The following is a 72,089-nucleotide window of genomic DNA, read 5'->3' as shown; positions in this document are numbered from 1 at the left end:
TCTAAGACTATCTTAGCAAAAATAAACAAACAAAAACAAAGCAATAAACAGATGAAAGAAGCAAGGGAAAAGTGGCCCTCAGAGTATATCAGATAAAAACAGTCATTTCCACTGTAAGTATAAGGGATCGAGGTAGAGGACTTTGAACTTGTCTTTTTAAAATAGACTTTAAGAGGTTAGGAGAACCTTGAATACAGCAAACCACTCAACAGAGAGCTGGGTCAGGATTTTTCTCATGTAACAAAACTTCTTCATCTATAGTCTTCAGACTTTTCAACATCTGGAATTCACATTTTTGAAAGAATTGATGTATCAAATTACATTCAGTAATAAGTAACAATTCATTATGATGGTTCACTTTATGTGCCATTTGTCAGGGCCAAGGTAACCAGATATTTGATCCAAGCGCTACTCTGGAGAACTCTGTGCAATACCCTCATTTGATTATTTTATTCATCAAATGACATAATGAGTTATTATTCAGCAAAGAGGTAGAGAGAATGCATCTTCAACAACTCCAATATTAGTTTGAAAAGTAAAAAGTAACTTACATAAGTTATATAGGGTGCAAAAGGAAAATTCAAGGTCATAATAAAGTTTCAGGAAGAAACAGCTAAATGGCCCTCCATGACATGCTGGGTGGGGTGGGGGGTGGGAGTAAAATGAAGAACAAAGAGAGGGAGAAGATGGAGGGGAAGAAAGTTGCCTAAGAGGTGGTGGAATGTTAGCTAAGATGCTCTCATCCTTTATCAACTGTTTGGTATGGGAGGAACTGATGGACCCAGTGTCGAATCCTGTTCGACATGGTGGGGGAGGTGACAGAGGTGTGGACTCACCCCCGGTGTGCGAGGGCCTGTGGGAGCTGGGCTGATCTCAACAGCTCTTAGGAAGTCAGAGGCCCTCAGACTGAGCTTTGCCTTCTGACCAGTGTTTAATTACCACACTTACTGTTTAGAATTAATTTAAGTCCAGCCAAGAAAAGGATAATTAGCTAGATGAGACAGTTTTTCATTAGGCTTTTTAATCATGGCATATCCATAGAAATTTATAGAGTAAAGATTGGGTACCATTTGCCTAGTCCTACATCTCTCACCTTACAGATGAAGAAATGAAGGCTATAGAGAAGTTTAATATCTTTGACTGGGCTGAGTCACAGAGTCACTCAACAACATTGACACTGATTTTCAGGTTTTAGTCTGTGTTTTCAGATTTCAGATTTTTTTTAACTTTATAGAGTTTTAATATTCTTTCCTAAGGGAATGCAGGTACCCAAGATTCACATTTGACTTGCTCCCAGCTTTCCCCATTTACTTTATCATAATTTGGGGGGGGGGAAATATTTTAAATGGAAGATGTATTTTGCCTTAAAATAAGCCCCCTAACAGCATACTTGAATAAATTATGTTTGCGGTCAGAAACTCTTACATGCTTGCCACCTGCCGCATCAGCTAATATGGTGGACTGACCCTATCTTTCTCCGACTCTCTTCTCTGTTCCACATGGAAATAGCTAATCATAAAACAAATTCTTGGTAGAGAAGTATGAGGATGTGCCGCACATTGACCCTTGCGGCTTGAACAACAAGCTGGTAGCCCCAGAGTATGCAGTTTGTCCCCAAGATCCAAAGTAAAAAAAGTCAATTATCTCAAAATTCCTTTTCTTCTTTTCTCTTGAAAAACAGCACCAAGGCAACGCGCTCATTTGGGAATAAGAGGCCAGTCTGTGATTAAGACGATGGTTTAATCATGCAGGAAAGGATGGCCAGAACATTTATTTGTGCTCAATGAGCTGAGATAATTTCACCCCTCTCTCTAGATCTCCCAGAAAAAGATTTTTTTTAGGGCCATTCAAAAATGGAATGCCTTTAACACTCACCCTTTATTTTAAGGACCGAGAGGAATGTTTGAGTCATCCTAATTTCACAGAAATTTTCCTGAAAGGGGAGGAATGTGTCTCTTTGCTTTACCCGTCCTTGGCCTTAAATGTTCTGAGTAGATGGGGGAATTTGAAGGCTTTTGTTCTAAAGTTAGCCCTCGCTCTCTATTTCAGACTCAATGGGGGAAGGACTGAACTTTGTAATTAATACTCAGGAAATTAGCAATCAGCAACGGCAGGGAGATAAAATGAGTAAGTGGACAGATCTCAGCCGCCCCTGCCTGGCAAAGGCCAGTGATTCCAGCAGCAGCAGAAACTCTTTGTACGTGGTGTGGAATCCTTTGCGCTCTTCGGCATCCCAGAAGCGTAAAGGCTAGTCTTGTTTTTGCCACTGTGCCTCTGGCTGCTTACCTTGGAGGTTTTTTTTTTTTTTATTGTTGTTGTTGTTTTTTAAGGGAATAGTTGTTTCTACTACATTGAGAAGTACTCTGATGAGCCGAAATGAGATTCTTCATTAGAATTCAAGAATATTTTTTCTTCTCCTCTTGCATAGACATAATAATAGTACCTAAGAATTAGCTTTTGATCCAGCAGTCCTGGAGAGGGCAGGTTGTTTATAAAAAGTGGCCATTAAAAAATGAAAGCTGAAAATTTCTCAAGAGGTCAAGCTGTTTATTGGAGTCATGAGCAAGAGTCAGCAGGGATCCTGCTCTTTGGGGACCACTGATGTTGACTTTTTTACAAGAAGATCTTATACGTATTGGAGAGCACAATAAACTCTCGATTGACTCTGTTATATACAAAAGTGACAGAATGTTCATAGATTTATAGATTCTAAAGGAATTGTTTCTGTGGGTATGTATTTAAAGGGATAGGAAAAAATGAATGTTCATCTACCTTAAAGTTTAGGGCAAACAATTCATGGTGTGTCATATACTCCGTTTCAGCCACTTCCTGGAGATCCTAGGATCGAACTTCTCTTACCCACTCCTGCCTTTTACGTAATAAACGTTTAGCAAACATTTCTGTCCACCAAGTGTAGCCAAGGTGCCAGGATGTTAAGAGCACGTGCTGCGGGGTGTCCCGAGCAGACCAGGATTGGCCAGTCGCAGTTGACAAAGTCCAAAGGCAGAGAGGTGAGTGGAGGCCAAGCAAGCAAGGAATTTATTTCAACCCTGGCGGTCAATGGGGTGACAGATGTCGCAGCCAGATCGCCCTCACATCCGCAAGGAATTTATTTCAGAGAGACCAACACTGGGAAGATAGAGGACCAGCATCTCAGAGACTGTCTCCAAAGTGCCGAAAATACTTCTAGGCTTATATGGTGTAAGGAAAATATGGGGCAATGGTGGGCACCTGTAGGTAGGCAGAGACAATAAAGTTGATCGTTGTCTGTCTTGGAGTCAGCCAGGAGCAGGGCCGTCCTGTCCTTATTGCTCGAGGGTAATTTCAGTTCCCCTGAGGAGATGCTTCACTCAGCGTCTTTTGTCTGAGTTAAGAGGCAAGCTGGAAAAAACAACTTCACCAGTTAGAATGTGTGAAGCCAAACGGAGGTGTTTGAAGGCCTCTTTCTCGGGGGGCAAGGGCGCCATCCTTGGGCCAAAGGCAATTTCTGGCCTCCCTGGGATTTTCTAGCCTTCTGCCACTGTGTAACCTTTGTACTGTCCTGGTTGTAGCATTTGTCTTATTTCCGGGGCCAAGTGATCTGGGTCCTTAATGAAACTTTATCTCCTCCGGGTTCTTTGATCCTTCTGACTGTTGTCAGTTCATGACTTTCCCTCCTTGCCTGTTTTGTCTATACCAGGTCTGCCTCATTTTCTATCACCACCTCCCTCCTATCATGGTTTGAGTTTTTAGTGCTGTACCTTGAGGTTACTTTTTATTATCTTAATGAGAGAAATCATGAAGTAACTTCTTCTTAATAACTCAACAGTAACTACTCCCAAAGAGAGGCATATTTAACTCTATTCCTGGGAAAACTCATTAACTTCTCTAGTTCTTTTTCTCTGAAGCAAGAAATTTGGACTGGGTAAATGCTTCTCAAATTTGAGGGTGCATAAAATCCACTTAAATAATTTGTTACAAATGTGCATTCATAGACTGTGATCTCAAGGTTTTAAATGACATATTTATCAACAGGTACCCAGGAATCCTCATTTGAGCATGTAGGTCAGGTAATGTTTGTTCAGATGATTTATATACTATACCTTGAGAAATATTATTCTAGATGATTTGTATGATACTATTTTTTTTAAAGAAGGTTTCCACAGTACATTACATGTCACCTTCTTTTCCTCTCTTCTATCCTGCCTTTCTTTCTTTCTTCCTTTCTTTCCCTCTCTCTTCCCCTCCCTCTTCCCCTCCCTCTTTTTCTCTTTCTCCCTTCCTTTCTTTCCTTCTCCCTCCCTCTCTCCTTCCCTCCCCCCTTCTATCTCTTCCTTCCTTCCTCCCTTCCTTCCTTCCTTCCTTCCTTCCTTCCTTCCTTCCTTCCTTCCTTCCTTCCTTAATTCACAAAAGAGTTTAACATCCAAATGAATATAGAACAAAATGAGCTCATGAGAATTCAGGCTGAGGGAATGTAGAAAAAGAACTTTGAGGGGCATCTGGGTGGCTCAGTGGGTTAAGTGTCCAACTTCAGCTCAGGTCATGATCTCTCCCTCCCTGAGTTCAAACCCTGTGTTGGGCTCTGTACTGACAGCTCAGGGCCTGGAGCCTGCTTCAGACTCCGTGTCTCCCTGTCTCTCTGCCCCTCCCCCACTTATGGTAGATCTCTCTCTCTCTCTCTCTCTCTCTCTAAAAAAAAAAAGAACTTTGAAACAAATCACTCACACTTAATTTTAAAGGAGCAAGAAAAAAAAGTTTTTCAAAGGTGTTTTAAAATATTTTTAAAAATACTGTAAAATGAAATGCAGGAGCAGATTGTAAATTCTAAAGACTATATTGATTAATTTTCAAAAACAGTTTATAGAGTCGTCTGGGTGAGCTGTGACTGTGCTACATAACTTCTGGTGCTGTGCAGTGAAAGATGATGTAGCTTCCCCTTAGTACTTTCGAGATGCTTGCTTTTGGAACCCCGCTGCTCCATATTTGAGGACACCATAACTAGCCTCTTGCAGAGGCCATGTGTAGGTATTTGAGCTGACACGCCCAGCTAAACTCTCAGCTGATGACAGCTAGAACCAATTTGCCAGCCACACGAACGAGCCATCTTAAGGAGCGGATCCTCAGTCCCACTCAGACCACCCTACGTGACGCTCCTGGGGCGGAGAAGTCTTCCCTGCTGAGTCCTGCGGAACCCTCCCCAACGGCAGGCTGGTGAGTTCAATCACTGTTGTTTTAGGTGACTAAGTTTTGAGGTGGCTTGTTACACAGTAACACATAATTCAGACAATTTCTAAAATGTATAGTCTGGATTAGCCAAGTGTAACGTTAGACCATGAACTTGGAAATCAGACAGATTTACGCTTACCTTGTGTCTCCAGAATGAGTTACTGGGGTACTGTGAGGAGGTTCTTAAACACTCTGACTCTCAGAGACTTTATTTATAAAATGCAAGTAATAATACCACATTACTTGGGGCTGTTTTCAGAATTCCACAAGACTTTGGATGAAATCTTTGTTGCTTTCTCTTTTTTTTTTTTAATCCTAAGAATTTTTTTTGGTACATATAAGCATTTTTTTTTGAAATAGGAATTATTTTTGAGATTCTTCCTCCTTTAAATACTAGGTGAATGAATATTTAAACACTCTTAAACATTGTCTCTGTAAAGAGATTTTATTTCTTGATATCTAATAAGAAACGTAGGTTAAATTTTGCTCATGGAAGGAATTTTTGAATCTTTTGGCACTTGGTACATTAAAAAAAATAATGATTTGTGCTTAGCAAATCTAACAGAGGCATAAGAATTGGAAAAGGAGGAAGTATCTCTATTTGCTGATAAGATACAGCATACCCAAGAAAATATATGATAGAGTTAACAAAAATGATAAAATAATTTAGGGAAAAAATATAACCAAATCCAAGTCCTTTAATATTTAAAAAATAACCAGTTAAAATATTTCATGCATACTTTTTCTAGGACTTGAATCTTTTTTCCCTGTCTTATGCATTTATTTTTTCTGATCTATAGTATATGAAAGATACACAGATGGAGGTGAAAGTACTTTAAGGTACATATTTCTTTTTTGTTTGTGAGCTACAAATTTAACTTCACAGAGTTTTTTGACAGCTGTATTAAGGTATAATTGACATTAAATGAATTGCACATATTTAAAATGTATAATTGGGTAAGTCTTGAATGTCATTATAGTTTGTAATTTCTAGAATTCTGTATAAATAGAATAATACAACATACATTATTTTGGGCTTATTTCACTCAGCATAGTTCTATAGAAATTTATCCACATTTGTCACATTTATGTCAGTAGTTAATTCTTTGTTACTGTTGAGTAGTATTCCATTGCATGAACATTTTTTTTAAATCCAACTATTAACGGACACTTATTTACATCTGCTAATTATAGCTGTTTATAGTTATGCTTATAACAAATAATTCTATGAAAATTCACATATAAGGCTTTTATGGATATGTACATTCATTTCTCTATGAGTAGAGTTAAGAGATCACATGGAGGACATATATTTAAGTTTTGAAGAAACTGCCAGAATGTTTAGCAAAATGAATGTTTCACCAGTAGTTTTAAGAGTATCAGTTACTCTACATTGTCACCAGTGATTGATCAATCTTTTAAATTTCCCAAGTCTCTATCATTCTGTTATTTATTTATAATTTGATTCCATTGTGACCAGAGAAGTACTTTATATTACCTTTATATTGTCTTAATATATCGAGACCCAGTTTATCTGTGTAGATGTGCCATGCACACTTGGGGGGAAAATGTATTCTGTTCTTGAATAGAGTGTTCTCAAAATGTCAGGTCAAGAAAATTGATAGGATTCTTCAAGTCTGGTTTACTCTTAGTGATTTTATACTTTCTGTTCTATTACTTATTGAGGGAGCAGCATTTTAATTTCTAACTATCGTGGGTTTGTCCATTTCTTGCAATTTTATCAGTTTATATGGATTTTGAAGCTCCATTGTGTTCATCAATGTTTCATTGCTAGGTCACATTGATAACGTGATCCTTTTATAATTGGGAAATTTTCTTCTTTACCTCACTAATATTCCTTACCTACACGTCTACTTTGTCAAATAGTAATACAGCTACTCCAGTGTTCTTGTGATTACTGTGAACATTGTACATCTTTTCCCACCTTTTATGTTTAACCTGTTTGTGCCTTGAGATTCAAAATTCCTTCTCGTGCATAGCATATAATTGAATCTTGTGATTTTATCCAATATATCTGTCAGTTAATTGGAATGTCTATATAAATTTACATTTGATTTTTATTATTGATCTGATTAGGTTTAAATCTCTTATTTTGTTTACACTTATGCCATTTAAACTTTGTAGGGTTTTTTAAGGTATAATTGACATATATCAGTTACAGATGTACAACATAGTAATTTATCTATATACATTGTAAAAGAATTACCACAATAGGTATATTAATATCCATCATCATACATAGTTTCATTTTTCTTTTTTTCTTAGGGGAACTTGAAAGATCTATTCTTAGTAATCCTGAAGTATGCAAGATGGTATTATCAACTATAGTTACAATGTTGTAAATTATGTCCCTATGACTTATTTTGTAGCTTGAAGTTTGTAACTTCTGACCCTCTTTACCAGTTTCACTCATCGTCATCTGGCCCTGCCCTGTCTCGCCCTCTGCAACTCGGGCAACACCGATCTGGTCTCTGTATGAGCGTGTTTTATTTTGTTGTTGTTCAATGTATAAGTGAGATCATACAATTGTTTTTTTCTGCTAGACTTGTTTCACTTCGCATAGTGCTCCAGAGTTCCATCCATGTTGTTGCAAATGACAGTTTCATTCTTTTTTATAGTTAAATAGTATCCCACTGTGCATGTGTATACTTTATCTTCATCCTTTCATCCATCACTGGACATTTGCTTTTCATTATTGGCTATTGGAAGTAATGCTGCAATGAATGGAGGGTGGTGCAAATATCTTTTTGAATCACTGTTTTCATTTTCTTCAGTTAAAGCCTAGAAGTGGAATTACTGGATTGTATGGTATTTCTAGTTCTAATATACTGTGGAACCTCTACACTGTTTTCCATAGTGGTTGCACCAAACTACATTCCAACCAAAAGTGAGCAAGGGTTCCCTTTTCTCTGCGTCCTTGCCAACACTTGCTATTTCTTGTCTTTTTTTTTTTTTGCAATAGTTATTCTAATAGGCCTGAGGTGATATATCACTGTAGTTTGGATGTGCATTTCTCCCTGATGATTAGTGATGTTGAACATCTTTTCATGTACCTGTTAGCTACATAGATGTCTTCTTTAGAAAAATGTCTGTTCAGTTAATCTGCCCATTTTGTTTAATTTTTTTAATGTTTGTTTATTTTGAGAGAGAGACAGACAGAGCAGGGGAGGAGTGGAGAGAGAGAGAGAGAGAGAGAGGGAGACACACAATCTGAAGCAGGCTACAGGCTCTGACCTGTCAGCACAGAGCCCAACACAGGGCGCAAACTCACTAACAGTGAGATCATGACCTGAGCTGAAGTCAGACCCTTAATCAACTGAGCCACCCAGGTGTCCTAATCTGCCCATTTAAAAATCAGGCTGTTGGGGCACCTGGGTGGCTCAGTCGGTTAAGCCTCCGGCTTCGGCTCAGGTCAGATCTCACGTTGGTGGGTTTGAGCCCCGCGTCAGGCTCTGTGCTGACAGCTAGCTCAGAGCCTGGAGCCTGCTTCAGATTCTGTGTCTCCTTCTCTCTCTGCCCCTCCCCCTCTCATGCTCTGTTTCTCTCTGTATCAAAAATAAATAAAACATTAAAAAAAAAAGAAAAAAAAATAAAAATCAGGTTGTTTGATTTTTGCTATTGAATTGTAAGAGATCTTTATTTTGGGGGATATTAACTCCTTTTCTGACATATGACTTACAGATATGTTCTCACACTTCGCAGATTGCCTTTTTTGTTGTTCATGAGGATTTACATTGCTGTGCAGAAGCTTTTTAGTTTGGTGTAGTCCCACTTGTTAATTTTTGCTTTTGTTGAATTTGCTTTTGCTGTTAAATCTGAAAAAACCTTCAACAAGACCAATATAAAGGAGTGTACTGCCGATGATTTCTTGTACGTGTTTTATGGTTTCAGGTCCTACGTTCAAACCTTTTAGTATAGTTGATGTTCATTTTGTCTATGGAACGAGATAATAGTATAGTTTCACGACGTACATGTGGCCGTATAGTTTTACCAACACAATTTATTGAAGAGACTGTCCTTTTTCCATCATATATTCTTGCCTGTCAAGAATCTGTCATCAATTGCCCATATATGTGTGGGTTGATTTATGGGCTCTTAATTCTTTTCCATTGTTCTATGTGTCTGTTTTTACATGAATGCCATAATATTTTGATGACTGTAATTTTGTAATATTTTTCAAATCAGCCTGGTACCTCCAGCTGTGTTATTTAAGCCTGCTTTGGCTATTTGGGATCTTTTGGGGTTCCAGAACAATTTTAGAATTGTATTCTTTTCCTCTGGAAAAATGTCATTGGAATTTTGATAGACGTTAGATTGAATCTGTAGATAGCTTAAATAGTACAAACATTTTAACAATATTCTTCCAACTCATGAGCCTGGGATATTTTTCCATTTTATTCGTCTTCAATGTACAGGTTATTTTCAACATACAAGTCGTTCACCTCCTAGGTTAAATGTATTTCTGTTGGTATTCTTTTTGATGCAACTGTAAATGGAATTGTTTTCTCTTTCTGGTACTTTGTTATTAGTGTATAGATACACAACAGATTTTTGTATGTTGATTTTGTATTCTGCAACTTTACTGAATTTGTTTAGTCTCCAGTTTTTGGGTGGTCTTTGGGATTTTTCCATATAATTTTTATTTTTTTGAGAGACAGAGACAGCATGAGCGGGGGGGGGGGGGGGCGTCAGAGAGAGAGAGGGAGGTACAGAATCTGAAGCAGGCTCCAGGCTCAGAACTAGTTGTCAGCACAGATCCCGATGTGGGACTTGAACCGATGAAATGTGAGATCATGACCTGAGCCGAAGCCGGACACTTAACCAACTGAGCCACACAGGCGCCCCGTGTATGATTCTTTTAATGTATTGTTGAAATCAGTTTGCTAATATTTGTTGAGTTTTACATCTGTGTTTATCAGGGATATTGATCAGGGTGCCGCTGGCCTTATAAAAATGGGTTTGGAAACATTCCCTGCTCTTCAGTGTTTTTTGTTTTATGTATGAGTGTGTGTTTTGGTTTTGTTTTGTGTGTGTGTGTGTGTGTGTGTGTGTTTTTTTGTTTTTGTTTTCTTTGGAAGAGTTTGAGAGGAATTGGTAATAATTCTTTTTGGAATGTCTGGTAGAATTCACCAGTGATACTCTCTGGTCTTGGACTTTTGTTTCTTTGAATCTGTAATCAAAAATCTTCCATCTCCTTACTACTATTTGCCTTTTCATATTTTTCTGTTTCTTCCTGATGGAGTCTTGGGAGAGTATATGTGTTTAAAAAATTACCTGTTTCTTCTAGGTTGTCCAGTTTGTTGGCATATAACTCATATATGCTGATTATGATCTTTTATATTTCTGTAATATCAATTGTAACATTTTACTGTCTGATTTTGAGTCCTTTCTTTTTCTTGATGAGTCTAGCTAAAGGTTTATCAATTTTATTTATCTTTGTATGAACCAGCTTAAAATTTCATTAATGTTTCTGTTGTCTTTATTTCATTTATTTCCTTTCTGATCTTTGTTTTCTATTTTTGAACTATCTTTTTTTCTTTTTTACTTCCTTGAAGTTTAAAGACAGGTAATTTATTTGATAATTTGGTGGTGTTTGTTGAGGTAAGCCTTTATCATTATGAACCTAACTATTAGAACTGCTTTAGCTGCCTCATGTAAATTTTGGCATGTTGTGTTTTCATTTTCTCAAGATTTTTTTTCCTTTGATTTCCTTATTGATTCATGGAATTTTAGTAGCATTTTGTTTAACCTCCATGTATTTGTGAACTTTCTAGTTTTCTTCTATTGATTTCTGATTTTATACTATTGTGATTGGAAAACATGCTTGATATGATTCCAGTCTTATTAAATTTATTGAGATGTTTTGTGGACTAATATATAGTGTATCCTAGAGGATGTTCCATGTGCACATGAGAAGAATGTGTATTCTCCGTTTAAATGAAATGTTCTGTATTTATCTGTTAAGTTCATCTAGTCTAATATGTCCTTTAGAGCCAGTGTTCCCTCATTTATTTTCTGTCTTGAAGATCTATCCATTGATGTGAGTAGGGTATTAAAGACCTCTACTATTACTATAATGCTATCAATTTCTCCCTAGTAGATTTGTTAATATTTGCTTTATATATTTAGGTGCTTCTGTGTTGGGAACATAAATATTTATAAAAGTTACATCTTCTTGTTAGATTGATCCCTTTATTATTATGTAATGCTTTTCTTTATCCTTATTACAACCTTTGTTTTAAAGTCTGTTTTGTCTCAGATCATATAGCTACCCCAGTTTTCTTTCGGTTTCCATTTTAATGGGAGGTCTTTTTCCTTCCCTTCAGTTTTGACCATGTGTGTCCTTACATCTGAAGTGAGTCTCTTGTGGGCAACATATAGATGGGTCTTGTTTTTGATCTGTTTAGCCACTGTATGCCTTTCCATAGAAGAATTTAGTCCATTACATTTGAAGTAATTATTAATAGGTATGTACTTACCATTTTAAAAATTATTTTTGACTGTTTTGTAGTTCCTCTTTTTTTTTTTTTTTTGTCTTCCTTTGTGGTTTGATGCCTTTTCTTAATGATATGCTTAGATGCTTCCCAGCTTTTGTGTATATCCTGTAGGTTTTTATTTTCTGGTTACCGTAAGGTTTATATATAACAGTCTAGTTTGAGTTGGTAAATTACGTTTGAATGCATTCTAAAACTCTACATGTTTACTCTCTTGCCCTCGCATGTTTTATGTTTTTGATGTTGCATTTTATCATTCTGCGTCCCTTATCTGATTACTGTAGCTCTAGTTGTTTTTATTACTTCTCCCTTTAATTAATCCACTATCTTTAAAGATATTTACCTCTTTATTGATATTTATACTTTCATATTTTTTTCTTTTTTTAAAGTTTATTTATTATTTTATTTTAAAGAGAGAGCATGAGCAGGAAAAGGACAGAGAGAGAGGGAGAGAGAATCCTAAGCAGGCTCTGCACTCTCAGCACAGGGCCTGGTGTGTTTCTTTATGTTGTTTGACTCTTGTTTGTTTCTATGTAATAGATGAAATAGCCGCCTCTTCCAGTTTTGAAGGCGTGGCCTCATGTAGGAGATGATCCTTACTATTCAGACTTGCCCTAGCTCTTGGTTGTACCTTGAACTTTTGTGATTGTCCAAGTAGCTTATTTTATTTTTGGTAGCTCCCTGTTGAGCCTATGCCAGGATCTGCCAGTGTCCCAAAGCAGGGAATCGCCGGCAGCACTGAATTTCATACTGATTGGAAACTAAAGCTTTAGGTGTGCAAGTAAAGCTTTTAAAGTGTGCAAGTGCCGGCGCCCTGGGTGACTCAGTGAGTTCAGCATCCAACTTCGGCTCAGGCCATGATCTCACAGCTTGTGAGTTGAAGCTCCGCGTTGGGCTCCGTGCTGACAGCTTGGAGCCTAGATCCTGCTTTGGATTCTGTGTCTCCTTCTCACTCTGCCCTTCCCCAACTCATCCTCCCTCCTTCCCTCCCGCTCTCTCTCTCTCTCTCTCTCTCTCTCAACAATAAATAACCATTAAAATGTTTTTTAAATGTGTGCAAATATATTCAGTCATGTGGAAGTATAGTTGGAAACTGCCAGCCTCCATACTAAATGATCTGGAGGTGTCCCTTGGGTGCTGCTCACAAAAATTGGGGCTCTAAATGAGGGCATAAGTTCCTTTCTGGGAGTACCAGTGAGCTGGAGTGAGGCAGGGGGAGAATGCAAAGACGGTGTCCCCCAGGCTGCATTCCCTGAAAGCGCCTCCATAGACTAGGTGTGTGGGCAGCCTAGAGCCTGCCCCTCAGGCCTAAGCTTCAGGACAAGTAAATAGGCCTCTTCCACAGATAGGCTGGGGGCATAGTGCAGTCTGCTGTCTGTACAGTGCCCTGGAGGTTGTGGTCTGCCTAAACGTTTTTTCTCTTATATTTTCATGGTGCACAGGAATGCAAGCCCCACCTGGAGCTAGGTAATCCCGGATGTCCCCTGCCTGGCAGCTGAAAAAAAAAACAGGGAATTAGACACAAAACCTGGTGCACCAGATAGGGGTTATAGGTCTGAGAGATACTGGTGCTCTGGGGAGTAGCAGAGGAGGAGCACAACGTGCCCGTCTTCTGACGTCTCTGAAAACGTTCATGGTCACCTCTTAGATGTGTGTGGAGTGTAACTAGAAATCTGCCTCTTAGGCTGCAGCTATGTGAATAGGCTTATAGATGTCTTTCACAGAAGACCGAGTTCCTGGTTTTGTTGCCTCTTTGTGTTCCCTAAGCCTAGTAGCCTTTCAAGAACTCTTAATCCACTGGTGACAGTCCTGTGGAGCTGGGTGATCTAGTTGTACACCTGGCAGCCGCTGCAAAAATTCGGGGATCAGACAGGGGTGTAAGTTCCTCTCCAGGAGAGACTAGCAAGCTGGTGCCAGGTGGAGGGAGAGCACACGATTGTGTCTACCGGCCTCTCTTCCCCGGGAACCCTCTGTAGGCCAGACTGGAAGCCTGTCCCTTCGGCCAGAGATCTCGGACATAAAAACAGGCCTCTTCCTCAGAAAGACTGGGCTATGTTTCCAGTAAGCGCTGCTTCAGATAAGCAGATCTGTTGCTGCATCTCACTGATGCGCTTGTATCTCTTAATATCGGAGTGGTGATTTCCCCTCGAAGCCCTTAGTTCTCTGGTGGGTCCATGTTTTCAGCTTATCAAACATTTTCTTGTTTTAAGGATTGAAGTGATGAACTTGCATGGCTCTTTACAGGCCAGAACGGAAACCAAAAGTCACCTGTGTTTTTAGTTTTTGATACTAACTTCTGAGATTTTAAACCTTCCCACTGAATCCTAAGGAAGGTCAGACACAGATTTGTAACAGCTTACAGTGATTTGAGAGCGTATCTTAAAATGGCCAAAAGAACAGTGTTACAAGCCCAGCAGCCAGAGTGTCCCCTGGGCCACAGCTGCAAAAACTTGGGCACCAGACCCCTGGAAAAGCTCCCCTCCGGGAGATCCTGGCAACGGGGAGCTTGGCCGAGGGAGAGCATGAAGGAGTGTTTGCCAAGGAAGAAAAGTAAAAGATGGCAGTTGCCAACTTCAGCAAGGCGGAGGGAGAGCGCAAAGGAGGGTCCCTGCGTCGTTCTTCACGGCCAGATGTTTGCGGCCCGTCGCTCAGGTGCGGGCATGAAAGCAGGGGTGCGTGCGTGCGGTGTGGACGGCCTGCTTCTCAGAGGCTCTGGGGTGGTGAGGTTCCCCACCCGCATGGTGGGTTGTCGCAGAGGGTGGGATTCATGGCCAGGCTGCATCTCCTCCTCTTCGACTTGACTCCTTGAGACTCCTCTGTCCTCTGTTCGGCTACTTCTCCGGCCTCTTCAGAGGGGAATTTTTCAGTGTGTCCGTGGGAGGAGGGGAGTTCAGTGTATTCCTAAATCCCTGTCTTGGACCGCCTCCACTACTTTGCTTTTCCTTTTTCTGGCTGCTTTTTGTTTAGATGACTAACTCTCCACCCTTTTTTTTTTGTCTTTTAGTTATAATTATTTTTTTAATGTTCGTTTTCTTATTCTGAGAGACAGCACAGGGGAGGGGCAGAGAGAGGGAGAGCATATGGAGCAGGGTCCATGCTGGCAGCACGGAGCCGGCTGTGGTGCTCAGTCTCACAAACTGGGAGACTGACCTAAGCTGAGATCAAGTCTGGTCACTTAACCCACTGAGCCCCCAGGCTCCCCTTCTTTATATTGTTGTTTTAGCGGTCACTTTAGGATTCATAGTGTACATCTTTTTTAAAATTTTTTAATGTTTTATTTATTTTTTGAGAGAGAGAGAGAGAGAGAGAGCGCGAGCGAGCATGCACATGAGCGAGCGAGTGTGAGCAGGGGAGGGTCGGGGAAAGAGAGACACACACAGGATCCGAAGCAGGCTCGTCTCTGAGCTGTCAGCACAGAGCCCGATGCAGGGCTTGAACCCACGAACCGTGAGATCATGACCTCAGCCGAATTGGACCCTTAACCGGCCGAGCCACCCAGGCGCCCCAAAGTGTACATGTTTAATTATAGTCTACTTTCAAGTGATAATGTTATAGCACATATACTTAGCAAATTTACAGTAGTGTATTTTTTTCTGTTTGATGTACATGCTGTGATTGTCATAAACTTTGTTTTTACATATATTATAAAGCCCAAGACACATTGTTACGTAACAACTAAAATACATGGCAGAAATAGTAGAATTTCAGAATCCTGTGCCTCTAGTATAATACAGTGGAAAATAAATTACCTTGTTACACGGTATTCTTCAAAAAATTTTCCTGATGTAATCATAAGGAAATAATTTTACAAATCCTGATTGTGGGAAATTTTATAAAACAAAGGAGAGAGTAAAGGAGAGGGGGAAGGAAGGAGAGGAAGCTGACCATGGATAGGTGGAGTGAAAAAGCAAATGTGCCAGAATTTTGTGTTGAATCTAAATGAAAGTATACAAGTGTTAATGTATGACCATTCTTTCAATTTGTATATGGAAATTTTTTTTGAAATTAAGGTTTCTTTTTAAAGAGTGGGAGGTAGGTTTGATTATATCTCTGAAAGAATGTTCTTAACTCTGAACATTACTCACCATAGTGAATCTTGAAGTAGATAAAGGGTTGAGATTGCTCGCTTAAGGGTGTAATATTATAATGAAATTGAATCTGAATAATCCAGCAGTTTCATATTTTTTCACTTCAAGTGTCACTAATTGCATGGAATCCATGTTGATAATACAGATTTTAATTCAGGACATCCATTGGAGGTCATTATGCATTCATTTTGAGTCTCTGTTTTCTCATCTGGGAAATATCTACCTCATAAGATTATTGTAATTAAATGAGAAAGTATATATAAACCACTTACTGAAGTGCTTAACACATAGTAGGTACTTTATCTATAGATTTCCTTTCCCTTCGGTACTTTAGGTCCAGGTTTACGTTCATGTGGACATAGCACCCTTTCTGATTAACTTGAAGTCTGAATTACCCCTTTCCTTTCATTGAACTTTTTTTTTAATTTAAAAATTTTATTTATTTTTTTTACTTTATAAAGTTTCATATTGTTTTAACATATGCAGTTATTTTCCATCATTTACAATACAGTAGTTGCAATGACACTCAAAACAGAAAAGCAAAGTAAAAGGTGATTAACTAGTTGTTACTTAACCTTCTAATTTCTGTATAAGTCTAATTACATGAAACAGAAGTTGGTGTTTTGATTTTTACTTTGCTTTTCATTGAACTTTTAAGTCCCCGCCCTGCCTCCAGTTGGTCACTTCTACATTCCCTGTACATTTGTGTCAGCAGCACAACAGATCAGAATTCCTTTAAGTTTATCCATCTTTGTAGTCATTATGGTGCATAGATCAGTGTTTTCTTAGTTAGCAAAAGGTCGATGAACGGTTTAGACTAACTGGGTTGTGAAATTTGGGAAAGCATTTCCGCTTCCTACCTTTCCCAACACTAGCAGGTCCACTTGGAATACCTGAGAGCGCCATGATTTCTTACTCTGTAATAAGTGTCTGCTGAAGCCTGGAAAATCTTCTGACCTCAAGCATAGACCGTGAAAAGAAATAACAGGGAAAGCAAAGAAAAGAAAGTCATTTATCAATATACGTGTCATCTTTTTCTGAGCCTTAATTAAAATTAATCTCTGTTTGGGGCTAACTTTTAGGCTCTTTTTTTTTTTTTTAAAGTGTTTTCTCTTTGATGAAGAAAAATGTGCTCATGGATGTTCAGATACAACCTTTCATTTCTTCTCTCCCAATCTGTTTTGGAAAACTTTTCTTCTATTTTGAAACCTTGCCACAGTAAACCATTATCACCTGTAATTTAGCACTCTATACATAAGTTTCACCAAAAAGGAGTTTTGGTGTATTGCCAGGTCAGGCAAAGGTAAATGAACTAAAAAGAGAGAAGGAAACATTAAAATAAAAACTTACCTTCTTTCATAGAGCTTTCAGAGTAAGAAGATGAGTCCACAACTCTCTACAAAATAAGTCCCCAACTTCAGGCTGAAGTTAAGATGCTTATATTTAAGCAGAAACCTAAATCACACACAAAGGAAATAAAAATCTAAATATTTTAGTTTTTTTAAGGTTGAATTATCACCAATAGTACCACCTCCAGAAATGACGATAGCAGTAGCGTGGAGACACACTTTAGTAACTGCATTCCAGCTAATTTTTCTGTATATTTTAGTTCTAAACAGCTGCAATAAACATTGTAAAGCCACACCCAATTCAAGCATGGCTTTCTTTTACTGAGCAGAGAAGGAACTCTTGAGCACCTTTAGACTAGTCTCAATTTCTCAAATATAGAAGCAGCAGCAATGCCTTAGGGCTTTTTTTTTTTTTCCTCCCCTTACCAGGACGAAGCTGAAAAGTAATACTGATGAAAGATCAATTTATCCCATGCTGCTACTGTGGGAATAAGAGTGCCCAGGGTACCCTTAACAGAACTGCCAAAGGAAACACGATATTTAACTTTGATTCCCCTTCCACCAAGATTCAGAGCTTCACCAAGTGAGGTTCAATACCATAATTTATCAACGTAATGACGACAAACTTGAATAGGAGGAATTTGTGCCTACTGAGAGCTGGTAGTAGTGAATTATTCCTTCCTTCATTGAACCTGTATTATCAATCCTGTCTCACCACTTTTTCTATGTTGTCTTCCTCTTCATCAGGGAGATGGAGGTATAGGTGGTGTACAAACCAACCTCAAAGTCTGGTTTGCCGGCAGCCTGCTGCTTGACATTCTTCAAACTTGACTACTACTCTTTTGTTTTTTTCCGGTTAAAATGCAGATACCTTTGGAAAGAAATAATGGTTTAAGGAATTTAGGTCATCTATTATTAAGTGTGAATATGTTTCAGATGCTTTTTGATAGCAGAGAGGTGATAGTGGCAGGTATAAGTGTCTTTGGAAGTTAGCAATGAGGGAAGTAGTAGAAGATACACAGGGGTGGAAAACTGATGCCAAGATGTCAGTGACGAAGGGAGAGGATAAAGAGTTGTGATTTTCCCTCCACTTGCTTCTGTTTTCCTAAAACGGGTTCTGATCCTGGGGTGGTGGTTTCAACGGTATATATATGTTCAGCAAAGAGTTATTCTCTGCCTTCATTAAAACTACATGTATATTTGTATCTCCTTTACTCCCATAAAATAATAGCGTTATGGTTCAACCTTGGACCATAGACTTGTAGGCAAGGGTTCTTGCCTTATTTTATATTCTAAGGGTAGATATACTTCAGTGAATTCTGATAAAATGAGCAAATGAACTTCAGTTAATTGTTAGGTGTCAACATGTTTCAGTGCTGGTTCACACTATTCATATTTCTTAGGAAGATCTTTCTTTCATTGCTTGCTGATAACGCGGGCAGACATTTGTTATCTGAACTCGTGTGATAGTGGCTGTGTTCCCCTGGATGCCCAAATCCATGAATCAGGGCATAATCTCCAGTTCTCTCAGACTGACGGTTTTTTTTTGTTTTTTTTTTTTAACTATTCAGAGGCATTCTTTCAAAAAACAATCAAAATGCAGTCCAGAGAGGGGTCAAGCTAGATACTTTGCCTCCTAAATCATGAAATTAAGCTAAGTTTAATTTGTGCGTAGATAGTTTTCTAATGCTATAGTTGAATATTTCATGCATAAATCCCTTTTCATAACATCAAATATTGAGATTTTGTGCATTAACATCAAGGTTTTTCAGGATTTACCTTCTGAATGTGAATTTGTAATTGATAGGAGTTGTGAGAAGAAGCCAAGGGAAGCAGGCTATCATCTTGCAAGCAAAATTGTTCAATGATTTATGGGTTTAGCTTCAACTTTGTATTATAATTACTAAAGTATTTGATCTACAGTAAGATAGCTGAACATTAAAGTCTTCTCAAAGACTTTTAAAATTATTAACCTGACCTTTACCTAATTTGTCAAATCATGAAATATTATCAGGAAAAAGTGGGCAAAAGGTAGTGGGGGAATTTTTGAATTGCTAAATGTTTTAAAGGAGGATAATTAATATATTGATTAAAGAGCTTAATTGTGTAATATGTGAAATTCAGGAATATGTTATTTTATGGATAAGATGGACACTGCGTATAAATTAGAGTGGTTATCTGGGTTTTTGTCAAGTGAGTCTTCTATACAAGAGTCAAGACAATGTGGTGATTGAAAGAGAAAATTGCTTCCAAGGTATTACTTTCTATCTATGTCTTGGATAATCTGGCAATATGTAGTACTGTTATTCCCAATTTACTCTTATCATTATGACTGTATAGCATTTGGACATGAATAATTTAAAATCGACTCAACTGTTTGAATAAGGAAACAACATAAATATGAGCTGCAGTAGAAAAAGTATCCCATCATCAGGAACAGCCGCACAAGCTGAGGTAGCTGTGCTGATGAGCATGGCAGAATGTTAGCTCAGGGGCAGGACTGTGTGCTTGGGTCAGTGAGTCCTCTGTGTTGCCTTCTGCAAGCAAAGAAGAGGTGGGTGGGAGTTGTTGGCTATATGAAATCCTGTAGATAAAAGTTGAACAGATTCAGAGGAGTATGGACAACCTAATCTTAAAGAATAAAGAGCTGGAAAATAGCCAAAGTTATTCTTCCATCATTTACTCATCACACACACACACACACACACACACACACACACACACATGCTATGAATAAGAAAAGCTGTCCTGCCCTTCAGTGATAGAAAAGTAGAGTTTTCTCTGATAGAAAATATATATACATAAAAGGGATTAACTGGATAAGAAAGCACAATTACCAACTGGTATTAAAAAAATGCAACACAGATTTCATAATGAATCAGGCTTAAAGGATAGAAAGAGAAAGAACAGAAGGAAGTCCTTGAAAAAGCAAGAACTAGAGCTAAGCTCTGATTGCTTTCATAAAATCAGAGACAAAAATAGAAGTACTGAGGTAAGAGGTTCAGAGAAAAGAGAATGGCTGGCATTGATTTAATTGAAAGAATAATGGGTTGGGAAGAAATGTATGGAAATATTGTACAGGTTACTCACAACTTGAATTTTGAGTAGATCAGTATATATGTGAAGTAAAGGTTTGCATATGTATACAAATGGTTTTAGACAGAAAGTATTTCAAAAATTTTCACTAACTCAGAAAAAAGGAAGTGGGCACAATTCTAGTTTTCCTCCCAGTTTTCTTAAATATCTGACATACATCACTATATAAGGTTAAGGTGTACAACATGATGGTCTGATTTACAGACACTGGAAATGGTCACCACAGTTAGTTAACATTCATCATCTTGTATAGATAAAATAAACAGAAGAATCATTCCTACATATCCTATAAAAGTGATAATTGTACTCAACATATTGTGTTATATGCCTAGTACCTATTTATTTTATAACCAGAAATATGTACCTTTTGACCACCTTCCTTCAATTCTCCTTGCACTCACCTGTATCTCTGGTAGCCACAAATCTGATCCTTTTCTATATATTTGGTGGATTTTTTATTTTTTAGATTCCACATGTAAGTGAGATCATGTAGTATTTGTCATTCTCTTTTACACTTACCATAATGCCTTCAAGTTTCATCCATTTTGTCAAAAATGGTAGCATTTCCCTATTGCTTTTTATGGCTGAATTATAGTTGTGTGTGTATGTATGCACCACAACTTCTTTATTCATTTATTTATCGGTGGACACTTAGTTTGTTTCCATCTCTTGGTTATTGGAAATAATGCCACATGGGCAGTGGGAATATAGTGGGAATACAGTGTTTTTTGAGTTGTTTTCATTTCCTTTGGATATATTCCCCAAAGTGAAATTTTTGGATCATATGCTAGTTCTCTTTTTAACTTTTTGAGGAACTCCCTAAACTGCCTGCCGTTTTCTATAGTGGCTACACCAATCGATAACCTCACTAACAATGCATTAGGGTTCCCTGTCTTCATACATGCCAGCATTTGTTATTTTTTGTCTTTTTGATGAGGGCCATTCTAATTGATATGAGGTGGTAATTAATTTTGCTTTTATTTTGAATTTCTCCGAAGACTAGTGATGTTGAGCAATTTTTCTTGTACCTGTGCCCATTCCTATGTGTTCTTTGGGGGAAAAAAAGATTCATGTTCTTTGCCCCTATTTAATTGGATTATTATTATTATTATTCGGGGGTTGTAAGAGTTCTTTATATACATTGGATATCAACCCCTTATCAGATACATGGTTCGCAAATATTTTCTCCCACTTCTGGTTGATTTTTCACTTTGTTGGTGGTTTCCTTTGCAAGGCAGAAGCTTTTTAATTTGATGTCATTTTACTTGTTTATTTCTGATTTTGTTACTTGTGCTTTAGGTGTGATTTCCGTAAAAGCATTACCAAGACTCCTGTCAAGTTTTTCCCCTATGTTTGCTTTGAGGAGTTTTATGGATTCGGGTCTTACACTTAAGTCTCTAATCCATTTCAATTTAACTTTTGTTAGTGGTGTAAGATAGGAGTCAAGTTTTATTCTTTTGCATGTGAATATCCAATTCTTCCTGAACCATTTATTAAAGAGACTGTTCTCCATTGAATATTCTTGACTCCCTGGTCATACATTAAACGTCTATATGTACTTTTATTTCTGGGCTCTAAATTCTGTTTTCTTGGTCTAGTTCTATTTTTAATGCCAATTATATCCTGCTCTAAATACTATAGCCTTATAGTGTAGGGTGAAATTAGGAAGTATGATGTTTCCTGTTTTGTTCTTTTTTCTTAGGATTTCTTTGGCTACTCGAGGTCTTTTTATGGTTATGTATATTTTAAGATTTTTTTTTTCTATTTCTGTAAAAAAAAAATCATTGATATCTTGAAAGGGATTACATGGACTGTGTAGATGGCTCTTGATAGTATGGACATTTAATAACATAAATTTTTGAATCTATTTACACTATTATATATTATATAATATACATATTATTATAATATTCCACTTTTTTGTGTCATCTTGGATTTCTTTTATCAATGTCATGTGGTTTTCAGAGTGACTATATTTCACATCCTTGATTAAATTTTTCTTAAGTATTTTATTATCTTTAATGCTGTTATAAATGGTAACAACTTATTTCTAATATAGAAAATTCATTATTAGCATTTAGAAACACTACTTTTTTGAATGTTAATTTCGTATGCTGTAACTTAACTGATTTTGTTGATTCGTTCTAACAGTATTTTGATTGAGTCTTGGATTTTCTACATAGAAAATCATGTTATCTGAAGATACAGAAAATTTTACTTCTCCATTCCCTTTCTGATGGCTTTTCTTTTTTCTTAATCTGATTGCTCTAGCTAGAACTTCCGGTACTACATTGAATAGGAATGTCATGAGTGGGCATCCTTGTTTTGTTCCTGATCTTAGAATACCGTTTTCAACCTTTTACCATTTAGTATGATGTTAGCTGTGGTTTGTCTTCTTGTGGCCTTACTATGTTGAGATAGTTCTTTCTATGCCTAAAGTGCTTTTTTCCTTCAGTGAATGTTGATTTTTGTCAAATGCTTTTTCTATCTATTGAGATGATCATATGATTATTTCTTCTGTTAATGTGATATATCCCATTGTTCGACTTGCTTATTTTAAACCATACTTGCATCTCAGGAATAAATTCCACATGATTATAGTGAATAATCCTTGTAATGTGCTGCTCAATTCAGTTTGCTAGTAGTTCATTGAGAATATTTATATTCATATTCATTGGGGAATTTGGCCTGTAGTTTTGTTTCTGGTAATATCTTTTTCTGGCTTCTGTTCAGGATAATCCTGGCAGTATAAAATGAGTTTCAGTGCGTTCCCTCCTCTTTGATTTTTTTTTTTTTTGGAAAGTCTGAGAAGGATTAATGCTATATTCCTTTTAAAATATTTGATAAAATTTACCTGTGAAGCCATCTGGTCCTAGGCTTTTCTTTATTGAGTCAGTAGTCAGAAATCACCCAATCTCCTTACTAGTAATCAATCTATTCAGATTTTCTATTTCTTTTTTATTCAGTCTTCAGAGCTTATATGTTTGTCCAGTTTGTTGGTATATAATTCATAGTAGTATCTTTGATCATTTGTATTTCTCATATCATATGTAAGGCCTCCGTTTTCACTTATAATTTTGTTGATTTGGTCCTCTCTCTTTTTTTGCCCTGGGCAATCTTGCTAAAGGTTTGTTAATTTTGCTTATTCTTTCAAAGAAAACTAAAATGTTTATTGAGAAATCTGCCTATAGTCTTATGGGACTTTCTTCAAATGCAACCTCTTTCATCTTGTTGCTTTTCTTAAAAAATTTTTTTAATGTTTATTTTTGAGAGGGAGAGTGACAGAGTGCAAGCAGAGGAGGAGCAGAGAGAGAGGGCGACACAGAATCTGAAGCAGGCCCTGGGCTCTGAGCAGTCAGCACAGACCCTGATTAGGGGCTCAAACTTCTGGACCTCGAGATGATGACCTGAGCTGAAGTCTGAGGCTCAATGAAATGAGCCACCCAGGTGCCCCTCATCTTGCTGCTTTTAAAGTTCTTTATCTTTGACCTTGATAATTTAATTACAGTGTTTCTTAGTGTACCCCTATTCAGGCTATTCTCTATTGGATAGGACTGCTGGTTTGATTTCCTACCGAGTGAGTAGGATGGGCTCTGAGTTGCCTGAATTTTCTGGTCAGGCTTATTACATAATCAAGTCTGGGTACTGCAGATGTCCCTTGAACAACAGGGATTTGAACTGCATAGACCTGCGTATATGTGGATTATTTTTGATAAATACAGAATTGTATTTTTTCTCTTAGGATTTTCTCAATATTTTCTTTTCTCTACTTTATCACAAGAATGCAGCATATAATACATATAACATACAAAATATGTGTCTACTGTGTTATTAGTAAGGCTTTCACTCAACAGTAGGCTATTAGTAATAAGTTTTGGGGGAGTCAATGTTATACAGATTTTCAACTCTCTGGGAGATTGGCACACCTATCCTCCATAGTCAAGGGTAACCATATATACTGTAGTAGATGGGGCTATGAAGCTGGTTTCCTGCCTGGTGGAGCAGCAGGACAGGACCCAGGGCCTATAAAGCTCAGGCTTGGGGATTTGAATCAGGAACGTGTGCGCTGAATTCCCTGGTTAGGTGAGACCACCAGTTTTGCTGTGCATATGGGAACAGTTGTGGACTGTGTTCTCTTTTCAAGGGCTGCTGTAAGCAGGGTTTGTGGATGGACTGTGCATCTTCATATGTGCTCTGGTAAAGCTCCCTGGTCATTGAGGTTGAAGGCTGTATTCAGCCATGAGTGGGGCTATGAATTATTTTCCCTGCCTGGGCATAGTGAGAGAAGCAGTTATAAAACTGGTAAAGCTCTTTGTTGTCTTAAGCCAACCAATGCCCCAAGTTTCCTGCTGAACAGGGCCACTGACTTCGCACTCTGCATCTCTCAGCTTGGGCACTGGTGGCTTATGCAGCTTCTGGCTGTGACATCCGCCCTTCTGGTCAAGATGGAACTGGGAGGCACTCCACATCAGGTGAGGCTGTCTCCGTGCCCTTGCCTGAGTAGGAGCCACTTCAGGCCTCTTAACTTTTCCCAAGTAGGCTTTCTAGTCACGGTCATCTGGGATCCACCCTCAGCCGTGGCTATGAATTCATGCCAATGTCCAGTCACACCAGAAGAATACTCCAAACCCAGTACTGGCTTCATTCTGAGGGCTAACAACTCTACCTTGATAGCGTTCTTGAACAACCTTTCTGGTCAGATGGAAGAACAGCTTCTAGGTCTTTTTGCCAATACTTGTGATCTGATAGAACCAGGAGCCAGAGCCCTCAGTCTTGGCTATGACTTAATCGCCCTGCCTGGGCCTACCTGGAGACCCTTTCATGCTCTGGTAGTGATTGGCTCTGCCTGCTCACCCCTCAGCTTAAGTGTTGCTTGGCTGCACAGCTTCCAGGTGCTTTGACCGGGCCCCACTAGCACATTGGGCTAAGTCTCAGCTCCCTGCTTTGGCGTGGGCAAACCAGATTCTAGGGTCTTAAAAGCTTGTTTGAGAACCTGATGGCATTTCTTATCCCATTGAATTCCCAGCTCAGAGTGTACTACCTCCCACCCCACTTTGTTCTTCAGATGAGTAAAATTTTGGTTGAGATTACTACTTGGGCACTCCAGGTATGAACTCTGCCAATATCCTGTGCTAATTGTTGCAAGCCCCCTTCCTTCCCTCAGTCACAGTCAGATTCCCAGTAGCAGGGCCCACAGATTCCCCTTGAATCCCCATCAGGTGAGACCTGAGTAGGGGCTCCAACAAAGCAACTTATAGTGCTGGAGGGTCTGACTGTCCCCTTCCCAGTCTTTCCTTTCCCATTGGAGGAACTAGAGATGTCTCTGCATGGTGATGCACTGGCCTGGGGGGGAGGGGGGAGTGGTCAGTATATAGCTACTCCTTTTACCTTTCTAGTGTAGTCTGTCTTGGTCCCTCTGGTATAAGAGAATTCTTTAGCTTCACCCATGCATTGTGGATTCTGTCACTTGTGTCTGGTTCATGGATAGTTCTTGTGAAGGAAAGCAAAGTCAGGAACAACTTACATCACCATCTTGGTGATGTCACTCTAGCTGTCTGATTTTAGGATAGATGTCCAAGGGGAGAAAAGCCCAAGGAAGTGCTAGGAGAGTGGACCATGGATTCTTGCCAGAGCAGTGTCCTCCAGAGCTTTCTTATAAATGACTGTATTCTATCACCTGTACTGAGGGATATGACGAGGTGACCCGTTAGACTCACCTATGAGATGGAGGAAACTCCACTCCATCTGTATCAGAACTTTTGGGGTTAAGTATCCAGCCCAGGGAAGACACAGACTTCCTTCTGTTACTTTCTATCACAAAGGATATGTTATTGTAATAATTTGGGAGTTCTATAAACCCAACTGCAGATCCATGGAAATCTATACTTAGACTGGTATTAGTGTGTTTTGGAAGGTTTTGGGGAAAAGAGTTAAATGAGCTTGAGATTCTAGAACTATAGGATATCACATAAAAATGCTGTTATCAATTGTGACAAGTACCATGAGAGTAAGAAGTATAATAAGATGGTGAAAAAGGAGTATCAGATTGAAGTTAGGAAAGTCATGGACATTCTTTTGAAGAAGGGGAAATGTAATCTAAATCACATGAAGGGGAATTAGGTAGTAATGGAAAAAAGGGCCCATTTGACATCAAGGCTAGTATGAAGAGAAGTTCTGAGTTGGTAAATATCGAAGAAAAGTAGACAAGATAAAGCTGGAGAAATAAGGTTTAGATAATACAGACTCTTCTAGAGCAGGATGAAGAGAAGAAATTTTATGCCCAATAAAATGCCATTGAAAAGTTTAATCATTATTGGTGGTTCTCATTATGTTTGTGATTGAAAAATATCACATTGTCTTCTGTGTGGAGAACAGTTTGGTGAAGGGCAACATTAAAAATGATGAGATGTGAGGAGCAGTCAGAAGGCATTGCATAAATCCAGGTAGGGGACAATGATGACTTGTCCTAGAGTGATAAGGCGGGGGGGGGTTTGAAGGAATGTGTCCCCAGTTATCTCCCATACACTGGCTTGAGACATCGGAGAGAGGAAGGTCACATTCAGATATTAGTCAAAATGGTTACCACTTATGAGCCTTACTTCTGTATTTTATCTCTGCATTCTACAGAGATGGGTAATATTTAACATTTCCCCCTTTTTATGCATGCAGATACCCACACATTAACATATACATTATATAATTATCTGAACAATTATAGCAATTTAAGATTTTGATTTTCTTTTTCCATCCCACATACTTCTTTATGTACTTCTACCCACCTAAGTTCTAGATTTAGGAATATAATTTAGAGTTTTTAAAGGGTATAGAATGTCCAAACCCAATTTATAGTCTTGGAGAAATGACTAAATTAAGGATCACAACCATCAGTAAGTAAAGCATACCTTATTAGTAATTCCCATACAGTGGGGACTTAGAAGAACCAAATATAGCAATTACTGTGTTGTTATTATTAAAACAGCATGAATAATTTGTAACCGTGATCTAGTAAGGATCTTTTTAAGTTTGGTGATATTTAATCCAAAACTTAAGGAAAATTTCTTTATAAATAAAAGTAAATATTTTGGTATTTTTTGCATATTTAACCTGACAATAGTACATTTTTAGATATTATCACTCAAGAAGAGACTTTTAATATTAAGAATGCTAAGCAAATTCCATAACAGTCTTATGACATTGGCTAGTCATATATTTTCTTCATTTTTTTAAGTCACTTATACCAAAATAAGTAAATTTAAAAAAATAAATGAAAAAAAATGTTGATGCTCTCCATCCATTGATCTACAGATTCAAAGCAATCTCCTGACATCGCAGGTTTCTTTGATGCAATGGGCAAACTATTCCTAAAATTCATATAGAACTTTATAAAGAGATTCAAGGTAAATAACAGCCCAAACTATCCTGAGAAAGAAGAGTTGTAGTTTTCACTTCTTACTTCAAAATTTACTACAGAATGCAGTAATCAAGGTTGTGTGGTACAAACCTAAATATAGGTGTATAGGTCAACGGAATTGAATTGAGAGTTAAGAAATAGACCCATACATCTAATGGCCGGTTAATTTTAAACAGAGTGCCAAGATCCTTCAGCAGGAAAATAATAATCTATTCAATATGTGGTGTTGGGACATCTGGAAAGGCACATGCAAAGGAATGGAATTGGATCCCATCTCATGCATAAAATTTAACCCAAAAATGATCAATATACAAATGTATGAGCTAAGACTATAAAGCTCTTAAAGAAAACCAGGATAAATATTAACAACCTTACATTAAGCAAGGGTGTTTTAGATATGATTGAAAAATACATATGACAAAAGATAAAACATGTAAACTTCATTAAAATTAAAAATGTTCATATTTCCAAGGGTACCATCAAAGAGTGAAAAAGACATTTGACAAAATGGGAGAAAATATTTGCAAATTACATATATGGTAATAAGCTTATATCTGGAATATATAAATACCTCTTATGTTAGTGAAAATACAACTCAACTGAAAAATAGGTAAAGAATTTAAATGGACATCTCTCTGAAGATCTGCACATGTCCAGGAAACACCTGAAAAACATCATCATTCATTAGGGGAATACAAATCAAAATCACTAGGAGATCACTAGGAGATACCATCTGATATCCAATAGAATATCTATAATAAAAAACACAGCTAATAACAAGTGTTGGAGAGGTTGAGAAAGTGGAATCCTCATGCATTACTGATTAGAATGTAAAGTGGTGTCGTCTCCTTGGAAAATAGTTTGGCTGTTCCTCTAAAGGTTAACATAAGAGTTACCATATGGTCTAGCAGTTCTACTCCTGGGCATAGACCTAAGGGAAACATAAACATTTCTACACAAAAACTGTACATGTATCTTTATAGTAACATTATTTATAAAAGCCTAAAAGTAGAAATCATTTATGTCCTTCATTGGCTGCCTGGATAAATAAAATGTGAGATATTCATACAGTGGGATATTATTCCATTGAATAATTGAAATGTTAAAATATTATTCAAAAATTTGAATTTGTGAAACATGCTAGTACATAGATGAACCTTTAAAACACGCTAAATGAAGCCAGTCACAAAAGAGCACATGTGGTATCATTCTCTTTCTATGAAATATCTAGCATATGAATATCGGCGGAGAAAATAGATTAGTAGTTGCCTAGGTCTGAAGGGGATTTAGAGGGAAGTGAGGAGTGACTGGTAATGAATATAGGTTTTATTTTGAGGATAAAAATCTTTTGAATAATTATGTACTTTAAATGTGAATTATGTGAACTATAAAGATATCATAAAATTAAAAAGTTTTGAGGAAATATGAGGTTGGGTAACTTAAATAACTTGGTAAAAACATTTTTTCAGGGGCACCTGTCTAGCTTAATCAGTAGAGCATACAACATTTGATTTTGGGGTTGTGAATCTGAGCCCCACATTGAGTATAGATGTTACTTAAAAGTATCTTTGAAAAAAGGCCACATTATGAGAGTTATGACAGAACCCTGGAATTAATTGGTGGTAGTGGCATGTGATAAGGAAAAAAGCAAGAGCACAGAAAAGTGAGAGAATTTTAAGGTTTTTATCTTATTGAGGTTATGGAAAAACAGAGACAGAAGATTTAGACATCAATAGCAAAGATAATGAGTTTAAGATAAGATGTAAGTACTAGAAAAAAATAAATATGGAAAACTAAAATTAAAAAATTAATTTATATGGAAGGCAGGATATTAGAACATAAGGGCAGCACATAGATTAAAGTAGAAAACTAGAAAACAAAGGCAGAAAGAACTTTAAATAAAAAAGAACTTCAACAAATAAAAATGTGTTCTCTTCATGATAAAAATATTTAAAATTATAGATTAGAATGAAAAATAATATCCGGGAATGTTGTCTATAAGAGATCTGTTTCAAAGACAGTAATACAAAAATACCATAAAGACAAAAATTTAATCAGGTAAATATGGAGCAAAACTTTTTAAAATAGTAGACAAAATAGAATTTAAGGCATAAAAACAGAACTTCTCTGTAACACAGAGTAGAATATATAAAACAACAGCCAGTAAACTATAAAAGAAGTCTCTGCATTAGCTAGAATTTTCTAGTATAATGTTGAAAAGTAATAAGAGTATACATTCTTGTCTTTTTCCTGATTTTAAAAACTTTGAGTTTCTCACCATTAGTATTGACATTAGCTGTAGATTTTTAAAATCAAGTTGAGGAAGTTCACTTCTATTCCTAGTTTTCTGAATTTTTGTCATGAAGGGGTGTTGGATTTTGTCAAGTTCTTTTTTCTTCATCTGTTGATGATCATAATGATTTTTTCCTCATTAGCCTCTTGATAGGATGAATTATAGAAAATTAATTTTGGATGTTAAATCAACCTTGCATTTTATGATCTATTCCCCTTAGTTGTGGGATATAAAGATGCTTATACATGTTTAGATTCAATTGGGTAATATTTTGTTGAGGATTTTTAAATCTATTTTAATGGGAGATATAGCTGTTGTTTTCTTGTAATGTTTTTGTCTGGTTTTGGTATTAAGGTTATGCTGCCTCATAGAATGAGGTAGGAACACTTTCTCTTATCTATCTTCTGAAAGAGACTGTCGACAATTGGCATAAATTCCTCCTTAAATGTTTGGTAGAAAGCACCAGTGAACCCCTCTGGGACTGGTGCTTTTTGTTTTAGGTTACTAATTATTGATTCACACATCTTTTTTTTTTTTTAATTTTTTGTCTTTATTTTGAGAGACAGAGACAGAGAGCAAGTGGGGGAGGGACAGAGGGAGAGGGAGACACAGAATCTGAGGCAGGCTCCAGGCTCTGAGCTGTCAGCACAGAAACCAACACAGGGCTCAAAATCAGAGACTATGAAATCATGACCTGAGCTGAAGTCAGACACTTAATTGACTGAGCCATCCAGTCACCTCTGGATCTACTTATTTCTGATAGAGGAATGTTGAACTCTCCAACTATCATAGTGGATTCAGCTATTCTTTTCGTTTTGTTTATGTCTCATTTATTTTGATGCTCTATTTTTAGGTGCATACACATTGAGATTGTTTTCCTGGAGAATTCATTCTTTTCTCATCATTTAATGCCTCTCTTTGTTCCTAATAACCTATTCTGGGCTGAAATCTGCTATGTCTGAAATTAATACAGCTTTTCCTTTTTTCTTCTGATTATTGTTAGGTTGGTATATTTTTCCATCCACTTACTTTTAATCTTATGTGTCTTTATATTTAATGTGGGTTTCTTCTGATCAGCGTATACTTGGGTCTTACTTTTCATCTACCTGACAGTTTCTGTCTTTTAATTGGTGTAAACATGCTATTAATGTTCAAAGTGATTATTTATACAGTTGGATTAACATCTACTGTTTGTTACTGTTTTTGTTGCCATTGTTCTTTTTTCCTGTTTTTGTCTTTTAATCTTTTCTGTCCTGCTTTTTGTGGTTTTAATTGATCATTTTATGTAATTCCATTTTGCTCCTTACTAGCATAGCAATTTTTGTTTGTTTTACTTTTTATAGTGGCTGCCCGAGGATTTTCAACATACATTTACAACTAATCCACTTCCACTTTCCAATAACAGCATATCATTTCATATGTAGTATGATTATTTTATATTGACAAAATAATCTCAATTCTACCCTCTTTTTTTTGTATCATTGTTGCCATTCATTTCACATACACATAAATATACATAATCAAATACATTGTTACTGTTTTGAACAAACTATTATTAGAGTAATTAAGAATAGGGTGCCTGAGGTAGCCACTCTGGAAAGCACTGTGGATAGAACTCCCCTGTGACCCAGCAGTAGCACTGCTGGGGATTTACCCAAGGGATACAGAAGTGCTGATGCATAGGGGCACATGTACCCCAATGTTCATAGCAGCACTGTCAACAATAGCCAAATCATGGAAAAAGCCTAAATGTCCATCACCTGATGAGTGGATCAAGAAGATGTGGTATATATACACAATGGAGTACTACATGGCAGTGAGAAAGAATGAAATCTGGCCATTGGTAGCAAAGTGGATGGACCTTGAGGGCGTCATGCTAAGTGAAGTAAGTCAGGCGGAGAAGGACAGACACCATATGTTTGCACTCATAAGTGGAACAGGAGAAACTTGATGGAGGAACATAGAGGAGAGGAAGGGGAAAAGTAGTTGAGAGGGAAGGAGGCAAACCATGAGACTCTTAAATACTGAGAACAAACTGAGGGCTGATAGGGGTAGGGGAGAGGGGAAAAGGGGTGATGGGCATGAAGGAGGGTATTTGTTGGGATGAGGACTGGGTATTATATGAAAACCAACTTGACAATAAACTATAAGAGGAAAAAAAAAAAAGACAAATCAGTGAGGAAAAAAAAAACAAACAAAAAAAGAATAGGGTGCCTTAGTTGTTAAGCTAACTCGGGTCAGGGCATCTCACAGTTCCAGAGTTCAACTCCCACATTCAGTGAGCTTGTGACCCGCTTAGGGTGAGCATGAGCCCTGCTTTGGGTGAACTCCACTTCTCTCTCTCTCTCCCTTTTTCTCCTATTCCCCATAGGATTCTCTCTCTTTCTCTCTCTCTGCCCCTCACTCACTTGAGCCCTCTTTCTCTAAAAATTAAAAAAAAAAAAAGAAGGTTTTTTTGTCTTCACTTATTCCTTCTCTAATGTTTTTGCTTTCTTTATATAGATTCAGGTTCTGATGCTTATCATTTTCCTCTCCAAAGAAATTATTTTAATATTTCTTGCAAGGTAGATACAGTGGTAATGAATTTACTCATTTTTATTGGAGAAAATCCATTTCTCTTCCACCTTTTTAAGGTTACTTTTTCAGTGAACAGAATTTTAGTTTGGTGTTTTTTGTTTTTTCCTTAACACTTTAAATATCATATTATACTCCCTTCTTGCTTCCATGATTTGAGGAGAAATTGTATGTAAATCTTATCTTTGTTCCTCTGTAGGTAAGGTGTCTCTCTTCCCTTCTCCCCTTCTACCTCTTTTCTGGGTTTTTGGTTGATTTTTAGTGTGAAACTAATATACCTAAGTGTAGGGTTTTTTGTTTTTTGTTTTGCTTTGTTTTGTTTTTTACATTTATCTTGCTCTGTGTTTTCTGAACTATGGGATCTGTGGTTTAATGTCTGACATTAATTTGTGGAAATTGTCTTTTTTTTCATAGATTTTTTTTCTGTGCTTTGTTTTTCCTTGATATTCTCAATATAGGTATATTACAACTTTTGTAGTTTCTTGGCAGTTATTGGATATTGTGTTCTAGCTTTTTTCAGTCTTTTTTTCTTTATGCTTTTTAGTTTGGTCAGTTTCTATTGAGATAGCCTCAAATTCAGAGATGCTTTCCTCAGCCATTTCCAGTGTACTAATAAGCATAACAAAGGTTTTTTTTTATTTCCATCACAATGTTTTTGATCTCTAGTATTTATGTTTAGGTCTTTCTTAGAATTTGTCTCTCTGTTTACATTGTCCGTTGGTTTTTGCCTGTGTCTACTTAAGCCTTTAGCATCTTAATTGTTTTAAATTTCTAGTGTACTAATTTCAACATCACTGCCATATCTGAGTTTGGTTTTGAAACTTTCTCTGTGTCTTCAAACTGTGTGTTTTGCCTTTCAGTATATATTATTTTGTTTTTATATTTGGAAATGCACTAAGTATGTGGAGCTGCTGTAAATAGGAGTTTAGGAATGCAGTGGTGAGGTTTGATGGGAGACGTATTCTGTCATTTTATGTGTTGGTCTCAGAAGCTTTGCAGTGAGCCTTTATCCCTGGACTGTGAACTTGATACTTGCTCTCAGTCCCTCCCATGAACCTTTCAGTGTGACGGGATAGCTAGAGTGGATTGGAATTGGGTTCTTCGCTGCCCCCGGGTCAGTTAGTTTCTGATAAAACTCCAGAAGGTTAGGTTCTGGTTAAATACTTTCCCCTAAGGACAGAACGTTTTAAGAAGAACAGAGTGCTCTGGCCTGTTTCACCGCGGTGCCTTTTGCTGGAAGTGCTTCCACTTGCTGGAAGCATGAGGGGGCTTTTCTCTAATATTCACTGTGAGAACCTGGTTGAGTTCCTGGATTTAAAATTCACGAAGTTTGTGGACTCCTGACGACTGAGTCCCCTGGAGATTTAACTCCCAAACTTGTCCGCTCTGACTCTCCATCAATTCATCAGTATTATTCAGACTGTTTCTTTTACCCTGGCTCTGGTTCTTGAAGACATGTGTGCCAGTGGTTGGTGGCCAATATGGGGGCAGCAGTTTGCTCTGTGACCTCATTTCTCTGATGGATCTAGAGAAAGTACTGATTTTTCAGTTTATTTAATTTTGTATTTGTTTGAAATGAAGTGTCAACTACCAGTTTCTTGTGTGTCAGACTAGAAATTGGATGTCAGTTCAAGGGCTTTTAATCTGTGTGTGTGTGTGTGTGTGTGTGTGTGTGTGTGTATGTGTGTGTGTGTGTGTGTGTGTATTAATCTCTTTTAACTGGAAGCTCTGGCTTGTTACCTTACCCTATAAATTATTTGATTAAATTAGCGTTCCTCTAAGCCCATGCCACTTCTGATTAGACCTTAGTAAACTACAATGGATATCAGGTGAAATCAGACACTTTTGAGTATTTGCTGTCATTGCCCTTGGGGCATTTATAGCAATCCATTCATAGTTCAGAGTACTCTCTATTGTTCATACAATGCCCCCATGTATAAGGACTTTCTCCTTCTCAGTAAAGTGTATCCTACTAGTTATTTCAGTTGTGTTTAATTATTCACTGGAATTGTTCTGTACTTGATTCAGGGAATTATAGTCTTCCCTTTCTGGCTATCTATTCTCTACCTTTTCTCACTTTATGTATATGTGTATGTGCATGTGCATGAATGATATAGTTCTCTTTATTTCCCCTCTCCTTTTTTTCGTACACACACACATGCACACATTTTATTGACACTTAAGTTTATGTATGAATGAATATCTCTATAGCAATAGCTTTTAATCATTCTTTACAAAAATAATTTTTGGATGACCTTTATTAAATTCAGCCAGTATTTACTGAGGCTCTATTGTTTGCCTAACACTAAATTATACATTGAAAATACAGAGGTGAAGAAATCATCTGCAATCTGCGTTTCAGGAGTTTATAGACTGGAAAGATTTGAACATCTTCCCTATCTTACAAAATAATCTCTTTATGAGACACTTGGTATATGTCTTGTCACTCAGCCCCATGACTTTCCAACTTGTCTTAAAAGTGCCTCAGCCTTAAATTTTATAAAACGTCTAATTGTCTTAAAAACTTGTACTGTCTCCCTGTAGTTTTGATGATTGAAGAATAATCCTAGCAAAGTTTCAAGAGGATATTTGTAACTTGCCTTTCTAGGTGCACTTCACTGGACGATGAATTTCCAGGCATATCTCAATGGGCTGTAGGTGCTATGAGGAAAATAATTATACTGATGAAGTTTTGGAGTCATAGGGGGTGGTTTGTGAGTTCTGGAGCTGATGGCTAAGAAAGAATCTTGAAGACATCTTTAATGCAGAAAAGATTTTATTAAAGCATAGGGACAGGACTCACGGGCAGGAAGAGCTGCATAGGGTCATGATGGGTAACTCATTGTATACCCGCAGGTTGGGAGGGGCTTAGGAATGGAATAAGTCTCTAAGGAATTTTGGAAGCAAGGTTTCCAGGACCTTCATGAGCTAGCTGTTGCTAGGGTAACAGCATTTATTATTGTTGAATGACACCTCAGTCATGAGACCCTTCAGATGTATATTAGGGGGCCAAAGCTTGGAGTATGATTGCCAGCATGTAGCTTGTTGAAATAAAGGAAGTAGAGATAATGTTAAGGTCAAAATCTCTTTTGCCCCTAGCAAAGTTCATCATTGAGGCAGCTGAGCTCTTAAAGGGAGGTAAAATTCTGGGGGTTTCAAAGACTTGTCAATGGGCTATAGGCAGTAAGAGACTTTACTTTTTCATTTGCCTTAGTTTCCTGCATTATCAGGGCAGCACTTAAACCCCTTTCCTTTCTTTTTGACTAGCCAGGAGTGTCCGAGGAATATCACCCATATCCCACCTGGGGAGGTGGGGGTGGTGTGCTAGCCTGTATTTTGCTCTCAGCGTGTCCCATCCTCCCTTATCACTATCACCCCCCCCCCCTTTTTTTTTCATGCTCCGTGGCTGTTGACCAGCTGCTTCCTGCATCTCTCCACATACTCTGATCTCTCCCTAAAGTTTCTTCCTCCAATTGGAATACTACCTTCACCAAGTATCGGCTTCTATCTGAGATTCCCACTCCTGTATCAACCATGTGTTGATCCCTGTGTCAAACCAAAAGTAATGCTTCCCTCACCTCGATTCTTACAATTGTCCTGTGTATTGCTAGGTATCTTAGTTTTAGGTTCAGAGCTTTGCATTCGAGGATCTGTAGAATAATTAGTCACAATGAATAGTCCAATAGTCCACCTCCAATAAATGTAACATTATTAGGCAGAGATTGGAAAACTAAGCAAACCAAACAAAAATATTCCAAACCCTCAATAGACGCATTCATATGTATTTGATAAAAATGTTATTTTCCTGAACTTTTAGCTCTTTACAGTTGAAACAGAACAAAAGAATTATTAGTGGTTCTGGGGTAATTTGAGCCTAATTCTGAGGCACATTATGAGGTCATGTTTCCTGTGGATTTAATGACAGAATTGCATAAGTAAGAGCTTCAGAATCATTCTTAATTAAAGTGACTGGAAAATGCTATATAGAAGACTCCTTTACAATGGCCCAGAAAAAGGCACTGTTAAAATGTAAATAGAACATTAGAGTTTGGCCTTGGAAAGGCCAAAATATAGCTCATTCCTTCCTTCTTTCATCGTTAGTAAATTTTAGTCCTTGTAATGGAAGATACCCCCAAGAATACCACCATTCAGTGAGGACAGTGGAGAACTATACTACAGAAAACTCCTGTACTTCCCCTGGAAGCTTTCCATCCCTCTTCCCATGATTCATCATTCCCATTCTGTCCCACTTTAGTGCTCTGATTGGCTCCAGTTGATAAACTTTTCAAAGGAAATTGTAGTGTGTTTACATTCATGTCACTTCTACTAACATGTGAATGGTTTAGTTTCTTTCATGTCTTTACCTTGAGCATTTAGCACAAGTTGAACCTGAGAAGTGCTAAATATGTTTTTAAATACCTAAATGAATTAACAGAAGAATAAAGATATGTGGTTCAAGAAAGCGAACAGAGAAACGGATATTTGAGTTGGTACAAAGGCCTGAAGGTGTGGTGAGAACATCTCATGAAAGAGAACATTGTTTCTTCAGTGGCTAGCCGACAGTTCACCTCCAGCTGGCCCACAAAGTAGGCACAGAACCTTGGGCAGAGCATCAAAGGATTTGAGTTCTAAATCTAGCCCTACCACCATGTTGCTGAACTATCAGCTTAAAACCACTAGTTTTTCTACCTCCAAATACCTCTAAAGTTTGTATTTGTTTTATAAAGCTAAATAAGATTATATAGATAAGAGGACTTGATTAGTAAAATCATTGTTGGAATGAATGAATTTATAAAGTGCTATAAGTCACGTATCTAAAGAGCTGTTGACAAACTGGAGGCCTATGGTTATACACATCAAATTTAATAGCTTATTATGTTAAAAAAAGTAGCTGCAAGTCTGAACTGGCTGAATGACTTATTTCTTCCCTGGGCAACTATTATGCACCTGCCTTTGAGTCATGGTTAAATATGTTTTCTCAAATAATTGAAATCCAGCTGACACTAAACCAAATCTCCGTTTCAAACTGAAGATATTTTAAAACACACTAAAAAGAACAAGAACTTTGTTATTTTGAAAATGAGGGAACAAGACCTATTTTGAAGGAGTTAGTACGTTCTTGAAGAAGGAAAATATTGCATATTATTTAATTAAGATTTCAGAGATTATTTACCCCTTAGTGACTCTTAGCTAACGCCACCACTTAGCTGAAAAGACACTATCTACAAACAAAATAGGCAGACCCTTACTGGTGTGAAGAATTTCGTAAGGATGTTTTATTTCACTTTGGATTGTTTTAAACTTTTTAAAATTTTGAGATATTTTTAGAATTGCAGAGGAGTTGCAAAAATAGTGCAGAGTTCTATCCCCTTCATTCTGACTCTCCTAATGTTAATATCTTATATAACCATAGTACAATTATCATGACTAAGACCTTGACATTGTTACAGTGCCATTAACTAAGCCATACAGACTATTCATATTTTACCCTGTACCAAGATCTAATCTAAATGCACATTGCATTTAATTTTCATGTCACCTTAGTCTCTTCCATTCTTCAGGTTTTTCCCTGGTCTTTCATGACTTTGAGAATATGGAGGACTATTGGATGGTTATTCTGTAGAATATCCCTTTAAGATTGTCTGCTTTCTCATGACTACATTGGAGTTATGCAGTATTAGGAAGAGAACTACCGTGATGATGTGCTTTTCTCAGTGTAGTGTATCAAGGGTACTCATGAGTCAAATGAGGTCACATTCTTGTAGGGAGGAATCTGGCTCCCATCATCCCTCACTTACTTACTTACCTGTTTAATTTCAGAATATATGAGTCATTAATACCCCATTGGAAACAACTGCATCAACAAAGGTAGAGTGCTTATGTATGCATTTTTTTGGTGTTAATATTACAGACTTTGCTAATTTCCCACACTAGTTAGGTCATCACTGTTTCTCCACACCCTTCACTAAGGTTGTTTCATACATTTCTACTGTAGTTAGATTCTTTGTCACAGTCTTTATTTCTTCCTGGATGCCTTGAACTTCTGTGTATTTTCTTTTTAATTTGAATACATTAAGGCTTAGTATTAAGCTATAGAGTTCTGTGAGCTTTGACAAATGCAACATGTCCTATATCCGTCATCAAAACATCATACAGAGTTGTTTTACTGCCTGAAAAATTCCCTGTGATTCACCTATTTAATTCTTCATCTGTTTTCACTCTTCCTGGCAATCCTTAATCTTTATACCAACTTTATAGTTTTGCCTTTCCCAGAATGTCATTAATTGAAATCATAGAAAATAGAGCTTTTTTATTTAACAATATATATTTAAATTTTCTAGATTTTTGTGTCTTGACACCTCATTTTTTAAAATCACTGAATAATCATTGTATAGAACGACTATAATTTATTATCATTAGCCTATTAAAAGATATTTGGGTTGCTTCCAGTTTGGGTGATTATTAGTAAAACTGCAATGAACATTCACATGCACATTTTTGTGTGGATGTACATTTTACAATTAGTTGGGTAAATACTTGGAGTGGGATAGATGTATTCATTGCACTGACTATAAAAAAGGGCCAAATTGTCTTCCAAAGTGGATATACCCACCACATTTTGCATTCCTACTAGCAATAAATAGCCCTGCTGCTTTGCATTCTCATGAATGCTTGGTATTGTCATTTTTTTTGTTTTTATTTTAGCTTTTCTAGTAGTTGTGCAGCAGTGTTATTATTGTTTTAATTTGCCATTTACTAGTGAAAAATTATGAGACCATCTTTTCCCATGCATTTTTTTTTCATGTGTTGATTTTCTATTCAGATCTTTTACCCATTTTTAAACTAGATTGTTTTATTATTTCTTTTTAGGTTTTGGCCACAAGGCTTTTATCAGATATGTGTTTTGCAAATAGTTTCTTCAAATCTCTGATTTCTTTTAGCAGTGTCTTTCTCAGGATTTAAGTTTTTAATTTTAATGAAGTCCAACCTAACGATTTTTCTGCTATGTATTTGGCTATAGCTGTTGTATCTAAAAACTAATTGCCAAACACAAGATCATTGAGATTTTCTCTGAAGTGTTTACCTAGAATGTAATACTTTTTGGTCTTCTAGTTATGTCTGTATTTCATTTTGAGTTAATTTTTGTGAAAGACGTTAAGGTCTGTATCTTTTTTATGCTTATTTATTTTTGAGAGAGAGGGAGATAGAGTGTGAATGGAGGAGAAGCAGAGAGAGAGAGAGAGAGAGAGAGGGAGGGAGAGGGAGAGAGGGGAGGACACAGAATATGAAGCAGGCTCCAGGCTCTGAGCTGTCAGCACAGAGCCCAAAATGGGACTCGAACTTCCGAACCATGAGATCATGACCTGAGCTAAATTTGGAGGCTCAGTAGATTGAGCCACCCAGAAGCCCCTGGACTGTGTCTTCATTCATATTTTTTAATATGGAGATGCAATTATTCCAGCACCATCTATTGAAAAAGACATTACTTTCTCCACTGAATTGCCTTTGCTCCTTTTCAAAAGACGAGTTAAATATATTTGTGTGAGTTTATTTCTGGGCTGTCTATTCTGCTCCATTGATCTGTGTGTCTATATATTTACCAATAGTCCATTGTCTTGATTACTCTAACTTTATAGTAAGATTCTTGAAGCCAATTAGTGTCAGTCCTCCAACTTTATTTTTCTTCAGTATCATGTTATTTGAAGTCTTTTTACTTTCCATATATACTTTAGAACCAGTTTGTTGACGTCTACCAAAACAATAAAACTTGCTGGGATTCTGAATGGGATTGCATTAAATTTACAGATCAGGTTGGGAAAAACTGACATCTTAAAAATGTTAAACCTTCAAATTAGTGTACATAGAGTATCTCTCTATTTAGATCATCTTTGATTTCTTTCATCAGAGTTTTGCAGTTTTCTGTGTGATGATCTGGTGCATGTTTTGTCAGATTCACACTTATTTTATTTCTGGTGTTATTGTAAGTGGTACTGTGTTTTTAATGTCACATTACAACTGTGGGTTGCTGGCACATAGAAAAGTAGTTGGCTTTTTTAATATTAATCTGGTGTCCTATAATCTTGCTACAATTGCTTATTAATTCCGGGAATACATTTGTTGATTAGTTGGGCTTTTTATATGGACAGTCTGTCACCTGTCAACAAAGACAGTTTTACTTCTTTCTTCCCTCTCTGTGTACTGTCTATTTTCTTATCTTATTATGGTAGCTAGACCTTTTAGCTTGATGCTGAATAGTAGCGGTGTTCCCACTACCTTGATCCCAATTTTAAGGGAAAATGACCTAGCTTTCAGCCTTAAGTATAATGTTAGTACTAGGATTTTTTTTTTATTGATGTTCTTTATCAAGTTGAAGGAGTTATTTTTTAGGTGCTTTGTGGGACTTGTTGTTCACCTTACTTTTTTTTTTTTTAATGATGGGTAAAGTATCATCCCTGGAAATAAAAACTATAGGAAGTTTCTTAGAGGAACATTAGTAGAAAGTTACAACATTTTTATGAGAAGGAAAAAGTTTTAAAAAAATGTATCTCTTAAAACTTCCCTCACTGCCCTCTTTCCTCATAAAGCTCTTGATGAAATGAGAGGCTGACTGGCTGACAGCCCCTCTATTTTCTGTTCGATCTCAATCAATCACATCAGTTATGGACAAGTTTGTTTTTCATTTTGCTCCATGAAGTAGCTCCACGAAAGCTGTCTTTCAGCGTCTTTGTTCTCTTTTGCAAACTCCAAAACCTTTATTTAACAGAAAACACAAACCCAGTCACATTTTTGCATCATGCTCCTTAATAAAACTTTCTTCCCTCCATTTCTCTTGAGACCCCAAAATAGCGAAACTTTGTACAAAAACTTGGTTTTTATTTTTTTTTTAATGTGTTATTATTTACTTTTTGAGAGTGAGACAGAGATAACACTGATGAGAGAGAGAGAGAGACAGAGGGAAACAGAGGATCCAAAGTGGGCTCCAACTGACAGCAGAGAGCCCGATGTGGGGCTCAAACTCACAAACCGTGAGGTCATGATCTGAGCTGAGGTTGGAGCCATAACCAACTGAGCCACCTAGATGCCCCAAAAACCTGGTTTTAAAAATCTGTTATAATATTTACCAGCTACACAACATGGACTATTTATTCTTTCTGATCTTCAGCTTCCTAGGGGATGCATATTCTTTTTCTGCCTTATTATATTCTTACCTATTGCTACTTTTGAATACTAATGGAAAAATTGATATAAAAATCTTATACATAGTAGATTTGTAATAAATATGATTTTCCCCTCTATTTAAAGTAATATTTTAATCTGTCTGAATTTAATCAACAAGAAGTATAATGATGGAAATTTTAGATTATTTAGCAACTTACTGAGGAAGTCTCATCACTGATTGACTAATGTATTCTAATAGATGAGTATCCTTTATAAAAATATATTTTTGCTAAAAATAAGGTCATATTGTAGAGAAATAACTGTAGTGGAGTTTGATAAATATATACTAACGCGATGAAGTCAATGTATGGAGCAAAGTAATTTTCCTAGAGAGACTGAAGCACAGGGAAACACAAGGGTCCTCTTTGATCTTAAAAATATGCATATTATTATATTATTTAATATATATTTGCATAGTATAGATGCATAGTTAAGCACATTATAGATTATATACAATAATATATATCCATGCTTTGGTCTATAAGGTCATCTTAATGAGATTGTCACTGGGTCAGTGACACTAAAATAAAATGTAAATAAAGGTAAAAAACATAGCTGAAGAGAGAATGTATTAGTCACCTGTGGAAGTGAGGGATGTGAGATTCAGAGGATGTTGGCAGAGTCCCTGAAAAGTCTGCCCAAGGAGGGGTTTGAACACAACAGTTTCACCTGTGACTTCTCATTGTGGAGAAGGATGAATCTGACTGAGTCGATCTAGGGACACGAGAGCCATCAATGTCTTAACACCATGTTCTAATCTCATAATGCCTAAACTACCTTCTGATTATAAATTGGCTCTCCAAGGATTGATTCTACCTACAGAGATAAAATGTAAATTGGATAAATGAATTGGAAAGTTCCTTCAAAGGGGAAAAGATAGATTTTGCATTCAATGTTTATTCATTAGTAACATGAGTTGTTTAATAATGAATCTGTTCTTAAGAGATGGAGATGGTCTTAGAATGCCGAGAGATGAGAGCTTTTTTAGGCTCACAGAGATTAGGTACTTTTTATGAAAACTCATTGAATTAAAGCTGTTCTTTAAGGTCTGTTGGGTTATTTTCTTGAAGAGCTGCCCAGGAGGCAATTCTTTTCAGTAAGGAGTTGATGAACAGTGTGAAACATGTTCAGGGGGTGCTTGCCTTAATGCAGAAAGGCGTATGAGAGTTTAGATATCTGAGGTAAAATAGGGAAGAAGGAGTGGGGGAGTGAAGTTTTGAATGAAAAAGAGGCTAAAAAGGTAAGTTGAGGCCAGAGAATAAATGCCTGTCTAGTAAAGGATTATAGACAATAGAGAACTTTTCCAGGGCAGTTTATGCTGAGAAATGATATGACCAATATGTGTTCTCTATTCTTAGATAACATTAGCATTAAAATGTATTGGTTTTAAACAGTAACCAAAAACACTGAGAGATGTACCATTATGAGCAGTCTTCTGGTTTGGTTGTAGTATAGAATATATAATGGATCAGAAACCTGAGAATAAGAGATGAATTAAAAAACACATGTGGAGGGGCACCTGGGTGGCTCTGTCAGCTAAGTGTCTGACTTTGGCTCAGGTCATGATCTCGAGGTTTGTGGGTTCAAGCCTCATGTCTGACTCTGTGCTGACAGCCTTGGACATCTAAGTACTGTCTTTCCCACATGTTCTATTACATGTATTTTGATTCATTTTCCTTTTAATATAAGATCCTTATTTTGTTGATATTAGACAAAATCTAGATTTCCCAGGCTAATCGGGACAGAAACCAGAAATCAGGAACAACCGAAAATCTCCTAAGACGCTCAGATTAATGTCAAAGATGCTGTGGTTTTCCACAATCAAGGAAGATTTTGGATGAATACCCAAGGAACCAAGATGTAGAGAATTTGGGATCCTTGCCATTATCCCAAATAAAGTTTCCAAATAAATATGTTGTATTAATGAATAACACTCTACATTTGTGTCACATACAGTATATTACAGATGTTACTTGTCTTAGAAGTTTAAAATTTACCTACATTTATATATACTAGTAAAAAAATCACAAGAGGTCTTAATATAGGTGTGGACAGAACCAAGTTTTGACGTGGATGAAACAAGGTGCATGATAAACAATATATGTATTCACGTATTTATTCCTTTAATTCATCACAGATTTTTTGAATGCTTACTTTATGTCAGGCAGTATGTTAACTGCTATGAATAGAGAGATGATTCAGTTCCTGCCTTCACAGTAATAACATTTCGGAAAGAAAAACTACCAAATTATATAATGTGCTATGAGATACCTAGATAGAGAATGCCTAATTGGGACCTGGTGTGTTGGAAAGTTTCCGGGAAATGTTACATATCAACTGAGGCAAACTGGTGTACAATACAGTGTTTCAGGCAGAGGAGAAATCATTTTTAAAAAGTCCAAAAGCCAAAGATAGGATAGGGAACTGGATAGATTTCAGCCTAAGCTGAGTATTGTGTAGAGTGAGGGGATAGTTCTGTAGAATCAGGCTGGCAACGTCAGCAAGGCATAGTCGGAAGGGTATGGCTAGTCATGATGTGGACACTTAACTGCATTCTGAAGTCAGTGAGAAGCCAGTGGACATAAAAGGACATTGACATGAGTTAGAATATTTACTGTTGCTGGCGTGTCAATTATAGAATGGGAATCAGATCTTAAGCAGAGTCACTGGGCACATCGTTAAAAAGGAAGGACTATAATGAGTTGAGGTGATTCAGTACAACGTTGTGACAAGTAGTATTCAAAAGAAGTAAAAGAATTGGAGTCCTAAGAGGACCTAGAATTAACAAGATTTGGTGATGGTTTTGGCATGAAGAGAAATAAAACGTTGGCAGGTTGGATGTGCGGTTCCTCGTCTTAAGCACCTGCGTTGGTGGTAGTTAACCTGAGCTATCGGACTCAGAGAAAGGAGCAAACTGGGACTGGGAGATGAGAACAAGGATTCAGTTTCAGAAGTGTTAAGTCTTCTGAGTTTGTGTGACCTCTGAGAGGAAATGTCAGTTGGATGTGGTAGTTTTAGGAATCAGTAGGGAGTTCTGAGCTGACAGAATAAGATTAGTGAGTCACCAACATAAATACAATAATGAGAAGGACACCAAGTGCTCATTTAGAACATATTATGTCCTAGTTACTATTTTAAATGCTTTACTCATACTAAGTCTGTAATTCTCACAATAACCCTTTAATGTAGATACTAATTAATGTTGTTCCCATTTTATAGATAAGACACAAAGGCAAGGAGAGGTTAGTAAATGACAGAGCCAGGATTGAATCCAAACAACTCGGTCTCCGCATCAGCGGTCTTACCCACTGAGGTAACTGAAGACATAGGAAGATTAATTCATGACCCAAGGAAAGTATGGAGTCATAATAGGAGCAGCCTCAGCGAGAACCCATCTTTCTCCATTATCAATAATATGTCAGAGATTTAAAGAAGAAGAAATATATACAAAAGAGATTTTAAAAAGAAAGGGATAGAGGGAAATGCTGTCTGTGTTATACTGCAAAGAAAATATATTCTAAGTCATAAGGAGTGGTTAATCTTACCAAATTCTGTTCAGAAGTCAAGGAGATCAGGCCTAAACTGCACTCATTGGGCTTGAAACATAATGAACCCAACTATGAAAAGTTTTAGATGTTGTGCTAAAGGGTTTGGCTCTTGTTCTGTGGCCCAGTGATTGTCTGTCTGAGTTTTGTGCATCAGGAATAAAGGCCAAGCAATAGCTAAGAGATCTAGATTGTTCAGTGTTTTGGATAAGCTCCTAAGCTTGGACCGAGAGATGAAGCTACTCCGAATTTCTCATACTGTTTACTCTTATGAGGAAGATTCTACCTTGTACACCTAGTCTCGGAAACACTGTTGTATTTGCAGTGTGAAAAAGCTTTTCATGGTGAGTTTTAAATGACTTAGTTTGGCAGTTAGGAGGTTCATTAAGAAACTAGCAACTCCGGGACATACTTGGAAATAAAGAACTTCCCTACACTATGCTGTTTAGTTAGAAATATGCTTTTTTTTCTGTTGCTTAGAAATGATACTTTAATATGTCTGTAATTCTACAAGCATTGGACGAGGGGTTCCAATTGAAAGTGTTGGGTTTGTCTGTTTGTTTAATTATTTATTTTGAAGAACTACAAAGAAAGAGGGGAAAAAGACATTGTTTTCTGTCTGCTGCTTTTCAAAAAGCCGTAATTGAGCACAGCTGTGATATGACACAGACCTAAAACAGGAAATGAGTGTTTCGATAATTCTACATTTCCAAAGCACTTCTTAAATGTCTTGGTGAAAATACCAACAACAGTACCTTTTGAGGTTAACTGTGAAGGGATGAATTTAACTTACCAAACTATTTCAGAAGACCCCATTTTCAAAAAGATTCTGAAAAATACCTCTTTCCTCTAAGCTGTCAGGATATACCAAAACGTAATAGTGAAAAGCAAGACAAAAATGTGAGTGTACAAAATAGAGGAAAAGGCTGTTGTTTCAAGCAGAATTTTTCTTCCCTGCATTATGGCTGCCAAGTACAATTTTGCATTTTTTTTTTTTTTTTTTAAGAGCAGTCATCTCTAGATCATTTCTTCAGTGGGAATGTGGCCAGTGATGAAGTGCCTGGGCTCTTGGACCACGTTTTTAAGCACTTTATAATGATGCAATTCAGGAAGAGATTTTTTTTTTTAAAGGACTTCTGATGTCAACAAATTTTAAAGCTAATAGCAGCACTATGTCCCACCACTACCTCTCATTGCTCTCAGGATTTATTTGGATTACTGACAGATAACTCTGACCCAGTGGCCTTGTTGCTGGCAGAATAAGAAAACCCTTGCTTTAGTATCATTTGACTGTTATCGTTTTGGTTATAGATGTTTGCGTGAGCTGCAAAGTGTGCTCAGAGTAATAATATTTGTAACTCCTCTTTTTCAAACAGGTTTCATTGAAAAAAAATGTATGACCATTTTCATCTTGTTTTCTCTTGGGAAATTCATCAACCTCCTAGTTAAGTCTGAAAAGCATTTATGGAGCCCTTAGGGCGTCTTCAGCACTGTGTTGTGTTCATCACACAAAGCTCTCTCCCTAGTCGGTAATGGTTTAGTGCGAGAGTGTGCAAACTTTTCTGTACGTGGCCAGCCGTACATAGTTTAGAGTTTTGAGCCACATGTAGTCTTTACCTCATGTTCTTTCTTATTGTTTTACTCGGATTTAAAGTGTAAAAACCATTCTGGGGTCCATAAATCATCCAAAAACAGATCCCCTGGCTTAATGGGTAAATAATATATAAAAGATGGTTTTACTTAAAAACGGAAAGAAACAATACTTTGGGCCATAGGAAAGTGCCAGTGGTTGACTTGTTTTTTTTTTTTTTTAAGGCTGTTTGACATGATTCAACCTATGCATTAAGTCCAATCTGTCACATAAGTAAGTTCTGGACAGTTGTATATATTTATTATAATGTTAAATATAAATGCTTAAGTAAATAAATTAATCAAAGCTACCAGGCAGTAGCTAATCAGAGGGATGAATTTTGACTTCCATTTTTTAACTACTCCTACTGAGGTATAATTAACATACAACATTTTATTAGTTTCAGGCGTACAGTGTATAGTTTGTGGAATTTTCACCACATCATGTTTAGTTAACGTCCATTACCATGCATAGTTAACAGTTTTTTTCTTGCGGTGAGAACCTGTAAGATCTCCTCTTTTAACAACTTTCAAATGTGCAATGCAGTGTTATTAACTATTGTCACCCTACTGTACATGATCTCCTCAGGACTTCTAATAGGAAGTCTGTACCTTTTGATTCCCTTACCCATTTTCCACACACCCTGCGTCTGGCAGTCACCAATCAGTTCTCTGTATCTAGGAGTTTATTCTCTTGTCTTTTTCTTTTGTTCTTTCGTCTTTGGCTTTCACATGTAAATGACATCATATGATAGTTGTCTTTCTCTGACTTATTTTGTTTAGCATAAAAGTTGGGTGGGGCATTGGGCTAATGGTCCCTGGGTATTAAGGAGGGCATCTGTTGTGATGAGTGCTGGGTATTGTATGGAGGTGAAGAATCACTAAGTCCCACACATGAAACTAACAAAACACTGTATGTTAACTACTGGAATTTAAATAAAAACTTGAAACTACAAAAAAGAGAGGCGCCAATGGCATGCATTTCTTTTCTCAAAGGGTAAGAATGTGAGAAAATCTGAAAGCAAAGTGAGGAATCTAGGTAAGAGACAGTATGAGCAGAGAAAAAAGTATATAAAGTTTGAATAATAATTCCAAAGGAAAGCCAGATGAGATGATGCAGATCCCAAAGGGAGATGGAACATTTTGGAAGGTGTAAACATCAACATAACATCCACCTTTCTGAGTAAGCCAAATGGCCAAAAGAGGTCAGTAACTTTGTCAGAACAGTTTGAACAATGTGGCAGATGGAATGCAGCTTTCTGGATGCTCAGGAAAAATGAAAAGCAAGGATTAGAAGACAGTAAATATCGAATGCATTTGCTACTATCATTTCAAAAATCCTGACTGCATAATAAAGGGAAAATATATAAGAGTCAGCGTGAAAGGAAAAGATGTGGATGTGTGTGTTTGTGTTAGTAAGGATTGGAGGGAAACCAAAATAAAATATTGAATATGCAATAAATAATTACATGCATGTATAACATCTGAAAGATGAATGAGAAGGAAAAAAGATACTGAACTAACCTTAAAGTAACTTTAAAGATCAAAAGAAGAATGTGTGAAGGTCCATAGCAGTCAGTTGTTAAATGGGCAGCCTGGAAAAGAAGTGTTAGGAATTTAGGCCTTATTAGAACTTGCTTCAGTTTCTGTATCTGAGCATCTCTTGATGCCTTACCAGCAAGGTTACATTTTTCCATACAGCTTGGAATATTTGGAAGAGGTTAAATAATGACCTGCTGCAATTTGACCTTTGTAAGGTACCTTCATAAGAGAGGGAAAAATACCTGTGCTTCTTTTCAATGAGCTTACCTTGGTTCTGAGAATTAAAGACAAACCTGGGGGGCGGGGGGAATCTCTCCTCATCTAAGAGCTCTTTTTCCACATATGAATTCTGTAACTCAGCCAGGTTATTGAAAATTTAATGTCTTTAAAAAAAATTGTTCATTCTCCTCTTCCTTCTTCCCCCTGATCCCTCCATTAACGTTGCCGTCATCAGGATCAATCTGGTAAGTTTAGATTTTCCAAGGCAGGAGATTTGTTCTGAGTACAAGTGTGTAAGCACATTTCTCTCCATGATTACATGGAGCCAGTACACCTCTGACACCCGAGAACACAAGCTTTATTTTTCTGAAATGGATCAATAAGAATAATCTTCTGTATTGAGTGTCACTCCTGGCTACTCCTTATTTGTGCACAGACAGTAGTTTCCCTCTGAATCTCAAAGTAGTTTACTCCATACATTATTCTCAGCAAATACGGCTGAATCATTTAGAGTTCATTTGGCTCTCTGTTTAGACGCAATGATGCAGGAGACCAGAGAGCATATATCATCACGGATCTATTAAATATGCCTTTAGAATTCGGAGTATCTGGCGGCTCGGTCGGGTAGGAATCCAGGTTTGGCGCAGGTCATAATCTTGCAGTTTGCGAGTTCGAGCCCGGTGTAGGGCTCTGTGCTGACAGCCTGGAGCCTGCTTCGGAATCTGTGACGACGTCTCTCTCTCTGCCTCTCCTCCACTCATGCTCTCTGTCTCAATAAATAAATGGTAAACAAAAAAAATTTTTTTAAAGAATGAAATGGTATAATCTCTGAATGTTACTAGACTAGTGAAATGTTTTTTTTGCTCTTCCTTGTTGGTGAAAGCCTGGTAGGAATATAGAAACGTCAACGTATGCAGGGTGGACATGCTTAAGATTTAACTAGACAGGCAGGGTGGAGGAAGTGCTAAATGTTGTTTTATTTTGGTGAAGTGATATGAAGGGTTGAAACTACACTTTGAAATTTCCAAAATCTATCTACTTGATTGAAGTTTGGAGCTGAGATTCACTGGTGTTTAGATTATCGAGTCTTAAGATCATGAAGAAGAGAATTAGGAAATTAATTAAGCATAATTGTGACATGATCTCAAAAAAACATTAAACTGAAAGTGTGTAGTGTTAAGCAACTAACATGTTCAAGATGTCTGCAGAAACAAAGATGGAGTTGCAGATTTCAGGCAATACAGTGTTTCTTACAGCTTTACAATACAGAGATTTTTACAACGTTCTTAAAACTTGAAATTTTCATGAAAGTAAATATTTTGCAAGTCTCTCACTGCCAGCAAATTGGAAGTATTTGATATTGTGAGAAGGAATCTGAACATCTGTGTAGAAAGGATTGAGGCTGCCACCTTTACTCTGGAAAGATTGTGTTGGTGAGGGAAAGTTTGTAAATTCTGAATTAAGATAACATTCCTGCTCTTATTTTTTCCCCACAAAGGTCTCTTCTTTCTTTTTTATTTTTCCCCACATCCTTGCCGACACTTGTATCTCATCTTCTAGATTTTATCCATTCCAACAAGTGTGATTGTTTTGGTTTTGTTTGGTATTTCCCTGATAATAGTGACATTTGAGCATCTTTTCATGTGTTTATTTGCAAACTCTAAGTCTCCTTTGGAAAATGTTGAGGTCCTTTGCTCATTTGTAATCAGATTATTTGGGACTTTGTTGGGTTGTTTGTTTCACATTGATTTGTGTAAATTCTTCGTAGATTTCCAATACTAATCCCTTATTTTTGATCCTATCATTTGTGAATATCTTCTCCCATTCAGCAGATTGTCTTTTAGTGGTGTTGATGGTTTCCTTGGCAATGCATAAAGCTATTTCTTCGAAAGTAGTCCCAATAGTTTATTTTGCTTTTGTTTCCCTTGCCTAAGGGAGACCTATCTAGAAAAATATTATTATGGTTGACGTCATAGAAAATATTATCTGTGTTCTATTCCATGATTTGCATGGTTTCAGGTCTCACACTTAGGTGTTTAATCAATTTTGAATTTATTTTTGTGTATGGTGTTAGAAATTAGTCCAGTCTGGTTCTTTTACAAGTATTTGTTCAGTTTTCCCAGCATCATTACTGAGAAGACTGGCTTTTCCACATTGTATATTCTTGTCTCCTTTGTCATAGATTAACTGACCATGTAAATGTGTGTTTATTTTGGGGGTCTCTGTGCTCTTGTATCCATTTCACCATTCTGTCTTTTGATTGGAGCATTTGTCGTTTACATTTAAAGTAAATATTAGTAGCTATATGTTATTGCCATTAAATTTTTTTTTTTCTTATTTGTAGTTCTTTATTTCTTCTACTTGTGCTCTCTTTCGTTGTGATTGATGAATATAGAGTTTTGACTGGCTTTCTTTCTCTTTTTTGTTTGCGTACATCTATTACAGATTTTGGGTTTGTGGTGTTCATATGTAACACTCTAAGAAAATAGTAGTCCGTATTATTTTGATGGTAACTTAAGAGCAAATATATTTTAAAAAAGAAAAAAGATGTTCTTTTTAGTAATATTTTTTCTATTTCTAATTATAGCAATTTCTTTTCCACTTAAAAGAGTCTCTCACATTTTTGTAAGGCTAGTTGAGTGGTCTGGGAGACTTTTTATCTCTTCAAATCTGAATGATAACCTTGTTGGATAGAGTATTCTTAGTTGTAGGTTTCTCCTTTCAGCATTTTGAATATATCATGCCATTCCCTTCTGCCCTGCAGTGTCTGCTACAAAATCAGATGATAGTCTTATGGGTTTTCTCTTGTAGTAACTTTTTATTTCTCTCTTGCTGCTGTTAACATTCTTTTTTCTGTTTAACATTTGGCATTTTGATTATTATGTGCCATGGTGTGGACCTCCTTGGGTTCTTGTTTTTTTAACTCTGTGTTTCCTGGACTTGGATGTCTATTTCCTTCCCCAGATTAGAGAAGTTTTCATTATTATATCTTCAAAGAAGTTATACATGTGTTTCTCTCCTTTTTCTTCTGGAACCCCTATAATGTGAATGTTTGTTTCCTTGATTTTGTTCCAAAGATCTCTTAATCTGTCCTCATTAAAATTTTTCTTTTGTTTTTGTTGTTCAGCTTATGTGCTTTTCACTGTCCTGTCTTCCACATTGCAGATGCATTCTTCTCTGTCCTCTAATCTACGCGTGATTCCCTCTAGTGTGTCTTGTATTTTGTTGTTGTATTCCTCAACTCTGATTAGTTCTCTTCCGAAAAAATATTTATGTATATATTCATTTATTTTGAGAAAGGGAGAACAAGTGTGGGGGAGGGGCAGAGAGAGAGGAGAGAGAGAATTCCAAGCATCCTAAGAATCTGTGCTGTGCGTGCAGAGCCGACTGGTTCTCAAATTTGTGATCATGAGATCATGACCTGAGCCGATATCAAGAGTCAGACACTTAACAGAGCCACGCAGATGCCCCTGCTTAGTTTTTAAGATTTTATACCCTTACTGATGATCTCACTGAGTGCGTCCATTCTTTAGCCCACAGAGTATCTTTATGATTATTATTTTAAATTCTTTATCAGGCATATTACTTATCTTTGTTTTATTTAGTACTTTCTTTTGGAGCACATTCTGTCTCCTCCTCTTGCTAAATTTTCTGTATTTGTTCCTATGGATTAGGCAAAGTGACTCTTTCTCCTAAAGTTGAAGAAATGGTCTTATGTATGGTGTTCTTTAGGCAGACTATATGTACTTGGTGATTTGCTGGCTGGCTGGAGCTCTAGCTGTATTTATTGGTTTCTCTTTTTAAAACATGGATTTTTACAGAAAAAATCAATAAAAAGGAAAGGAAGAAAATGAAAGAAAATGTTAAAAAGAAAAGGAGATAAAAATTTTAAAGAGAACAAGAAAGAAAAAAAGTCCTAAAAGAAAAAAAAAGACAGTTTTTTAAAGTAAAATAATAGTAATAATAATTAAAAAAAAAACTCAGAAAACCGCGTGTTTTTTTTGTTGTTTTTGTTTTTTTTTTTTCTTATGCTCCAGCACCACACACAAGCCAGCTGGTGTGGGCTTTTGGGGGCCTGGGTTTGCTGAGGTCACAGCTCACCATGAAGCAGACCCTGCCCTAGTCTGGGCTTTTACGGCAGAGAGGGAGAGAATGTTCCCACAGTTCCTTAGCTCTTTTAAATCATAGTTCTTTTTCCATGCCCCAGCATACCCAGGATTGGTGTGGCTTGAGGACCATGGGTTTGCGGAGGTTGAAAGCTTTCTGTGATAACCTGACCCACCTCTTCTAGTGGCCAGACCCTGTTTAAGTCTGGGCTTTTAATTTGAGGGGGATAGAGGTTTCCCGAGATTCCCTGACCCTTTTAAATTTGGGTTCTTTCTCTGTAACGCAGTATATCTAGGGCTGGTCTAGGCCTCTGGTTGCTGGGTAGACTGGTGTCAAGCTCACAGAGATGATGGGACCCACCCATTATGGTGTCTGAACCCTGCTCTCATCTAGGTTTTTAAGGTGGGGTGGGAATGGAACCTGACACTTTCCAGTCCCTCTGATCTGGAGAGCTTTCCCACAGCTCATACATTGCTTGGCAGAGGTCTGGGGTGGTCTCTAGTATATGCTAGTTGCTCTTTTTAATTTTTTAAATTTATTTTTATTTAATTTAATTACAGTACAGTTAACATAGCATTATATTAGTTTAAAGTGTAAAATACAGTGATTCCACAAGTCTACACATCACCAGTCCTCATCATGACAAGTGCACTCCATAAGTCCTATCACCTGTTTTGCCTATGTCCCCACCCACTTCCTTTCTAGTAACGATCATTTCTTTATATTTAAAACTCTGTTTCTTGGTTTGTCTCTCTTTTTATTCCCCTTTGCTTCTTTGTTGTGTTTCTTACATTTCATGTATGAGTGAGGTCATAGGGTATTTGTCACTCTCTGACTGACTTATTTCACTTAGGATTATACTCTAGCTCCATCCATGGCATTGCAAATGGCAAGATCTCATTCTTTTTGATGGCTGAGTAATAGTCCATTGTATATCACTTCTTTTTTATCCATTCATCTATCAGTGGACACTTGGATGCTTCCATAATTTGTCTAGTATAAATAATGCAGCAGTAAACACAGGGGTGCGTGTATTGCTTTGTATTAGCTTTTTTTGTTTTTTTGTTTTTTTGTTTTTTTCGGTAAATACCCAGTAGTTTGATCACTGTATCATAGGGTAGTGCTGTTTTTAACTTTTTGAGGAAACTCTATGCTGTTTTCCAGCATTCTGGAAATTCCACCAGTTTGCATTCCCACGGACAGTGTAAAAGTGTTCCTTTTCGCCACATCCTTGCCAACACCTGTTGTTTCTTGTGTTTTTAATTTTAGCCATTCTGACAGGTGTGAGGTGATATCTCATTGTAGTTTTAATTTCAGTTTCCCTGGTGGTGAGTGATGTTGAGCCTCTTTTCATGTGTCTGTTGGCCATCTGTATATTTTTCTTCAAAGAAATGTCTTTTCCTTTCTTTTCATTTTTTAATTGGATTATTCATTTGGGGATGTTGAGTATTATAAGTTCTTTATATATTTTGGATACTATCCCTTCATTTGCAAATATTTTTTCCCATTCAGTCTTTTTCTTTTTTTAACTGTATACCGTGCTGGGCAGAAACCTTTTATTTTGATGTACTCCCAATAGTTTATTTTTGCTTACATTTTAGGAAACATATCTAGAAACATTCTGCTGTGGCCATTGTCAGAGAAATCACTGCCTGTTCTCTCTTCTAAGATGTTTACGGTTTTGATTCTCACGGTTTTAATTCTCATGGTTTTGATTCTCACATTTAGGTGTTTAATCTATTTTGAGTTTATTTTTGTGTATGATATAAGAAAGTGGTCCAGTTCCATCTTTTTTCATGTAGCTGACCAGTTTTCCCAACACCATTTTTTGAAGAGACTATCTTTTTCACATTGAATATTCTTTCCTGCTTTGTCAAAGATTAATGGACCATATAGTTGTGGGTTCATTTCTGGATTATTATTCTATTCCATTGATATGTGTCTCTTTTTGTGCCAATACCATACTGTTTGATTACTACATCTTTGTAATGTAATGTGAAGTACAGAATTGGGATGCCTCCAGCTTTTCTTTCCTTTTTCTGGTGTGCTTTTGCTATTCTGGGTCTTTTGTGGTTACATGCAAAGTTTAGGCTTGTTTGTTCTAGTTCTGTGAAACGTGCTGGTGGTATTTTGATAGAGATTGCATTAGCTGTATAGACTTTGGGTAATATAGACATTTTAACTTTGTTCTTCCAATCTATGAGCATAGACTGCATTTCCATTTCTTTGTGTCTTCTTTATCTCCTCAGTATTTTATGGTTATCAGAATACAGATATTTCACCTCTTCAGTTACGTTAATTCCTAGGTGTCTTGTTATTTTAGGTGCAGTTGTAAATGAGGTGGTTTTTATAATTTCTCTTTCTACAGCTTTATTATTAGTGTATAGATTTCTGCTTATTGATTTTGTAGCCTGTGACATTACTGAATTCACTTAGCATTTCTAATAGTTCTTTGGTGGAGTATTTAGGGTTTTCTACATATAGAATTATTCCATCTGCAAATAGTGAAAGGTTTACTTTTTTTCCTTACCAATTTGTTTATTTTTGTTGTCTGATTGCTGTGGCTAGGACTTCCAGTACTGTGTTGAATAAAAGTGGTAAGAATGAGTTGTTTGTCTGGTTCTTAACCTTATGGGGAAAGCTCTCAGTTTTCCCCCACTGGGTAAGATGTTTGTTATGGGTTCTTCATGTATGGCCTGTATTATGTGGAGGTATGGTCCCTCTAACCGCACTTCATTGGGGTTTTTTTTTTTATCATGAATGGTTATTGCATTGCCAAATGCTTTTTCAGCGTGTGTTGAAATGATCATACGATTTTTATGCTTTCTCTTATTGATGTGATATATCACATTGATTTTTAAATATTGATCTAACCTTGCATCCTGGAAATAAATTCCACTTTATCATGGTGGATGATCTTCGTAGTGTATTGTTGAATTCTGTTTGCAAGGGTTTCGTTGAGAATTTTTGCATCTGTGTTTGTCAGATACAGGTCTGTAGTTTTCTTTGTTGGTGTTGTGTTTTATCTGGGTTTTGGTACCAGAGTGATATTGGTGTCATAGGATGAATTTAGAAGTGTTCCTTCTATTTTTTGGAATAGTTTGAGTGGAACAGTTATTAAAATGTTCCCCTTTAGGGGCACCTGGGTGGCTCAGTCGGTTAAGCCTCCGGCTTCGGCTCAGGTCAGATCTCACGTTGGTGGGTTCGAGCCCCGCGTCAGGCTCTGTGCTGACAGCTCAGAGCCTGGAGCCTGCTTCAGATTCTGTGTCTCCTTCTCTCTCTGCCTCTCCCCCTCTCATGCTCTGTCTCTCTCTGTATCAAAAATAAATAAAACATTTAAAAAAAGTTAAAAAATAAAATAAAATAAAAAAATGTTCCTCTTTAAATGTTGGGTAGAATTTGCCTGTGAAGCCCTCTGGTCCCAGAATTTGTTGGGAGTTTTTTGATTACTGATTCAATCTCCTTGCTGGTAATTAATCTGTTCAAGTTTTCTGCTTTCTGCTTCAGTTTTGGTGGATATCTGTTTCTAGGAACTTACCCATTTCTTCTAGGTCGAATTTTTTGGCATATAGATTTTCATAATACTTTCTTTGGTGTTGCTTATTTCTCCTCTTTCATTTGTAATTTTGTTTGAGGTCCCCGCCCCCACCACCTCCCAACACACACTCGGTCTCTTTGATGAGGTTAGGTAGAAGTTTATCGATTTTGTTGATCTTTCCAAAGACCTACCCCCTAGTTTCATTGATCTGTCATGTTGATTTTTAGTCTCTGTTTTTGAGCTTCTGTTGCTCTCTTTCATGATTTGTTCATTTTCTTTGGTGATACACTTCAATTCCTTACTCTTTATTTTTTTGCATATCTTTTACTGTATTTTTGATTTGTGGTTACCATTTGATTTATATATAACATCTTCTGCATATAGCAGTCTATATTAAGCAGATGTTTGCTTAATTTTGAACTCACTTTTTTACTCTTCTCCCCTCTAAGTTTCATATATTTGGTATCATCTGTTTTTGTCTTTGTTTTTTGAGAGAGAGAGAGGTGGAGGGAGAGGGAGAAAACCTCAGATATTTGGTATCATATTTTTTGAAAGGGAGAAAACCAGCACAGAGTCCAACATGGGGTTTAAACTCATGAACTGTGAGATCATGAGCTGAGTCGAAATCGAGAGTTAGACACTTAACCAGGCACCCTGGAGTCATATTTTACGATATTTTATTTTGTGCTTTTCTTGACTGACTTTTACAGATCCACTCTTTTTTTTCTTTTTGCCCTATTTTTTTTTTTAAGTCATGTGTCTTGTTTTCTACTCCGGGTCCTCCTTAACATTTCTCATAGAACTTGTCTAATGGTCATGATTTCTTTTAACTTTTGTTTGTCCAGGAAACTCTTTATCTCCCCGGCTATTCCAGATGATGGCCCCGATGCACAGAGTACTCTTGGCTGCAAATGTTACCCTTATTGCACTTTGAATATATCATTCCCATCCCTTCTGGCCTGCACAGTTTCTGCTGAAATTCAGTTGAGAGCCTTATAGCGTTCTTTTTGTATGCAACTGTCCTCTTTTCTTTTACAACCTTTAAAATTCTTCTTTTTAATTTTTGAGAAACAGACAGAGTGCAGATGGGGGAGGGGCAGAGAGAGGGGGACACACAGAATCTGAAGTCGGCTCCAGGCTCTGAGTTGTCAGCACAGAGCCTGACACTGAGTTCAAACTCACATGCTGTGAGATCATGACCTGAGCTTAAGTCAGAATCTCAACTGACTGAGCCCACCCAGGTGCCCCCCTAAATTTCTTTTTTATCATTTTTTTGGCCATCTTAATTCTTATATGTCTTGTTCCAGACCTCCTTGGGTTGAATTTGTTGGAGGGATCTCTGTGCCTTTTGAATCTGGATTTGTTTTCCTTGCCAGATTGTGGAAATGTTCAGCTACTATTTCATCAATACATTTTCTGCTCCCATTTCCTTGCTCTTCTTTTTTGGGATCCCTGTAATGCAAATGTTGTTATGTTTCATGGTGTCACTGAGTTCTCTAAGTCTGTTTTCATTGTTCGTTATTTATTTCTTACCAGTTCAGCTTGATAACTTTTCATTCCTCTATGGTTCAGGTCACTGAAATGTTCCTGTGCTTCCTGTAGGCTACTCTTTAGTTTATCGATTATATTCTTAATTTCTTTTATTTAGTTCTTCATCTCTGCTGTTACTTTTTATCTCCTTTTCAGTGGTCTCACTGCTGTCTTCCACCCATTTCTGGAGTCCATTGAGTATTTTTATAATCATTACTTTAAATTCTCAATCAGGCATGTTTCTTGTTTCTGTTCCACTTGGGATGTGTGATAGATTGGGCTCTGATTTGGGCCTATTCTTTCATTTTGGACCTATTTCTCTGTCTCTTCATGTTGTCTGCCTCTCTGTTTCTGTGTTTTAGGAACGTCAGCTACATCTTCTGCTCTTTAAAGTAATGGCTTTATGTAGAAGAGGTCCTGTCGTGCCCTGCAGTTCAATGTTCCCTATTCACCAGCACTTGACACTTGATGGGAATCTCCTATTTGTCATGCTTGCCTCATGCTATTATGTCTGAGTTGCTTTTCCATTCATTCTAGAGGTCTGAACTAACTCTCTACCTGTTGTGGCTATGTTTGCTGTCTCTGATGTTAGTGAAACCTAGGCAGGTCTGTTCTGAGGAGACACTACAGAAGGGCTTGGGGATGGGTTGGCAGGGTTAGCAAAATTGGCACTGAGCCACTAGTCCTAGGCTGGATTCCCTGAAGCACGGTGGCAGCCAGAGGAACGGCAGCCAGGAGTGCACACTGTCTGTGTACAGGCTATCTGGAAAGGGTATGCTTGGCATTAGGAAATTTTGCACTGAGCCACTAGTCTTAGGCTGGGTCCTTGAGGGCATGGTGGTTGCCAGGGGCATGGTGTGTGTGGAAGGGTTGGGCTGGATGAGGCATGTGTGGCATTAACAGAATTTGCAGAGCCCAGGGCCTAAGCCAACAGGTTTGAGTAGGTCAGTCTTCAGGAGATCTTGTGGGTGGGGCACACTGCCAGCAGTATCTGCTCAGAGTCACCTCCTGCAGGTGGCTCTAAGTTTGTGCTGGGTGGAGGGTGTTGGGGGAGGAAATGGCACCTGCCTGTTCTTTTGTTCTAGAAGTTCTCCAGTAGGCTCTGGAATTAGTATAGACAGATTTCCCTCCCCCCTTGCCCCAGATGTTGTGCAAACCATGTCTTCTGTGTTGCCCCTCCCCAGCGATCACTGGCCCTACTGGCTCACCCAGTTCTGAGTCAGCTGGCTGAAGCCTCCAGGCTCCAAGTTCCACTGGTTTTACAAAACTCACAGGATCCTTCCCCTCATTTTCAGGGCCACAAGTTCTGGGGATTTGTTTTCTCTTTGTGGGCTCCCTGGTGCTTTCCCCTCTCTGCACCCACTGCTCCCTCCCTCCTGCAGGCACCATCCTACTATCCTTTCTGCCCGTCCTAACTTCTCTGATGTGGCTTCTTCTTGGCACTTAGTTGTGGAATTTGTTCTGTCGGTCTTCAGATTGCTCTCTGGTTTATATACTCACATGTGAGTGATACATAGTTGTAAACATGCATTAGGTGAGGTTAGTGTCCTCCTACTTCTGCCATCTTCCAGAACCTCTCGCTAGTTAGTCTTTTAAACCTTGGCAACTTTTCTGTGCCCCAGGACGGAAGGATCTGTTCCAATTCCGTCAGTACTATCCCTCCCTGTCCCCATTCTCAGCTTTGAAGGTAGGGGTTCCTTTTGTTACCATGTCTGTCCCTCCCTCTCTTGTTCTCTGTCTCTCTGTCTCTCTCTCTCTCTCTCTCTCTCCCCCTCCCCTTTTCTCTTTGGTTCAGTGGCTGTTCAGCCAGCCATAAGTCCTTTTCAAGGAGCAGTCATATTAATAGGTGTTATTTGGTGTGTTTTATGGAAGAGGTGAGTTCAGAGCCTTCCTACATTGCCATCTTGAACCCAAACTGAGAATCAAGTTTTATTCTTTTATATGTGAATATCCAGTTTTCCGGTACCATTTCTAGGAGAGACTGTCTTTTCTACATTGACTATTTTTGACTCCCATGTCAAAGATTAGTTGACTATGTATGTTTGGATTGATTTATCTGTTTTTATGGTAGTACCATACTGATTTAATTACTGTAGCTATATATTATAATTTTTTAATGTTTATTTTTGAGAGAGAAAGTGAGCACACACATGAGCAGAGGAGAGACAGAGTCACAGACTCTGAAGCAGGCTCCAGGCTCTGAACTGTCAGCACAGAGCCCAGTGCAGGGCTCGAACTCATGAGCCACGAGATCATGACCTGATCTGAAGCCAGACACTCAACCAACCGAGGCCCCCAGGATAGCTTTATATTACAGCTTGAAATGAAGACATGTGATGCCTTGAGCTTTATTCTTTTTTCTTAGGATTTCTTTTGCTATGCCGTGTCTTCTGTGGTTCCATATACATTTTAGACGTGTTTCTTCTGTTTCTCTGAAAAATGTCTTTGGTATCTTGATAGGGATTCCACCTACTCTCTAGATGGCTAGTGGTAGTATGGACATTTAAAGAATATTCTTCTAATCCATGATTATGGAATACCTTTCCATGTATTTGTGTTGTCCTTGATTTCTTTCATCAGGGTCCTAGACTTTTTAGAGTAGAGCTCTTTTACCTCTTGCCTAGGTTATTCTAAGTATTTTACTGTTTTTGATGCCATTATAAAAGAGATCAGTTACTTCCTTTTTCAAAACATTGTTAGTGTACAGCAACAGTACTGATTCTGTATGTTCATTTTGCACCGTGCAATTTTACTAACTATGATTAGTTCTAACAGTTTTAAACTTGAGTCTTTTGGACTTTCTATATATAAAATCCTATCAACTCTGATGCCTTTTCTTTCTTTTTCTTGCCTGATTAATAATAGTGTTAGGTCTTCAGGTACTGTGTTGAGTAGGAGCAGTGAGAGTGGGCATTTTTTTTTTCATTCCTGACATTGAAAGAAAAGCTTTCAACCTTTTATCACTGAGTATGATGACAATTGTATGCTTGTCATAAATTACCTTCATTATGTTGAAGTGTGTTTCTTCTATGCTTAATTTAAGTGGCTTTTATTATGAATAGATTTTGAATTTTTCCAAATACTTTTTCTGTGTCTTTGGGGGTGATTGTGCTATTTTTTCTTTTATTAATGGGATGTATATCACATCGATTGATTTGTGGATGTTGAACTCTTCTTGCGTCCCAGGGTTAAATTCCACTTGATAATGGTAAATGATCCTTCAAACCATTCTGAATTTGCTGAATCACGTTGAATTCACTTTATTAATAAATATTTTGTTGAGAATGTTTGTATCTGTATTTATTTAGAGATAGAAGCCTATAGTTTCTAGTAGTGTCCTCATCTGGCTTTGTTATTAGGATAATGCTGGTCTCATGAAATGAGTTTGGGATGGCTCTCCCCTTTTGGAATTATTTTTTAGAGTTTCATAGGAGTGTCTAGGTGGCTCAGTCAGTTGAGCATCTGACTTTTGATTTCGACTCAGATCATGATCTCCTGGTTCATGGGTTTGAGCCCCGCATGTCTGTGCTGACAGTGCAGAGCCTGCTTGGGATTCTCTCTCTCCTTTCTTCTGTTCCTTCCCCCTTCCACTCTAAATAAACAAATAACCTTAAAAGAAATAAAGAGTTTGAGAATAATTGCTGTTACATCTTTAAATGTTTGGCACAATTCACCAGTAAAGCCATCTGGTGTTGGGTATTTCTTCATCTGGAGACTTTTTATTACAGATTCAATTTCCTTATGTGTAATAGGTCTAAATAGGTCTCAATCATGGATCATTTCTTCATGATTCATCTTCTGGTTTGTATATTTCCAAGAACATTTCCATTTCTTTTTGGTTGTCCAGTTTGTTGTTGTGTTGTTGCTCATAGTAACTTCTTATGATCCTCTGTATTTCTGTGGTATTATTTTTAATGTCTTTTTTCATGTATAATTTGTTGATTTAGATCCTCTTTTTTTTTCCTCTTCATTAGCATAGCTAATGGTTTGTTAATTTTCTTCCTTGTGTTTCAGTAAACCAACTCTTAGCATGGTTAATCTTTTCTGTTATTTTCCTCTTCTATATTTGAGTATGTTCTAATATTTATTATTTACTTCATTTTGCTAATGTTGGACTCAATTTCTTCTTTTTCTAGTTACTTAATGTGTGGAGTTAGGCTACGTGGGATATTTCTTGTTTCTTAATGTAGGTGATTATTACTATGAACATCTGTCTTAGAACTGCTTTTGCTGTATACCAAGAGTTTGTGTATATTGTGTTTCTATTTTCATTTGCCTCAAATGTTTCCCCTTTAGTTTGTTCTTGATTCATTTGCTATTCAGGAGAGTGTTGTTTGGTTTCCATGGGTTCATGAATTTTCCAGTTTTCCTATTGTTATTGATTTGTAATGTCATCCATTGTAGTCAGAGACTTTTACTTGATATTTCAGTCTTGTATTGGCTAAGAACTGTTTTGGAGTCTGACATATGGTTTATTACTTAAAAAGTTCCATGTGCATTTAAGAAGACTCTGTATTCTACCATTTGTCAGATAAAATGTTCTGTATTTATATATTAGTTCCATTTGGTCTACAGTGTTGAAATCTACTCTTTGCTTACGGCTTCTCTATTCAGATGGGCTATCTGTTGAGAGTGGTGTAGTAAAGTTCCAACTCATACTGTTGTTATAGCTTTTCTCTCTTTTTAGCTTTGTTCATTTTGCTCTATATATTTAGGACCTCTGATGTTGGACACATAGATATTTATAATTTTTATATATTCATAAATGATTAATTTTTTGTCATATATATGGTTGCCTATTTTTTCCATTTTTAACCTTAAGTTCCATTTTTTCTGATGGAAGTATAGCTACTTCTGCTTTTTGTTGTTGCTATCATTTGTTTGAAATATCTCTTTGCAGTTCTTTACTCTAAGGGTATCTTTAAGGCGAAGTTAGTTTCCTGTATAGTATATAGGATGTACTATATCGTTGGATCTTTTTATTTTATTTATTTTATTCGTTCAGTCATGCTGTATCTTTTGATTAAGAATTTAATACATTGATATTTAAAGTAAATAGTGATAGAAAAGGAGTTATTATTGTCATTATGTTAGTTAATTGATTTCTGGATGTTTTGTAGATCCATGGTTCCTTATTACTTATCTTGTTGTCTTTGTTTTGATGCCTATCAGTAGGCGTTGACTTCATGTTCTTTTGTGTAATTGCTTAGGATTTTCCCTTGTGCTATGAAGCTTACATAAATTATCTTACAATTATAACATCCTATTTTAAAAAACAACTTCAATAGAATTTCTAAGCTTTATACTTATATTTCTCCACTTCACATTTCAGGTCTTTGTTACGATTTACATATTTTATATTGTGCAATTAATAACAGATTATTTTAGTTATGGTTAATACATTTATCTTAACTTTAAACTAGAGTTGTAAGTGAATTATACACCACCATATTACAAAATTTAATTTTAACAATTTATCATTACCAATGAGTTTTATGATACATTTTTAATGTTTTTATGATGTTAATTACCCCTGTCCTTTTACTTTAACTTGAAGAATTCCCTTTAGCATTTCTTATAAAGCATGTCTAGCGGTAATGAATTCTCTCAGCTCTTGATTTTTTTTTCAGGAAGTCTTTATCCTGCTGTCATTTCTGAAGAACAGTTTCACCAAGTATAGAATTTAGTTGACAGTTTTGGGTTTTTTTCAGTATTTTGGCTACGTCAACCCATTCTGTTCTGGCCTGAAATGTTTCTGGTGAGAAATCTGTCAACTAAATTATGGGGTTTTCCTTAGATGTAGTTTTTCTCTTGCTGCTTTCAAAATTCGTTGTCTTTGATTTTGAGCTCTTCTGACTAGATAATTTCAAATGATTTATGCTCCAGTTTGCTGATTCTTTCTTCTGCATTATCTAGTTTGCTTTTGAAACTCTAATTCTTCAGTTCATTTACTGTATTATATAAATCAGGACTTTTGTGGTTTCTATTCTTTTACTTGTTTCTTCTTCTTTATTAAATGTTCATATTTTCATGAATTGTTCTTTGAATTTCATTTAATTGTTAGTCTGCATGTTTGTGTAGTTCACTAAACTTCATAAAAGGATTATTCTAAACTCTGACAGTTTATAGATCTCCATTTTTTAGGGTCAGTTATTTTTTTATTTTTATTTTTTAATGCTTAATATTTATTTATTTATTTGATAGTTTATTGTCACGTTGGTGTCCATAAAACACCCAGTGCTCATCCCCACAAGTGTCCTCCTCCATGCCCATCACCCCCTTCCCCCTTCAACCCTCAGTTTGTTTGCAGTATTCAGGAGTCTCTCATGATTTGCCTCCCTCCCTCTCCTTAACTTTTTCCCTTTTGCCCCTCCCTAAGGTCCTCTGTTAAGTTTCTCCTGTTAGACCTGTGAGTGAAAACATATGGTATCTGTCCTTCTCTGCCTGACTTATTTCACTTAGCATGACACCCTCGAGGTCCATCCACTTTCCTACAAATGGCCCGATTTCATTCTTTCTCATTGCCATGTAGTACTCCATTGTGTATATATACCATATCTTCTTGATTCATTCATCAGTTAATGGACATTTAGGCTCTTTCCATGATTTGGCTATTGTTGACAGTGCTGCTATGAACTTTGGGGTACATGTGCCCCTATGCATTAGCACTTCTGTATCCTTTGGATAAATCCCTAGCAGTGCTATTGCTGGGTCATAGGGGAGTTCTACGGATAGTTTTTTGAGGAGCCTCCACACTGTTTTCCTGAGCGGCTGTACCAGTCTACATTCCCACCAACAGTGTAGGAGGGTGCCCGTCTCTCCACACCCTCGCCAGCATCTATAGTCTCTTGATTTGTTCATTTTAGCCACTCTGACCGGTGTGAGGTGGTATCTCAGTGTGGTTTTGATTTGTGTTTTCCTGATGCTGAGTGATGCTGAGCATCGTTTCATGTGTCTGTTGGCCACCTGGATGTTCTCTTTGGAGAAGTGTCTGTTCAGGTCTTCTGCCCATTTCTTCACTGGATTATTTGTTTTTTGGGTGTCGAGTTTGGTGAGTTCTTTGTAGATTTTGGATACCAGCCCTTCATCTGATATGTCATTTGCAACATTCTTTTCCCGTTCAGCCTGTTGCCTATTAGATTTTTTATTGTTTCCTTTTCAGTGCAGAAGCTTTTTATCTTGATGAGGTCCCAAGAGTTCATTTTTGCTTTCATTTCCCTTGCCTTTGGGGATGTGTTGAGTAGGAAATTGCTGTGGTTGAGGTCAAGGAGGCTGTTTCCTGCTTTTTCCTCGAGGGTTTTGATGGTTTCCTGTCTCACATTCAGGTAATTCATCCATGTTGAGTTTATTTTTTGTATATGGTGTCTACTTTCATTCTTTTGCATGTTGCTGTCCATTTCTCCCAGCATCATCTGTAAAAGAGGCTGTCTTTTTCCATTGGATACTCTTTCCTGCTTGGCCAAAGATTAGTTGGCCATACATTTGTGGGTCCAATTCTGGGTTCTCTATTATATTCCATTGGTCTGTGTCTGTTTTTGTGCCAATCCCATACTGTCTTGATTACAGCTTTGTAGTAGAGGCTAAAGTCTGGGATTGTGATACCTTCCATTTTGGCTTTCTTCTTCAATATTACTTTGGCTATTCGGGGTCTTTTGTGGTTCCATACAAACTTTAGGATAGTTTGTTCTAGCTTTGAGAAGAATGCTGGTGTAATTTTGATTGTATTGAATGTATAGATTGCTTAGGGTAATAGTGACATTTTAACAATGTTTATTCTTCCGATCCACAAGCATGGAATGTTTATTTCTTGTGTCTTCTTTGATTTCCTTCATAAGTTTTCTATAGTTTTCATTGTATAGTTCTTTTACATCCTTGGTTAGGTTTACTCCTAGGTGTTTTAAAAGGTTTTTTCGTGCAATTGTGCATGGTATCAGTTTCTGGATTTCTCTTTCTGTTGCTTCATTTTTGGTGTATAAAAATGCAACCGATTTCTGTACATTGATTTTGTACCCTGTGATTTTACTGAATTGATGGATTAGTTCTGGAAGGCTTCTGGTGAAGTGGTCAGGTTTTCCATTTAGTGTATCATGTCATCTGCCAAAAGTGAAAGTTTGGCTGCTTCTTTGCCAATTCTGGTGCCTTATATTTCCTTTTGTTGTCTAATTGCTGATGCTAGGACTTCCAGCACTATGTTAAACGACAGTGATGAGACTGGACACTGTCGGGTTCCTGATCTCGGGGGGAAAGCTCTCAGTTTTTCCCCATTGAGGATGATATTAGCAGTGGGCTTTTCATAAACTGCTTTAATAATGTTTAAGTTGCTTTTAATCTGACTTTCCCAAGGGTTTTTATTAAGAAACGGTGCTATATTTTGTCAAATGCTTTTTCTGCATCTATCGACAGGATCCTATGGTTTTTATCTTTACATTTGTTAACGTGATGTATCACATTGATGGATTTGCAAATATTGAACCAGCCCTATAACCCAGGAATAAATCCCACTTGATCATGGTGGATAATTCTTTTCATGTACTGCTGAATTTGATTTGCTTGTATCTTGTTGAGTATTTTTACATCTATATTCATCAAGCATGTTGGCTTGTAGTTCTCTTTTTTCGTTGGGTCTCTCCAGTTTGGGAATCAAAGTGATGCTGGCTTTATAGAATGAGTCTGGGCATTTTATTCTATTTCTGTTTTTTGGAGTAGCTTGAGAAGAATGGGTATTAACTCCCTTTTAAATGGCTTCCCAGGGGAATACTACCAGACATCTGACCCTGGGCTGTTATTCATTGGGAGATTTTTGGTAACTGAATTGATTTCTTCACTGGTTATCAGTCTGTTCAGAAATTCTATCTCTTTCCATTTGAATTGTGGTAGTCCACGTGTGTTTAGGAATTTGTCCATTTCTTTTAGGTTGTTCAGTTTGTTGGCATATAATTTTTCATTGTATGCTCTGATAATTGCTTGTATTTCTGAGGGATTGGTTGGAAGAGATCCACTTTCATTCGTGATTTTGTCTATTTGGGTGTTCTTTCTTTGGTCTCTGAGGAGCCTGGCTAGAGGCTTATCAATTTAACTTTTCAAAAAACCAACTCTGGGTTTCATTGGTCTGTTCAATTCTTTGGGTTTTTCTTTTTTGGGGGGGTTCTGTATTGTTTATTTATCCCCTGAGCTTTATTATTTCTCTTGTTCTGCTGGGTTTGGGGTGCTCTTGCTGTTCCCCTTCTAGTTCCAGTAGGTGCTCTCTTAGATATTGAATTTGCGCTTTTTCTAGTTTCTTCAAATAGGCCTGGATAGCAATGTACTTTCCTCTTAGGACTGCCTTTGCTGTGACCCAGAGAGTTTGGATTGTTGTTATTTTTATTTGTTTCCATATATTTTTTAATTTCTTCTCTAATTGCCTGATTTGTAGGGTCAGTTATTATAGCTTTATTAGTTTTCCTTGGAGGTAATATATTTACCTGATTTTTCATTCTCTTTGATTCTTTACATTGGTATCTGTGCAGTTAAGTAACCAGGCTCCCCTTCCTGACTTTACAAGTTTACTTTGGCAGAATAGATCTTTATCAGTCATCTCAGTTAGGTTTCCGGGTGTGTCTATTGTTAATATCCTTGGGAAGGTAGGCCTATTATTAGCGTCTATTTGGGGGTGGCAACTGTTCTAGTTCTGAGGTCAGAGCTGGGGGCTGTGCTCCTGGCTGAGAGAAGTTGGATATGAACCCTGGCTTGGTTTCTTATCCAAGTGAAGCTGTAGATTGGGCTCCACAGTTGCCTAGATTCTCTGGTCAGGCTTACCAGATGGTTGGTACGGAGTATTAGATTTATTAGTAAATGGTCCCTAGCTTCCTTGTTCTGGCAGGACAGGACCCAGGCCCTGCTTATCTTATTATGAAGAATGTGCACTAATTCCCTGGTCAAGTGAGGCCACCATTTTTATGCAGATGGGGAAAGCACTGCGTTGTGTTCTCCATTTAAGTACCACTGGACGAAGGGCTGTTGGAAGAGCAATGCAGATTTCTGTGCGCTGTGATTAGACTCTGCTCAGATAGGCTGAGGGCCGTTTTCAGCAGTGAGTGGGACTATAAATTAGTTTCCATGCCTGGGCACAGAGGGAGAAGCAGCTCTTTAGGTTACAAAAACAAAACAAAACAAACTCTTTTATCTTAACTCCAGTCAACCTCCATCCCAAGTTCCCTTTCTGAACAGAGACGTTGGCTTTGCACTGCAGACCATCAGCTCTGCCTGCCCATCGTTGCTCAGGTACACGGTTTCCACCTGTTCTCACCTGAACTTCTGGACCAGTAAGGTCTAGGAGTCACAGTGGATGTGGTTATATTTTAGTTTACTTGCCTGGTAGCCAGCCTGCTACATCTCCCTCTGATTTTACCAATGACGTTCCAAACCCTGAGGGTATCTGTGGATGTTGCAAGGCGAATGGTTTAGTTGCTCTGACAATTTCAGAGTTTTTAGAAAGCACCTCTTGTGTCTAGGGCTTCCCCCAGGCTGCCCACACCCCTTTCCTTCTGGGCTCGAGTTAAGTGCAGAGGAAGGAGAAAGGAAACAGTCTCCTTAGGTTGCATGGCATTAGATCTGGAACGAGGTTTGGCAAGGGGAGAATTTTTAAATAGTCCTTTAAGTTTAGCACCAAAACTTGTTTGGAGGTTTTCACTTATCACGTGAAATGCTCAGAATTGACTATCTTGCTGAGATAAAAGGGACAATCTTAACAAGATCTCTTAATGGACGCGGGTAAACATGTAAGTGGCTTTAGTTTTTGGATGGAGAGGATTCAATTAAGATCTCCATGCAAAAACTATTTTCCACTTGCTAAAAACGCAGTGAACCAAGGAAGAGGAAAAACGAATGTAACAAAAATTGTGATTTTTGACCTGTTAGATTTTACCTAATGTAACTTAAGGGACAAAATGACACAAAAACACAAAACTTTTAGAAAGTGGCTTAAGTGATGGCAAGAGCTGTTCTCTGAGGAGAGGTTTCAAAATATTATTTAAAAAATCAAAGTGTGAGCAACAGTTTTAAGTAATGGGACTGCAGCAAAGATTCAGTCTTGGCAATAAACATTGATATTCTCCGCCTGACTTAGATTTGATTGTGCCGAATGAATAATGCTCATGAATTAATGTAAATTATTTATTGAAATTCTTATGCCTTCCCCCGCCCCCAGCAGAACCTTGTCAGAGAAGAATAGATCCCCACAGAACTCTACCCTGAGCTTTCTGTCAGGAATACTTTAAATTACTCACATAATGCTGCTTGTGCGTCTACTCGTAGAAGTAGGTGGAGCCTCAAAATGCCCCATAGTGGATAAATAACCGTGTGAGCAACTCTCTCTGCCTGACTCATTGCCTTCAGGGGACATTAGATTTGAGCTTCGTTTCTTGTTTGTTCTAGTTGTTTCTCTTGTTCTTCTTCCTCAACTTAGAAAATCAGATGGTCATTAGGTTAGCCTGTTACATAAAACTCTAAGTGTGTTTCTATCGTTTAGGTTTAAGCACACTGTGGCGTTCTTTGTAATTTTTTTAATGCTGGTGATCAGTATCAACTAGATGGTGCACTATTTGGTATGACACACAGGTCTTTATGTTTGTTTTCATTACTTTGTTTTCTTAACCTAGGAATGCATAGACGCTATGAGATAATGAATTTTACCTTGTAACCGGGTGATGATAAAGACCACCAATCACTGAATAGAAGCGAGGCAAGATTTTATTTATGGCCAGGCCAAACCTGATCTCCCTGGTGTTTAGGAGCAGAGAATGGCCCCCAACAAAGGTAGCACTGAGCTTACATTGACTTTAGCAAGGCAGCAAACATCATCATTTAGGTAACCAATTAAAGTTTAAAGCATTTCAGGACATCCAGTCACATTTTTACAGACAGACAGTAGTTCTGGCAGGGACCCTATGAGTTTTAAAGTTCTTTGTCTTAAGAGGGTCTTGGAATGACCAACTCTAGTCAGGTACTCCAGGTTCTGTGAGATAGTGAATACATGACTTCACACACGTGTGCTTTGGTCAGCTTCAAATAGGGGGGTGGGAGTGCAATTTCCAACCAAAGTTGTCTGTTGGGAAAGCAGGCAAATTTACAGGCGAGGTCAGCACCTTCTGATAATTTCAACAGAGAGCCACATAGCGGTCACCACGTAGTTAGAGCAGTGAACGGAGAGATACATTTGCAAAGCAATTTACAGAAGCCAAAACAGCAAGTTAAATGAGTTTCCATTTTTTACTCAGTTTGCTAACCTACAACCACCTTGAGTATAAATATCCATATCTCAAATTATGAAAATAATTTGCAAAATTTAATTTTGAAATAGAAATACACATGTTACAAAACCTAAGGAGGACCAAAGGAGCAATGGCAAATAAAAAATTTCCAATAATAAAGTGATACTTCTGTGAATTCAGTAAATCTTATTTATTTTGGAGAGAGAGACAGAGTGTGAGCAGGGAAGGGGCAAAGAGAGAGGGAGACACAGAATCCGAAGCAGGCTCCAGGCTCTGAGCTGTCAGCACAGAGCCCGACGCCGGGCTCCAACCTACCAACTGAGAGATCATGACCTGAGCCGAAGTGGACACTTCACTGACCAGGCCACCCAGGTGCCCCAGTAAATCTTACTTTAAGTTGCAAGTAAATTCTTTGTTTTTCAAAACTCTAGTCCCATTTATCAATTTAATCTCAGGTTTTAAATGGTCAATTTCCACTAGTGGAATTAAATTTTATGCCAGTAATTTGCTGGAACATCATACTTATTCTTGCACATTTACTTGGTCGGAGTGCTCTCTTATGTCACTTAGGACATTAGTACACTTTGTACTAAAACATCTCCATACATCCTGCATTTTATAGTAGAAGCAAGTGATGCCATTGTGGCTGTTCTAGAGTTCTCATCGTCTCTTGTGCACTTTCTCTGAGGGCAAAGACTCAGCAACTTTTCCAAGAGTCAAATTAACTATAAAGCTGGTGTCTTTATACTCACAGTGTTGTACATTATGAGCACTGGTTTCTTAATTGAGGAAGTGAGAGCCAAATGGATTAGGTATCCTGAGATTTCCCCCTGCCACCTCGGTCTCTCTCTCTCCTTTCAACTTCTGTCAATGCTATAAATAATGAATCTGAAGCAAGAAAGAGGCTGGAAGTAAGTAGCCACTAGGGATATTACTTACTTCATGTGTCTAGAGATTTAAAAAGTAAGGATAACTAGTAAATATATTTGAGGTGTTAAATGCATTGCTATATTGTGTATATAATATAGAACTCTATATACATGGAGTTTGGGAAACTCCAGTATAGTATAGTAGAAAGAAATTGGATAGACCTTTGGGACAGTTAACAGATGTTAAAATCTCAGTTCTAGTGTTAAGTAGTTTCACAACCTTGGAAGATCTTTTACTCCTTTGAGGTTCAATGTCTTTATAGAATAATAAAATGTAAAAATCTTTAAAAAAATAACCTTTTCCACAGAGTTATTGGAAATATTACATGAGTAACATCAAGAGTAATTGGAATATAATAAACTCTTAGTGAACATTACTCAATGAAAGCTTCAGGAATGTACTGCTAAAACATTTTCTGAAAAATGCCTGCAAATGATGAGAAACATTTAAAATACTAGTTTACATGATAAATTTGTATCAGGGGGTCTTCTTTCCCTGGGACTGCAGTTTGCTCTTGACATCAGAGGGAAGAGGAGGTAAAAGCTTGGATTGAGGAGTTGGATACATTTTTAAAAATAAAGTTTATTGTCAAGTTGGTTTCCATATAACGCCCAGTGCTCATCCCACCAAGTGCCCTCCCCCCGTCCATCGACCCTGACTGTGTTCTCAGTATTTACGAGTCTGTGGTGGTTTGTCTTTCTCCCTGTTTTTTTCCCCTTTTCCTCCTCCGTGAGCCTCTGTTAAGTTTCTCCTATTCCACATATGGCTGAAAACATATGGTGGATACATTTTTAAAATTTACATTTATTGGATGCAACTACATCATTTCAAATATTTTCAAAAAATGATGTATCATTTTTTATACTTCTCATACCTGGCTCAGGAATGTGTAGGATCACTCCTGCTTTATAGATGAAGAGGAGAAGCTCCAAGACAACACAGTTTCAAGAACAGCTGTTCCTCTTCAAGATCTGATCTGCCATTTTAAAATTTATGAGAATAAGAATAATTGATTTAGGTTCTTTTTTTCCCCTTTTAATTGGTGAACTAA

General features: G+C 37.4%; 1 long non-coding RNA gene across 1 annotated transcript; it reads right to left on the bottom strand.

The window, feature by feature from the left end:
- Positions 1-41,104: 41,104 nt before the first annotated feature.
- LOC115292943 lies at positions 41,105-69,268 on the bottom strand. The gene is made up of 3 exons (XR_003909251.1): positions 69,125-69,268; positions 48,449-48,519; positions 41,105-41,282 (listed from the first exon to the last, which is right to left on the bottom strand). It is a non-coding gene; the product is annotated as an uncharacterized LOC115292943 (long non-coding RNA).
- Between the last annotated feature and the right edge of the window lie 2,821 nt (positions 69,269-72,089).

Source organism: Suricata suricatta, chromosome 5 (genome assembly GCF_006229205.1).
Source record: "Suricata suricatta isolate VVHF042 chromosome 5, meerkat_22Aug2017_6uvM2_HiC, whole genome shotgun sequence".
Taxonomy (NCBI): Eukaryota; Metazoa; Chordata; class Mammalia; order Carnivora; family Herpestidae; genus Suricata; species Suricata suricatta.
The sequence above is the reverse complement of the archived record's forward strand: the minus strand, read 5'-3'. Positions and strand labels throughout refer to the sequence as shown.